The sequence below is a fragment of the Malania oleifera genome, chromosome 4 (genome assembly GCF_029873635.1).
Source record: "Malania oleifera isolate guangnan ecotype guangnan chromosome 4, ASM2987363v1, whole genome shotgun sequence".
NCBI lineage: Eukaryota > Viridiplantae > Streptophyta > Magnoliopsida > Santalales > Ximeniaceae > Malania > Malania oleifera.
Window position 1 is genome coordinate 42,523,880 of NC_080420.1, and position 72,089 is coordinate 42,595,968.

The following is a 72,089-nucleotide window of genomic DNA, read 5'->3' on the forward strand; positions in this document are numbered from 1 at the left end:
ATAATATAATCACATGATTTCATTTCGCAAATCAGTATAATCTGTTATACTATAAATATGTATAAAACCACTAAAATACTGTAATTCTGTGTAAAATACTATAATATTGTAGTTATATATAGAAAACTATCATTATGTATTTTTTGTATCAAATGTTGTTCTGTAATTCTATATAAAATGCAGTAGTCCTTTATAGGATGTTGTAGTCCTTCACAGGACGTTGTAATATTATATGAAATCTATATTGTAGTCCTTAATAGGACGCTATAATATTGTATGAAATTTTTACTGTAGTCCTTAATAAGACATTGTAATACTATATGAAATCTATAATGTAGTCCTTAACAGGAAGTTGTAATACTGTATGAAATTTTTAATATAGTCCTTAATAGGACGCTGTAATAGTATACGAAATCTGTATTGCAGTCCTTAATAGGACGTTGTAATACTCTATGAAAACTGTACCGTATAAAATCGTATCTCTGTATATGTGTGTGTATATATATATATATATATATATATATATATATTTCTTCATAAAAACAAACTAATTTATTTATACATACATTCAAACTCATGCCACATAAATTGAGTGATACTTTATACTATACTTTTCCACTGAAATAATGTTGTGACTATCTCTAGGGTTTTACTCAACCCAATAACCCAACTATCTCAGAACATATATGTTTGTATATCATTTCCAAAGTTCTCATTTTCACAAATCAGTATACTTAGGAAAACATATGTATTACTCAGAAATCACATATTATAATTTACTCAGTAAAATTTTTGAAAACACCTAATATAACCTATTCGCCTTACCTGCTTCCTGGGAACGTGCCTGCAAGGAACCCAAAATTGTGCCTGTAGCGCTCACACAAACCCTGTATCTAAATATCCAAATTCAATCAACTCAACCCAAAAATATTTACCCTTTTAATACTCTTAAGCTCATATTCTTCCAATAACCAATTAAACTTGGAAAAATAACTTCCTTACCCTAGTTTTGGAGTGGTGCCTAAGAAGCCTAAACAACAAAATCGCTCTAGTTAAACAGCGGAGAATCGTAGCAGGGATTGCGAAATCACGTTAATCCTTCAATTTAGGCTGAAATTGGGCCAAACTCGAAGAGAGAAGGGGAGATGGCCACGGCCCTAAGAAAGAGAGAGGAGAGAGTTTTATTTTCATAAAAGAAAATGACTTGAATGTCTTATATAGGCTTGCTGGCATAGGGGAAATCGTCAATAGTTTGGCCTTTTAACCAAAACATTTCTACTATTTTACCTTTACCTAGCCACTGTAAGTCAAAATCGTCGATGGTTTTCCTCGGCTTGACGAAACCGTCGATGGTTTGGCACTTAAAATGCTCTTTGTTATAACCATTGACGGTTTTTTGAGATTGGCTCAAACCCTCGACGGGTTGGAACTGTGCCAAACCAACTCCTTTCTTACCTTTATTATTTCATTATTACTATTTTCTGGGTCTCTACATGCCCTGTATCCATCGATAGTTTGGTCCTTAATTCAGAGAGGTTTTTCTCTCAGTATTAAACTATCGATGGTATGTCTACGAATTGTCTATGGTTTGGGTCGGGAACCCAATGCAGATTTTCAAATATGAATTAGGACATTAGGTTGGTTAGGGTTCGGAGGGAAAGCCTCCAGGAAACTTTTATATATACATTTTATATGTTTTATTTGTAACAGAGTTCGTGTCTTTGACACAAGATACTGAAAGTCATATTGCCAATTGCTCCTATGGATGTAGGCATTACCGAACCATGTAATTCTTTGTGTCTTTGTTATTGCTTTCATATAATATGATTGATTGTGTTGTTTCAATCTGTATTATTCACTATTGAGTGTGCATTGTATGATCGTGTTATTTCGTTGTGCATCCAATTTTCATAACAAATTGGTACCAGAGCATTGTTGTAATTGCCTCTGGAACTTCTTCCATAAAGTTTAATGTTGTCAAGTTTGATGGAATGGGAAACTTCATTTTAAGGCAGAGAAGGGTGAAGGATTTGTTAGTACAATAAGGTATGGTGAAGGCCTTATATGGAGTTCAATTGGAAGGCATGAATGATACAAATTGGAAGGAATTAGAAATAAAGGCTGTGGCGACTATTAGATTATGTTTGGCCAATGACGTGTTGTGACGCCATGGAAGAGGATTCTACTGCGGTTGCTTAGCAGAAACTTGAAAGCCGATATATGTCTAACTCTCTTTTGTATAAATTAATTCTTAAGAAAAAGTTATATTGACTTAAGATGGTGAAAGGTTTAGATTTTAGATTTGAACCAACATGACAACGCATTAAATGAAATCATAAGTGATTTAATGCAAGTTGATAAGAAATTTGAGGAAGATGACAAGGCACTAATACTATTGAATACCCTACCTATGTCTCACACGTATGAAAACTTGGTTACGACTCTAACATGGGGTAAAGAAACCCCAAATTTGGAAGGTAATAAGTGCATTATTGGGTTTTCATCAAAGAAAGATGGTCAACGATGAAATTTCACATGGTGAAGGGCTTATGGTGAAGGGTAACTAGGAACATGGGAGAAGCAAGTTTTGGAGCGGATCTCAGTCGCAGTCCGAGAAGAAGAAGGACATAAGATGTTTTAAATGTGGAAAAATTGGGCACATAAAATCAAAATGTTTGGAGTGGAAGAAAAGGTATGTTAAAAATCAAAAGGGTTTATCCATTTCAGAATGCCTCATGAATTCTTGGATCCTAAATTCCATATGTTCTTATCACATGAAACCAAATACAAATTTGTTCAACCCCTACAGGTCAATTAATTCTTGTTATGTTCTAATGGGAAATGATGCTATATGCAAAACAATTGGAATAGGAAATATCATAATTCAGATGTATAATGGTGTTGGAATTGGTGTATTCCCAAGAAGGGGGTGAATTGGGTATTAAAAATTTTATCCTAGATTCAATGTCCAGCAACAGTATAACACAACCTAGGGTCTGTCTATGCAATCTCAAATACGCAGATAAATATAATATACGAAAGTTAAATCATGCACAACATTCACAGTCTAATGAAAATAACATACATGTGTAGTAAATAAATTGTGGAATTATAAAGTAGACACACAATATGTTATCGGGGTTTGACCAATACTGCCTACGTCCCCGCCTCAACTCGCAAGCCCGTGGATTAACACTATTACTCACTTAATGGGTGGAGTGGCACCGTTTACAACCATATCAAATTTCTAAGGTTGACCCCAACCTTTACACACTCTCCTTACAGGACGAAGAAGGCCCTACCGATCTTTACGGGCTGGATCAATGCCCCCTCAGGCCACGCCTACAATCAGATAAAATTTTTCGTACAATGAAAAGTGCTTCTAACACAAGCATATTTGTACAAAAATTCAGCATAGTATAATCAATGCACACCAATAATATAAGAACTATAAGCTCAGTGCTATATGTGTGCAATCAACACTCAAAGTAATGTCTATATTCAATCAAGTGCAATGAATATATCAACAATCTAATCTTTGAAACTACGTAAGATGTATATCTTAATCACAGTTTAGGGTTTCAAAGATTTTCACCAAGTGTAATCAAAATATCTCAAAAATATTTTCTCAATATTCAAGCACAAAGAGATATTTAAAAGTAAGCTTGTGAAAAACGATTTTTACTATAAAAAAAAAAAAAAAATACACACAAGCTAAGGTGTCTTGCAATTTGAATGCCAAGACCCACAAGCTTTAAGTTTTCCTACATAAAATATTTATTAAGTTAAATATGAGGGGAAAACTATGCTCAACTCTCAATCTCAAAATCAAGCAAACAATAAATGCAATGAGAGTTTTCAACAACAACAAACAATGAATAATCACTCAAGGATATTTTCACAAGGCTTGATTTCTCAAAAGAATAGTAGTATGTGAGTGTATAGACTTTGTATGAAAGAATGAGTTCTGAAAAATTTCAAAGGATTTTGTTGCTAATCAAATTGCTAATCCATTGCTAATCTGAGCAAATGAACTCATATATATATAGATAAAACCTAAATTATTTAAATATGTTTTAAAAGAGTCCAAGAAAATTAACCCCAATTAACCGTGGTAAAATTTAGGCCAACTCGAGAGTTTCGGTTAACCGAACCATAGGTTTGGTCGCCCGAACAGGCACAACAGAAAAAGTCAATTTTGAAGTCCGGGTGCTTAAATGAGGGTTCGATTTGCTAACTAAGGTGATTTTCCAATCTGTCTGAGGTTCGGTCGCCTTGTCTTAAGTTTGGTTTACCGAACTTACATGTTCGGTCGCCCTAGGGTGATTTGAACTCCAATATTGTTATTGGAAAAAGTCAGGGTAAATGTTTGGTCGACCATGGATGTTAAAGTCCTCTTGGTTCGGTCGCTCGAAGTTAGGTCAACGCGCTGACTATTCAACGGTTCGGTCGACTGAGGTGTTTTGAACACCAAAGTTCAATCGTCCGAAGCCCTATAATTTTTATACCTTAAGTCTTGTTTCAAATCAATAGTTTCCCCTGATTGCATATATGAAAATGGGGACTTTTTTAAGTGCTAGTGCAAGGACCTGGGGTCTTTTCGAAGGCCTTTTCAAATAAGCTTAAAAACCTAGCGTCAGTCGACCAAAGGGTGATCCCTAAAGTCATTCAACGCTCTTGAGCTTATAGTCCCTACCATGCATGATATGCAGATTATTATAGACCGATAATTATTATAGACCCAAAATAAAAATAAATGTAAAAATGCAAATTAAAATAAACGAAGGCTTCATGCTCTGCTCCTCATCAATTCCATGGATTTCGCCAAAAGATGTGCTTATTTAAGTGCGTCTCGGCTTCCATCACTCATTTGTCATCAATGCTTGGAAAAGTAAACTTGTTCATACACTTAGCACATAGATGAGATACTTTGATTTTTTATAATCAAAACAGGAGACGGACTCAAAAGGTCAACAAATGGTGTTGTGAGAAATTTATGTGATGTAAGACATGTACTAGATCTAAGGAAGAATGAGATTTCATTGGGCACTTTAGATTGTAACAAATATAGTTACAAGTCTGAAAGTTGAATAATGAAAGTTTGTGAAGGCAACTTGATGGTGATGAAAGGACAAAATTTATCAAGAAATATCTATGCTCTACAAGATAATACAGTTGTAGGTGGAGCTACAACTGTAGAATATGAATCAGAAGACAATGTTTTGTGACATATGCAGTTAGGGCATATGGGTGACTACATTTATTCTAATGTTTGGGGACCAGTGAGGATAGCATCACGGGGTGGACATATGTATTTTATGGGTTTATCACGAAAGATCTTTGTGTATCTTATGCGGCACAAGTTAAAAATGTTTGTTAGGTTTAACATGTGGCTGAGGTGGAAAACTAGACCAGGAAAGAGATCCTCAGGTCAAACATTGGTATTGAGTACGCTAGTTTTGTTCAAGGAGTTTTGTGAGTATGACAGGTTATATGCAGGGCTTACAAGGAACTTCTTGGTAAAGTCAATGAGTATGGCACGTTTCTTGTTTAACCGATCACCATGGGTATCACTAGATGAGAGAGTTGCAAGAGAGGTTTGGATAATTTATGCGGTAGACCACTCTAGTGTGATAGTGTTTGGATGTCCAGTCGTGCACGTTTCTAGTAAGGTGATATCTAAGCTTGGTGTAATCTCTGGATGGTACATCTTTATGGGGTATAAGAAACGAGGGTTCAAGTTAGGTGATCTAATGGAAAATAAGGTTGTGATCAGTGGAGACATGATTTTTGGTGAGAAAGTTATGGTGCAGCATACTCAGGTAAAGGAAGAGAAACAAATGCCAGAAAGCTACAACAGTAACGAACATGTGATGCGAGTGGAGTTACATACTAAGGGCAGAGATGACATTGTTCTTAATGTAGGGAGTTATAGCTCAGGGGACTAGCAAGATCACAATGGATTCAGATGCACTATCAGGCCACCATTTAGGTATAAATTTGATGTTATGGTGTTTTATACACTCATTACTACCACCAAGGTTCCTACTTTTTTTTAAGATGCGGTACACAACAAAAGGAAAAATAGATGAATGAGTGCTATGGTGGAGGATATGTTGCATAACATTCAGATGTGGGAATTGGTGAAACTTTCAGAAGGGAAGAGGATGATAGCATGCAAGGGGGTGATGTTTCTGTTGTTTTTGGATAACATGTTATTTGCTAGGAAGGCTTTGACCGAGGCTAATAAGTTGGGAACTCTTTTGAGAAAAGGTTTTTACATGAAGATTTTTGGTACGACCAAGGATAATCTTGGTTTGGAGATTCGCAAAGACAGAGCTGCAGGGAGATTGGGGTTATCTCATGGTGGCTTTATGGACAGAACTGTAGGGAGATTTTGTTTGTTATCTTAAGGTGAAATTGTGGAAAATCAATGTAAATTCTCTACTGCTCGGTACCCAAGGACGGACGGTGATGTTTGGGATATGTCAAAGGTCCCCTATGCTGGATTAATTAGGTGTTTTGGCAGGCAACAAAGTGATCCATCAGTTGTGAGCTTTGTGTATGCATACTATGCAAGGGGCTTTGATGATAGGAGTTCTATAATGGGGTATGTGTTTATTGTTGTGGAAGACCTTATTGGAAGTCCAAGTTGCAGTCTCTAGTTGTAACATCTACAACTAAGTTAGGGTTCATGGTAGAAGCCGAAGCTACAACGGAAAAGTTCAAGCACTTCTTGGACTTGGTTTTTGTCTATAGTTTCTAGAAAGGAGACGGTCCCAACCTATTGTCCCAAGTTCAAGGTGGAATAGCAGGGTTTATGTTTTCAGTTTCTCCTAAAGGGCGTATATTCGCCAAGAAGGAGATTGTTATGATATGTCGCTCATATTGTGAGTAGAAGGCATGCACAAAGAGAAAATATGGTAAAAACAATATGCTGAAGTTTGCTGAGGAAACCGTCGACAATTGCCCTATATCCGTTGATGGTTTGGTCCAAATTTCATAGAGGTTTTGATCTCGGTATTGAATCATTGATGGTATGTCTACAAACCGTCGACGGTTTGGTTTGGGAACCCAGCACAAATTTTCAAATTTGAATTGGGACGTAAGGTTAGTTGGGGTTTGGAGGGAAAGCCTCTGAAAAATCTTTATATATACGTTGTATATGTTGAATTTGTAATAGAGTTCGTGTCTTTGACACAAGATAGTGAAAGTCATATTGTCCATTACTCCCATGGATGTAGGCATTGTCGAACCACATAATATTTTGTGTCTTTGTTATTGCTTTCATATAATCTATGTGATTGCATGTGTTGTTTTTGTATTATTCACCGTTGAATGCTACTTCGTATGATCGTGTTATTCTGTTGTGCATATGATTTTCATAACAGTCATAATCCTTGTGATTGACATTTTTTGCAAAAAGATTTTGTGGCCTCCCATGTTGTTGATTTTGGACAAAGCCATCGTAGGTGATGGCTTAGCAAAGAGGAAATATTAAAGTGACCAACACTTGTCCCCCTAGTGTTTTCTTGACAAATGGCAAATTAAATGGGTTGAGTACTCTGCATGGATTACAATAATTATAGGCAATGGTTTGACCACACTCCTAGAAGGACTACAAGTTAGCTACAACAAGAGTTTCTATGTGTGACTCTTATATCTTTGAACATGTCTTTCCACATGTTCTCCATCCAGAATCTCATCTCAACCTTTAGGTCATCAATAATCATCTCCATCGCAGTCACTACAATATTGTGAGAGATGTGAGTAATCAACTGAAAATTTTCTTCAACAAATTGTTGCCAAGTCATTGCCAAATCAACACCGGTGAATCTAATTGGCATTGGCCATATCGTGTTGTATTGATGATTTATTTTGCATCTCTAGTAATTTATGACATAGTAGGTCCCACTGAAAATGCCAAAAAAATGTGTTAGTTAAATTTGGTTGTCATGCATCTTCTAATTGTGGAGTTTGGAGTAGTCAATGAAATGAATGGGATAAAGAAAATATGATCATTATGCTTGCTCTTGTAGAGTTATAGAAAAAATTATCTTATTGCACAATGGATACCTTATGAAATAAAAATTATAGGAAGAAAATCGTAGAAGTTATAGAAATTCGTATGTAAGGAAGAAAAAGAGGGAGGTGAACAAAATCAAATTAGAAGAGGTAAAACAAGGATAGAAAGGAATAGATAAAAGATAAAGAATAATAAGAAAGAGTGGGAGAAAGGGATAATTAAAGTGGCACTGTCCATTTGTATTAGCATTGGGTTAGTTGATATGATGTGTTAAAGGTCTTTTACATAATTTTTATTTGAGCTACTTATACTCATCACACATCAACTCTAAATCAATTCTACTATTACAAATAATCCAATTTTTTTGTTAAAAGTTAATAATCCCATTCATAAATTCAAGGAATTTGTGTCTATCTATTACAACTGACTTTGTTTATTTTCCTTTTTAAGTTATGACTTGGAATGTGATCATAATTGATTATTCCCTTTTAATTTTAATTAATTTTGCTCACAGTATGTCTTCCTCTCAATAAATGAAATCTATAATTGTTTTTCTTGGGTCTAGTAAGCAATGTGTGGCATGAGTCATCAGTTGAATTCTTTACTACTTTTAAGTTTTGCTACTTGAGGGTTTGTGCTACTTTCACCCTTCCTCTATCCTCTGGGTGTTCTTCTAAAGTGTTTTATTGTTTGTTGGCTAATTATAAATTCTTTTAGTCTCAGCTTTGTTTTTGTGGAAGATTTGACTTGGGTGACTTCTAGCTCGTCACACTTGGACATTTTTATGTGTTCATCTTGTAGCCACACTCTAAGCATCCTTCGTGCATTGGTTAGGCGACATTCAAATCATAACAGATGATCATTTAAATCGTTTTTAGTATCACATTGAATCTCAAAGTTATATTTTGAAGGTATTATCATACAAATAACCTAATAGCTACAATAATGATTTGGTGACTCTTTAATTCTAAATCTCACAAACGATCATAAACAAACTCACAAAAAAATATAAACAAAAATAAAAAAAAAACATACAAAACACAATAATTGTAACTATTCTTCCCGTACCCACATTTCCTCCTATTTAAGAATTCAAAATGTTCGAACTTGAACCATTTCAAGACTTTTCTTTAGTACTATTGTATAATTTATGTGGAAACACCCTTAAAAAAATAAAAATTACATGAAAAAAAAAAAGATAAAACCGCGCGTAGAAGAAGGTTTTATGGTGCCTCGGAGAAACAGACTTTCTAGAGGAATATTCCAATAATTTACCGGAGGATGACTTGGGGGAGGGTTCGGGGTATTTTCGAAAATAATGGCTGAAGTCGACAACATTTATGTAATTTCCCAAATTTGATCGTTGGACGTCCACTTGTTACAGTTGTGCCGATGCATGTGACCTGTGTAGTGCTGCCGTTCGTTCCAACTGAAATTAATTAATTAATTCATTCATTCAACGACAGCTGTAGTCCCTCTCCGCTCGCCGGCGAACCAAGAACCAAGTCTCACCGTTCGATGTGTCAGAACAGTCAATCATTCTGATTGAATGCGGTCTAACCGTTGGATTGACAGACTTTTTGTCAAGTCATTAGTTAAACGGTTGAAGCGGAAAGGGGTGATGCCGCTGTAGCACATTCACCCGAGGGAAGGCCGGGGAGACGGAATGACTTAAATACCCCCGTCCTATGTGGCACGATAGAAACAACATGCGTTCTGGGAGGGTATTGTTGTAATTTGAGATACTGTTAAATCGTTTTGAGATTCGCTTGACGGTCTGCCTAGCTCGCAAGAAGCATGTTCCCGCCCTCCCTCTCCACGCCCCCTCTATAAAATCCTCCCTACTCCTCCATTTCGCAAATCTGTTTCTCTCTCTCTCTCTCTCTCTCTCTCTCTCTCTCTCTCTCTCTAGTTCTTCTGTTCTTTGCTGCTACGCGTTCAGGTGAGCGTACATTCAATCTTTCAATCTCAATCGCATATGATTTGTTTCAGTTCCTTGAGAATTCATTACAATTAATGATGTGAATTTTCTAGTTTTGATTACTCTGTTTGTTTATCTTGCAAGGTAGCTTCGTTTTTTTTTTTTTTTTGGCTAAATTTTTGAATTGGAAGATTAGAAGTAGTGGTTTTACTTTTTGCTCTTTTGTTTCGGATTGGACTGATATCGCGTTGGCGCTTGCGATTATATGCCATGATTCAAATGTTTGTGTTCTTGATAGATTGAAACAGTCGATCGATTACGATATATATATATATATATATATATTTTTTTTTTTTCTTCTAGTTTTTATTTTTTCTTGATTAATCGGTTTGATACTATGTCATTTCTTGAACTTTATATATTCTCAATCCGCGAATTAGATCTAGCAGAACAAGTGAAAAACTATACTCGAGCATTTCTTGAATGTCAAGGGACCTTGAAATATGTCTGCAAGATCCTGGAAAACAAGAATGAAAATGCGCGCAAGAGAAACGAGAACGTTTAGGACAGTAACTATTTAATTACGTTCATTTAGTTTTTTTTTTTTTTTACAGCTCTACGTTATTTATTTAGTTATTTTTCTAATATGAGTTTCCTTTAATTCATTTCGCTGTCAGAAGGTCGACAACTGAAATATATATATGATTGTTCTGTTTGTGATTCTTACGCAGCAAGAATAGGATAGAAAATGCAGCAAGACAGCTTGCCAGGCCATGGCAGCATCAACTCCATCTCATCAGCGACTTTCAGTCAATCGGACGGCACACAATTCACTTCGCTCTACTCCTCCATTTTTCCTCCGAAACCATCTCTGTCAACTTCTGTCTCGATCACACCCTCCGACTGCTCCACCGACGGTGACACAACTATCAATAGCCCCCTCACCATCGACCACATCCAAATGCATGCCCTGGAGCTTCAGTACTCGCCTCACTCTCGCCTCATTCTGGAGCATCAGGACCTCGTCGACCGCCACAACCTCTGCCTCGCGCACCTTCACGAAACAGCGAAAGAGGCTGAAGCACTTCGCCGCGAGAACACCAATCTCCGGCTTGCCAACAGAGATCTTAACAAGCGTCTAAGCCTCTTGATCCAAACATCTCTTCAGAAACGTTTTGTTCCTTCGGATTACTCGTCTATGTCGGTGGTGAACGGGTTTCGGAGGCTGTGTATTGGTGATAGCCCGAGTAGCAGCAGTCGCGCGTGGGAAGAGGCGAATGATGAGAGCCCAACGAGCGTGATTGAGAGTGATCGCATTGAGAGGATGGACGTGGAGAGGGTTGCGCTGCCGAAGAGTATCTCTGTGAGGTCGAGTGGGTACTTGAAGGCGGCTCAAGCTGGAGGGAGCAATGTTGGTGCCAATCGGAGCCCTACTCCAGCGCGAAGCGGAAGTCCTGCGGCCGAAACGGTATCGAGCAATCTGTTATTTAATTAATTATCAACTGTTTTTTAATTTAAAGAAAAATATTACGCTTGCTTTTGAAGCCTTGATTTTGTCTTCGCACTCATTCTGCAATCTTGAAATGCTTTTTTTTTTTTTTTAGGTAATTGTGTTTGTAAAAATTATTAGAATGGAATAGGCTAATACGTACTACAATGCCATATTTTGGACAATAAAATTAAATGATGAATTATGGATGACGAAATAAATTGATTAAAACTAATCATTAATTAATAATTAACTGTCGCTAGAAAATTATTTTTATAATGCAAGGGTGTGCCATGCATGTGTTTAGCTACAATAGTACAGTTTTTAATAAGATAATAAGTTTATTCAATATACGACGATAATTGCCTTATTTATTTATTTATTTTGAATCGTAAGTGAAATTTCACTAAAAGGGAAAAGCATATTTAAGAAAGCTGGAATGAGCGTATGGTGCTCGGCTTGGCCCCAAAAAATAATCTATAATTAAGAGGAGTGCATATTAAGTTAGGCAGCTTAACCTAATTATTGTTTCACATTTTGTATAAGATAGAAGGGTTCAAATGATGCGTTTAAATTTTCCAAATCTGATAATATCTCATTGTACTACTATTGATGGTAGTACACTCGTTTGCAGCAAAAAAACTGCTCTGTATCAGGAAATAATGACCGTAGGATTAGCATTTTCCATTTCATGAATATCAGAAATCGCTGAGGTATTTTTCCCAGAGTCCATGCCAGACGCATGTGTTCTGGTCTAGCACGGACTGAGGAGTACAGATTTTATACCAAAAAGGGTAGGAAATCATTGTTAATAGTCAGGACGCGAGTGCATAACTGATCAGATGCTCTCTATTAAAAATTAAACATGATTCGACTGCTTTACTAATCATTCGTCTGTGTGATATCATGGCACGTGCAGCAAAAGGTGTACGTCAGGGGAGGGACGAGGGAGGAGGAAGCACTGGAGCTGGAAGTGTATAGCCAAGGCATGTTCAAGACGGAGCTGTGCAACAAATGGCAGGAGACCGGCGCGTGCCCCTACGGTGACCACTGCCAGTTTGCCCACGGAATCAAGGAGCTGCGCCCCGTGATCCGTCACCCGCGCTACAAGACGGAGGTATGCCGCATGGTCCTCGCCGGCGACGCCTGTCCCTACGGTCATCGCTGCCACTTTCGCCACGCCCTCACTGAGCAGGAGAAGTTCATGGCTGCCCCGCTTAAACATCGAGCATCCAATTAAGCTTGTGGTAGCTGGAGGTGCGGCGGCTGAAGCAAACACACGAGCAGATCATGATCGATATATTGGGAAGGTGGTCTGGAGTGATAGGTTACGTTGTGATTGTTGGTAGGTACAGATGGATGTTTATAATACTTATATAAGTATGGTAATAATACTCTTTTAAGCAAGGTAGTCATAAGTATAGCTCATGAGGATTTTTACGTCCAAGTACGGGGATGAGAACGAATAAAAATTTTACGCCATCGGTCAATCATCATCACTCACAAAGCATAACAGTAGCTAGCCTAGCCTAGCTAGGGGGGTTTGGATAACTTTTGTGGTTGTCTGTGGCGCCTCGGCTGGTGGGGCCGGTATTTCACAGTTTCACAGGGAGACGCGGGTGTACAACTGATTTTGCTCGTTATTTTGTTTGCTTTGTTAATGGTCTATTTTTTTGGGGAAGGGGTTGGTGATTGATGTGAACCCAAGCAATCTGATGAGCCCCGCCAACTGTAATCATGCTACCTGAGTCCGGCAAATTAAGCAATCCATTTCTGATTGGAGTACTTATTGCCCTTTCCTTTTTAAAAAAAATAAATTTTGGTTGACATGCATATTGATTCTTTTTTGACCAATACTTCATATGTCTGCATATATTATCATTTATTTATTGTTTGGTGCTGTTTTATTTGTTTTTAAACTATAGCTAGTAAACCTACTTAATTTATATTATGTGCATATTAGTTATAACCATATCTCTTTCATTAAAATCATATCACTTAAGTCCGTTCAAACTATTTCTGTGACAAAATTTATGCAACAAAATTTAGTAGAGGAAGAATGATATCGAGTGACATGTAAGTCTTTTTTATTAAGTTCTAATTTATATTTTAAAAAATTAAAAAATATTACAACATGCATGACATTTTGAAACAAGTCTATGAGTCTGTCAAAAAAGAGAAAGACTTGTATTTATTTTTCTATTAATATTATCATGGTAAAGAGACAAACTATATTTAATTTAGTCACAATGTAATCAAAATGTAATAAATAATCCTTATGATATATATCTATTGATATTAATTACATAATACAACATGTGTGTCAAGATAGTTGTGCACTAGACACATACTCATATGCACTAGTAAATAGGTCACATATTTTGCACACCATTACATGTAAATAAGTTTGTGTAAAATATTTTTATTATTTTCTAAATTTTTTTAAATATTTTATTACAAACAAATTTATAATATATTTTTGTAAATGCGTTAACAAAAAATCTTAAAATAACTACAAATATTCAATGTTATTTAATTATAAAAATTTTTACTTTTTTAAAAATAAAATAAAATATAAATATAGACATGAAATACTACTATAACAAGCACATAAAGGGATCGGCATGATAAATTGAAATATCTATTACATTAAAGCTTTATGTTTATTTGTAAAATATCTTAATATATGACTTGTTTTTAAAAAAATCTCAATAATTTTGTTGTAGTCTGTAAATTTTTATTTGTTACTAAAATCTTTATTATTTTTATATTTCGTTTACCTAATGATCAATGAATGAGATTTTTAAATTTTTGACATCTTTAAATTTTATCATTTGAAGGGTACTGCAACTCTAAATTTGTCTGTCGAGCCAGGTGTGCATCTAGAGGGGGGGTGAACAGACGTCTTTCACGGATATATAACTTTTTCTATAAAATAACTTTGGGCTAGAAACAAGTGAAATATATCACAATAAATAACAAATAAAAAGATTCAAAACAAATAAATAGTGAAGGGAGAGAAGAGCTCAACACAACGATGTTAACGTGGTTCGGTACCAAGCCTTCGTCCATGCCTTGAGACCAACTCAAGGATTCCCAAAATCCACTAAACAATCCTCTTTTAAGACGGAGAAGCCACTAAGCAATCCTCTTTTAAGACGGAGAAGCCTTTACAATCACGGGTACACACCCCAGCTGCTTACCAAGAGCTACAACAAGATGCTCACCAAGAGTCACCTTACAAAGGCTCTCAACGAACCCCCTCAATACAATGAATCAAATCAAATAGATGTAACTTCAAAGTGCTCCTTCTTGAGCTGATAATATAAATCAAAACCTCAAACTACTCTCTTTGTAAATGATGTGTAAGACAATAGTAAAAAGCAAGAGAGTTTGAGAGCAAAGATGAATCCCTTGAATGAATGCTCAATGAATGTCTCAACAAACAAGTGCTTAACTAATGTAAAATGAATGCACAAGACTCATATTAAAGAGCAAAGGGTTGTTGGAGAGCTATTGGGCATTAATGGAGAAAAAACAATTTGAAAACTAGCTATTATTGCGCATTAAATGCGTTTTGCAGATTGACACTCATCGAAAATTACATGACCTCATTGACGAGTCATACACATGAATTCTTCGATGACTCTCCTATGTTCGTCGATGAGTCTTCCTTGCTGAATTCAGATAGGTCTCGATTTTGCTTCGTCGAGGATTCCCCTGTATACGTCGACGAGCCAATCATATACATTCATCGACGAATCCCTTCATTCATCGACGAGTCACCTCTGAGATTTTAGGTGGCCTCAAGATCTCTTCGTTGATGAGTACAATACACTCGTCGATGAGTCACTCTATTTTTGCTTTAATAAAAGCCTAAATGAAAATGGACAAGTTCCAAAAAATAATATTTTATTCAGGTTAAAAACCAATCTTGTCCAAAATTATTTTTACCAGTTATAAGATGTCTTGATTTGATAAAATACATTTGAAAGTCATTTGACATCTTATCCAGTTAAGTGACTCGATATGCATGTGTGATCTCGGTTTTCATGTGTTAACCTTTTGTGAACTATATGCATATGCAATATGCTTGTCTCTTGCAGGATACTCTTGACCGCACCATATTCACAAGAGTTGTAACATACATCCTATCTCTCACACACACAACCCAACAAAAATACAATTAATGTGGAGTTTTATATATGGTTTGTTTGGATGGTTGAGCTCCGGATGTGCCATGTGTGGAATTTTTTTGATGGTCATTTGCTCTTTTCTTGTTCGATATATGTCTGACCCTTATGCTTGCCTTGGAACTGTCTTGTGTATCTAAACTGAACTTGAGAAAAAATGTTAGCATACTTAAGAACCACTAATAGGTTGTTGTCATCAAAACAAGCTGGAATGAGAACCCTTAGCCACTAGGGCTAACATTCTCCCCCTTTTTTATGATGGCAAACCATTTGTGTTCTTTTGAAAAAATAATTTCTTAAAAATGCTCCCCCTTAAGATATATATACATGTTTAAAAGATTTTAACAGTTCCTCCCCCTTAATATGTGTACTTTATGACCCTTTTGTCATATTTTATTTTTGGAAAAATCAATAGAAATTTCGGCAGCATGCCATCTGTAAATAGAGTATTTTTCCATATATTCAAACCTGAAACGATTCAGTATTTCAACAATATTTCATTCAATGCAAGCAGTTCAGTATGATCAGTCCAAGCAGTTCAGTATGATCAGTATTTCACAACATTTCATACACGAAATTAGGTTAAGTATTTCCTTACAAGCATCAATGAAGCATGATTGTTCTTTATTACATGGTTAAAATAAATAAAAAGTACAAGATGTCAGTGATATCCTCAAAAAAAAAAAAAGAACTTTCTTTTTTCTTCCAAGAGCATCATCAATCCATCTTTCAAGCCATGGTTCAAAAAGATGCAAAAAGAAACAAACACCATCCTCTGCCACCATTTCTCCCCCTTTGCCATTATCAAAAAATAGGGTGGTTCCTACCTAAAAGCTCCTACTGTTGGTGATCTAATTTGGCTAAGATGGCGGCGAGAGTAGCATCTAGGGGATCAAAACAAGCATCAAAGGAATCAAAGCGGGCATGATTTTGATGATCCAGTTATTCCATGACTACACTAAGGGAGTCGAAGCGAGCACAATTGTGTTGATCCATTTGTGCTATGGCCAACTAAATCCCAGCCAAGCATTCAATGACAGGATCATCTGGAGGTTCCTTAGCTGCCTTATCCTCTTCCATGGCGAATTGCACTTCATCTACTGGTGTCCTGCCCAACTCATTAGCTTTCACCCCAAGTGTTGGTGTCCTCATCCTTCTCAAAATGCATATGATGAAGAGTGGCTTTTGTGTAAAAATTGTCCTCAATGGGGACCACACTAGGTGTGCCAGCGCCAACAAGAGCAAAGTGATTGAAGAGTTTGGTGAGCAGTCGACTATACGGCAGACAACCTCGTTGCCATTTCAAGTTTTCTTCCATATGTTGAATAATGATTGATGGCAAATATATCCCTTTTCCATTCCACAAGCAAAACATGGAAAATATGTCTCCCAAGGTTACCCAATCATGCTCACCCTTTCGCACCCAGAGGTTATAAGTGATCATATGGTGTAAGACCCTAAACTCAACCATTAGGTCTTTGGATTTGGATCTTGCCACTTTGGGAATCTCAGGGTTTCTAGTTATCAATTTCAAAGCCTCATGAGGATCAAACCAATCATAGCTTGTAGGCCACATTACCTTAGGAAGGCTTTGGTTAGGGTAAAAATTACATGACAAGACATCTGGAAAAAGTTGATCAGTTAAGCAGATGGTTTTTCCTCTCACAATAGAGTATGTTGCGCAACCACGAGCAGAGGGAACAAAATTGGCATAAAACTCTTGAACTAAATCAATTTAGACATGTTTTTTCAGCGAGAACAAAGTGTCCCACCCAACAGCTTGGAATTTTGCTAACAAAGTGGGAAATTTTTCTTTAAGAAACTTGGATGGGACAATCTTACCATGAAAAATATTTCGCTTGGAGATATCGTTGTGGTAGCAATAAGTAGCTTTTGAAGACACAATACGCCAATCAGTTTCTGCGATGGCCTTGCAGGATTACTCAGTGGGAGGGTTTCGAGAGGACCCTTCGTCAACTTCAGGTTGTCGGGGAGAGTCAACAGCCCTTCCGTTAGAGCGAGTTGCCATGGAGTGTGAGAGGAAGAGAGGATTTGAGGATGAGAGGAGTTCGTGTGTGTGTGTGTGTGTGTGTGTGTGCGTGTGTGTGTGTGAGAGAGAGAGAGAGAGAGAGAGAGAGAGAGAGAGAGAGGGAGAGAGAGAGAGAGAGATCAGGGCTGAGAGAGAGATTAGGGCTCAGATGGTTGGGAGGGGACAAGGCTAGAGGAATTTGGGGTTTTAGGGCTCGAATGACAGATCTTTGTGCTCCGGAACTTAAGTTGCCCTGCCGAAACTCGTCTTCAAGTGTGATCTGGTATTGACTCCTTGGGATGGATTCCCTATGATTTAATCAGTTCGATGATTTCTAATGAATTTCCATGCTCTAGGGAGTTCTTGATTTTCTTCTTCAGGTCTTGCAGAACCTTCCTTAGGCGATGACTCTTGATGAGCATTTTTTATTTCTTGGGAATTTTTATTTTGTTCATCATTAATCTTAAGTTGCTCAAGTTCCCTTTCTATTCTCATAGTAGTCACTCGATCATCTTATTCTAAGTCAACTGTTGCTTTGGGTGCATATGGGTTAGTTTCATAAAAAAACAACATGTGTTGATTCTTGAACAATTTGGGTCCTTTTATTAAATACTCTATAAGCTTTACTATTCATTACATACCCTAGGAATATCCCTTCATCGGATTTTGAGTCAAATTTTGGTAAGTAATCTCTTTCATTTAAAATAAAGCATTTGTATCCATAGACCTTGAAGTGTGAGATGTTTGGTTTTCTACCCTTCCATATCTCTTATGGGATTGTGCCTATTTTGGATCTAATTATGACACGGTTACTAATGTAGCAAGTTGTACTAACGACGTTAGCCCACAAATATGTTGGAAGTTTATGTTCATTAAGCATTGTTCTAGCCATTTCTTAGAGCGTTCGGTTCTTTCTTTCAACTACTCTGTTTTGTTATGGAGTTTTAGGTGTGGAGAAATTGTATGAATAACCATTTGCATTACAAAATTCTTCTAACTCTTGGTTTCTAAATTCTCTCCCCCTATCACTCCTAATGGAGACAATGGGCACACCTTTTTCATTTTGAACTTTTCCACAAAGCTGAATAAAAGCACTGCATGTGTCACTTTTGTTTGCTAGAAAAATAACCCATGAAAATCTTGAGAAATCATCAACGATGACAAATGCATACAATTTTCCAATTTGGCTTGCAACATCATTTGACCTAAATAGATCAAGGTGTATTAACTCTAAAGGTCTTTATGTGGAAATCATTTTATTAGTTTTGAAAGATGATTTACTTTATTTTCCATATTGGCAAGCATCACGCACCTTGTCTTTAGTGTAGTTATCTTTAGGGAAGTTATTTACTAGTTCTTTAGAAGATAGTCTATGCAAAAGATCCATGCTAGCATGACCTAACCTCCTATGCCATAGCCAACTAGATTCACTTGTTATAGTCAAACATCTAACATCACAAGAATTAATATCATTAAATTCAATGGTGTATACATTTGATTCACATTTGCCCACCAGTATAGTATTTCCATGTAAGTCGGTTATTGAGCATTGTGTGGATTGTAAAAATTTAGTCCTTTATCACAAAGCTGACTAATACTCAACAAGTTGTGCTTAAGTGTATCTACAGGAGCAACATTATTAATAGAGAGAATTGAATTACCTATTTTACCTTCGCCTATGATTCTTCCCTTGGCGTTGTCTCTGAATTTCACGGGCCCTTCTTTCTTGTAGAAAAGTGAGAAGAATTTGTTAGCATCTCTCATCATGTGCCTTGAACACCTGCTATCAAGGATCCACTTGTTTTTTGTCGAAGAGGTCTTCCAGAAAACCTGCATTTAGAATTAGGTGATTTGTTTTGGTACCCAATTTTCCCTGGGTCCTATAGGATTAGTGTTTTTGATCATCTATTCTGTACTTCTTTTCTTTCCCTCTGTTTCCATCAAAAGGACAAATGAAGCATACATAACCCTTTCTTTCACAGTATAGGCAAGTTTTATTAGCATGCAAAGGGTTTGGTTTGAGTGCTAGATTTTCGTTTAGAAGTGAATTCCTTTTGACACATCACCAATCGATTTGGATGATGAAAAACTATAACCTAAACCTTCTTTGAAAATCCCAAATCTTTGAGTCCCAAGTAATTTGTATAGATTCTCCTTTCCATCCGTAAATTTGTAAATAGTCATGCTTTGGTCCTCAATTTTCGTTTTCAAAGACAAGTTTTCCTCAATACTTTCATTAATTTGATTTTTCAAGTTGCAATTTTCTTTTGGAAAAACTCGTGATCTAATTGAGAACTTTCATTAAGCTTTTCAACTTTTGTATTCAAAGATGCATTTTCTTCCTTTAAAGTATAACAAAGACATACCTATTTTCTTTTGCATTTTGAATGAGTTTTTTCAATATGTTTATTTCTCATTTTGGTTGCAATTAATTCATTATAGAGTTTTCTACAAGTATCTTCTAACTCGTCATATGAAGGAGTGTATTTGTCATCGGAATTTACCTCATCTTGCTCATCCGCCATGAAGCAGAAGTTTGCGACTTCTTCCTCATTTTCTCCGTCAGTAGAAAGTCCATCGAGCTTGCCTCATTCGGTTGCATTCATGGCTTTGTATTTCTTCTTATCCCCTAGCTGATTATTGCCTTTGTTTTTTAATAGAGGACATTCAACCATCCAGTGACCGAGTTTCTTACAATTGTAGCACTTCATGCTTGATTCTCCCTTTTTCTTTTGCTTACCTTTCTTGTTTAGCAAGAAGTTTTTGATTCTCCTAGTGATAAGAGCAATTTCTTCCTCATTGTCACATTCTTCTTCTTCTTCTTCCATAATTTCCTTCTTGCTTGTTGTATTTAGAGCCATGTCCATTGTCTTTTTCATCTTATCTATTTCAGCTAAAGCGTTCTTCTTCTTGATCTCATAAGTCATAAGAGACCCAACGAGCTCATCAAGAGTGACATTGGATAGGTCCTTTGCTTCATCAATCGTCGTAGACTTTGCATGCCACGATTACGGTAATGAGCAAAGCACCTTCTGCACATTATCTTCCATGGAGTATTCCCTACCAAGTGCTTTCAAGCCATTTGTTATATGTGTAAAATGTGTAAACATAGAAGTAATCAACTCACCTTCTTCCATTTTAAACATTTCATATTCTTTAACCAACATATAGATTTTTTATTTTTTTACTTGAGACGTACCTTCATACATCACCTGGAGCTTTTCCCACATCTCCTTTGCGGATGTTGTTGCATCCACAAATGCGGTTGTACTCTTCACTCACAGCACAATAGAGAAAGTTTTTTGTTTTGAAATTTAGTTAAACTAACCTTGAGTCAGCGTCAGACAGCTTCTTGTTTGTTATGATCTCACCTTCTTTATCCTTGAATACGTAATCTCCATCAGTGATTACATTCTACATTTTCAAATCGTATGACTGGATGAAGATTGTCATTCAGTCTTTCCACGTAGGGTAGTTGCTTCTGTTGAACTTTGGTGGATTGTCCTTGGGAAAACATATCTGCCATTTGATCTTTGCACTCTTAATGTTACTCCAAAGGTCTAGCGACTCTCTCTGAAACCACTTGTCGGGCCAGGTGTGCGTCTAAAGGGGGGGTGAACAGACATCTTTTGCGGATATATAACTTTTTCTATAAAATAACTTTGGGCTAGAAACAAGTGAAATATATCACAATAAATAACAAATAAAAAGATTCCAAACAAATAAATAGTGAAGGGAGAGAAGAGCTCAACACAACGATGTTAACGTGGTTCGACACCAAGCCTTCGTCCACGCCATGAGACCAACTCAAGGATTCCCAAAATCCACTTAGAAATCCTCTTTTAAGATGGAGAAGCCTTTACAATCACGGGTACACACCCTAGCTGCTCACCAAGAGCTACAACAAAATGCTCACCAAGAGTCACCTTACAAAGGCTCTCAAAGAACCCCCTCAATACAATGAATCAAATCAAATAGATGTAACTTCAAAGTACTCCTTCTTGAGCTAATAATACAAATCCAAACCTCACACTACTCTCTTTGTAAATGATGTGTAAGACAAGAGTAAAGAGCAAGAGAGTTTGAGAGCAAAGATGAATCTCTTGAATGAATGCTCAATGAATGTCTCAACAACCAATGCTTAACTAATGTAAAATGAATGCATAAGACTAATATTAAAGGGCAAAGGCATGAGCAACTCGCTGAAGATTCGTTGGTTATTAATGGAGAAAAGACAATTTGAAAACTAGCTGTTACTGCGCATTAAATGTGTTATGCTACCTGACACTCGTCGACGATTCCATTACCTTGTCGACGAGTCTTACACATGCATTCGTCGACGAATCCCCTGTGTTCGTCAACGAGTCTTCTCTACTGAATTTAGATAGGTCTCAGTTTCTCTTCGTCGAGGATTCCCCTGTATATGTCGACGAGCCACTCATATACATTCGTCGACAAATCCCTAGATTCGTCAACGAGTCACCTCTGAGATTTTAGGTGGCCTCGAGATATCTTCGTTGACAAGTCCAATACACTCGTCGACGATTCACTCTGTTTTTGCTTTAATAAAAACCTAAATGAAAATGGAAAAGTTCCAAAAAATAATCTTTTGTTCAAGTTAAAAACCAATCTTGTCCAAAATTATTTTTACCATTTATAAGATGTCTTGATTTGATAAAATACATTTGAAAGCCATTTGACATCTTATACAGTTAAGTGACTCGATATGCATGTGTGAACTCAATTTTCATGTCTTAGCCTTTTGTGAACTATATGCATATGCAATTTGATCGTCTCTTGCAAACTTTTGACCACACCATATTCAGAAGAGTTGTAACATACATCCTATCTCTCACACACAAACAACCCAACAAAAATACAATTAATGTAGAGTTTTATATATGCTTTGTTTGGGTGGTTGAGCTCCGGATGTGCCATGTGTGGAACTTTGTTGATGGTCATTTGCTTTTTGCTTGTTCGATATATGTTTGATCCTTATGCTTGCCTTGGAACTATCGTGTGTATCTTAACTGAACTTGAGGAAAAATGTTAGCATACTTAAGAACCATTAAACGGTTGTTGTCATCAAAACAAGTTAGAATGAGAACCCTTAGCCACTATGGCTAACATTGTCAAAAGAAATGATTCATGATTACATAAATTGGCGAAAAATGATTCATATAACTGATCACACCTAGTGGGACTTAAGTTTTGATTTTGTTGATGTTGTTGTTAAAGGGTACTTTAAGGTCTAAAATTTTTCTTTTAAAACTTAGCAGCCTAAGTTGTAGAGAAAATAATTTTCACTTTCCAATTTAACTTTGTAAAGAATCACAAAAAAGTTAACTAAAATTTTTATTTTACAATATTTTATAAAAAATGAACAATTTAAGGTTTTGAAACTATTTTCTTGTGGAAATATATTTTTAATTTTTAAGTAAATACAAAAATTCTATCTTGTTTTCAATTTTTAAAATTTAAATATAAGTTTTGATATTATTTTTTCTATTTTTTTGTGCAATTTGTGAATATAGAGTTCAGATCATGGGATTAATTTGTGAGAATTATGACAAGTACAGTGTAAAATTGTATTGAATTTCTTCTATATCTACACAAATCCAAATTCATGTCCTAAAATTCATAGTTCAAGATACAACATTATATAATTTTTGTAAAATTTAAAAATAATTTTATTTTTTAATTATTTTTAAATTTAGAAATAAAGAATAAAAAATTATTTTACGCAGCCATACTGTTCAGTATTTTCTACCTTTTTAATATGAATCTTGGAAAACTAAAGAATAAGCTGAAATTTTTATAATTATTTGAAAAACTAAGATAAAAAATAGAAAACATTTTAGATAAACAGACCCTAGGTTAATATATACTTTAAATGACATGCATCCCACTATAATTATAAAAAAACAGTGAAGAAATTTGCCTATTTTATTTTTGGGTCTATGGCTATCTACCTGTTATTTAGAATTTACAATATTATAACATTTATTTTTTAATTAATTAATTTTTTTTTAGGTTCAAACCTCAACATATATAATTTAATTTTTGTTTGAATTGCAATTGCAAATATATTATTATTATTATTATTATTATTGCTGTTGTCGTTGTTATATCAAAAATATAGTATTTATAGAGAGAACAACAATAACAATGTACTTAGAGTGCACTCAAAATGAATTGAGCATATCTAACAAAATAAATAAAAAATCGTTATCCGAAAATATGAGTTACCTAAATCCAATTTGTAAATTGACTCACAAGTTCACAACCATTGCACATTAAATAGGTCGGGTATGTTTTAATTTTTTCTATGTGCTACTAAATGGGTTGGTTCGAATTTTTTCCTCAAATATCTGCCAAGCCATTTTAAAAATATGCCCAAATTCATAATCCATTAATCCTTTTTCAGAATCATGCTTGCAGATGATGCCCTTCAACTCTTTAAGCATTAAGCCAAGGTAGGATGGTACCCAGCCAGCTCACTGCCGAGGCCCATTCCCAAAAACCCACTGCAGATCTGTCCAGGGCCCAAGGCTTAGCTTAGAATTCAAACTGAAATTGTTCTCTTTAAAAAAACTCAAAAATCACTCAAATCATATTTGGGGTTCGAGCCACCATTGATGCATTGGTGGCATGAAAGCGTGATTATTCACGGTGGATACTGCCACATGTGTCCCTTGACTAGATTGGCCAAAATGTCCAACCGGGTGATTTGAACCCGTGACTGCATCTGATTAACTTGGCCGGCGAACCAGGGGGGAAGGCCGTTGACCCCTAAGGTTGGTGCCGCATCGGGAGGTCCAAAAAGTGGCTCGTCGATGGCTGGAGTCTTCACGATAATAATAATAATAAAAAAAAACTGTAGATTAGGGGTCTTATCAAATTGAATAATGAGAAAAAGGAAAAAAGAAAAAAAAAAAAGTTGACTGATTTCAATTCGATTTGGTGCGGTTTCCTCCATGAAAATTTTTGTCAATTTTGTTACACCCCTACCCAATACTAGAGAGAGCTTCTGCTTGAGGCTTCAGATTTGTGCACGCCGGCGATGCGGCAATGCCCCAGTATCTCTATAAGTTTAATAGTGTTAATAAAAGTTGCCCGGGTGTAAACCAATTTCACTATTATGTTGCAATATATTATTGCTACTAGCTTGACCCTAAAAAAATTAAAAGACTAATTCCAACCGTGAGTTCCTTAAGGCTTTTCCCATTTAACAGCCACCATAGTAGAGATACAATTTCTAATTCAATGACAAGGGATGTCTATAATATTAATGAAGGTCATTTATATGGTTAAGTGCTTCTAATGAAATAGATCTAGGGACTGGGTCTAGACTATGCAAATCTCTTTACTTTCCATCATCATCAATTTGATAAGCTAAGTGTTCTAATTTTGCTTCATGGGGTCGGAAGGGTATCTATGAGAACATCTAACATATAAAGAGGGGATGTTTTTGATATCGATCGAAAAGGAAATTCAAATATTTGGAAAATGCCTTGGATTCCTAGCATTGATGGTCACTCTTTGTGTCCCGTTGATGTTATCCCAAATAACATCAAGAACTTAATTACGGATCTTTGGAATGAAAATACGAGGGAACAGAAAGTTCCGCTTGAGGTGGAGGTACCGGGTGAGGCCTTCGCCTTTCGAGAATCAGAGTTCAGTGCTTCATAGACTACAAACAGATTTGAGGGCTTCAGTGCTTGACCTTCACACTACAGTGCACCAAACTTTTGTTCGCTGCACCATTTATTCTGAGAAGAGGTTTGTTCGTCGCTCTTTAAAATTTGATCTCAACTCACATATTTTAAATTTGTGAATTCTTTTTAAAATTAATGATAATTTGTATTTGATTTTTAACTATGACTCTTTTCGGTGCTAACAAGTGGTATTAGAGCCAACAGTTCGTAACTCTAGGTAACCGAAATCATAAAAGTCAAGATGTAAAAACTAATTCTCCTAACGTGCTAATAGTTAGAGGATCAAGTGTATGACCAAGCCCAATAAGGATCATCTAGGCTTGGGATCAATCCCAATAGGAACAAGACGTGGGAAGAAAGATTGGTTTGGAGGCATGTGGAATGCAATTTGAGGCACGTAAGGCACCAGTGATAGGGCACACTTGAGCAACTGTTAGGGAATTTGATTTACTACCATAAGGGAGGTGGTTTCCATTCAAGGGAGAATAGTTGTAACTCACAAGTGAGGGGGAAATTGTTGAGAATTCCACTTGTGAGTTTGTACCTATTGGAAAATTTGAGTTGATGATGGGTGTTTACATGGTTGGGCCCAAGACCCAATAGGCTTAAGCTTTTGGGTTAAGTTGGTGCCCACCCATGTGTATTAAGCCCATCCATGGATTCTTCCGGTGCTAACAATTATATCACTGATCTAGGAGAATTTCTCTTCTACAACAACAACTTTTAAGTCTCACAGGTAGTGTTGGTTATATGAATTTTTTTATGCCAATTTAATAATTTCTTTAAACAAATTCAGAGCTATTAAAACTACTTCATTCCAAGTTATTTTAGGTTTACCCCTACCCCTTTCTAATATCATCGCAACAACTAACGTAGTCTTTCTCACTAGCGCTATATGGCCTACATTGCAAGTGCCCCAACCATTTGAGTTATTTCTCCTTTATCTTATCTTCTACAAGAGTTATGCCTAACTTACTACAAATATGTTCATTTTTTTAATTTATTTTTTAATGTTATATCATTAGTCCATTTAAGCATTCATATCTCGGCAACTTTCACTTTTTAGATATGTTGTTTATTAGTTGTCCAAGATTTTGATTCATATAGCACAATTAGTCTTATATCAGTCCAATAAACACTATAAGAAATAAGGTTATTAGTGACGGTTTTAAACCTTCACTAATAATAAAAAAATCGTCACTAATAGTATTAGTCACGATTCAATCAGTATTAGTGACGATTATAACTTTGTCACCATATCTGCGACTACTAATAATTATTAGTGACAAACTATTCAAACCGTCGCTAATAGTGGAGTATTAGTGACGGAAGACAACCGTCACTAATATCATAAAAGCATCACTATAAATCATACAATTCTTTGCTCAAATTCATCACTAAAGCCGAAATATTAGTGACAGTTTTAATAACCGTCACTAATATGACACTATTAGTGACGGTCAATAAACTGTCACTAATGTTACGCTTTTAGTGACGGTTATTAAAACTGTCACTAATAATATACTATTAGTAACAGTTATAAAACTATTACTAATATTATGCCTTTAGTGATCAGTTTGAACCAATAAAATGTTGATTCTATAGTGACGATTTTAGCCTTTAGTGACGGTTTAGAAACCGTCACTAATACTGTGCCCAGCTATTATTGGTGATGGTTATTCAAACCGTCACTAATACTTTTCTTTTTGAAAATTCTTTTAAGAACCTGTAATCACATTTTAACATACATAAAATTAAAGCTGAATTACTAAAACATTCATAAATTATTAAAATTTAAAATATAAATTTTTCAAAATTCAAATACATCCAAATACAAATTCAAATTAAAATATACAAATTAATTTTGTTCATATAAAAAGAAATATAGGAAAAGTCAAAAGCTACACGTGCATCTGACTCTACTATGGTGTGTGGCATCATCTTAGTGTTCTAACAGCTACAAACCCTACAAAATAATAATTATACAAGAATTTAGCTAGTATATTACAATGTTTGAACATATACGCATATACTATAATTAAAAATGATTTGATAGTAAAATGATCAGAAATTCGGACATAGTATAAAAAAAGGATACACTTGTAACTAAGTTTGATCAGTCAGAATTCACCTGATTTGATTCGGATCTCATATGCCTAAATTGTAAGCTAAGTGTTTAAAATGAACTAAGTTTACTAAGTTTGTTTGTATTCTAACTTTACTTCTAAGTGGGGAAAAACTCCCGGGGAGGAGTTTTTGGGCATCGTCAGTTCTGACACGTCCAGCTCAATGTGGCCGACGTGTCGAGACTGACCCCAGGAAGTTTGGACCTTATATGCCTGAATTGGACACTTGAGTGCTTAAAATGAACTAAGTTTACTAAGTTTACCTTTAAGCATATAATTTTTGACCGAGGAGGAGTTTTTGGGCTCCGTTAGATCTAGCACGTCTAGGTCAATGTGACGGGCCTATTAGGACTGACCACACTCGGTTTGAAGCTCATATGCTTGAAATGGACACCTGAGTGCTTAAAATGAACTAAGTATACTAAGTTTGTTTGTATTCTAACTTTGCTTTTAAGTGGGAAAAAAGGTCCCGGGGAGGAGTTTTTGGGCACTGTTAATTCCGGCACGTCCATCGTAATGTGATAGACGTGTCAGGACTAATCCCACTTGGTTTGGATCTCGTATGCCCGAATTGGACACCTGAGTGCTTAAAATGAACTAAGGTTACTATGTTTCATATTCAAACTTTACTTCTAAGTGGGGAAAAAGCTCCCGAGGAGGTGTTTTTGGGCACCGTCAACTCCAACATGTCCAGCTCAATGTGGCAGATGTGTCGGGATTGACCCCAGTCAGTTTGGACTTTGTATGCCTGAATTGGAATCTTGGGTGCTTAAAATGAATTAAGTTTACTAAGTTTTTCTCTAAGCATATAAGTTTCAATCGGGGAGAAGTTCTTGAGCTCTATCAGATCTGGCATGTCCAGGTCAATGTGATGGACGTGTTGGGACTGACCACACTCAATTTAGATATTGTATGCTTGAAAGGGAAACTTGAGCGCTTAAAATAAACTAAGTATACTAAGTTTGTTTATATTCTAACTTTACTTCTAAGTGGGAAAAAAGCTCACAAGGAGGAGTTTTTTAGTATCGTCAACATTGGCACCTCCATCTCAATATGACGGACATGTCGGGATTGATCTCGCTTTGTTTGGATCTCGTATGCCCGAATTGGACACTTGAGTGCTTAAAATGAACTAAGATTACTATGTTTCATATTCTAACTTTACTTCTAAGTGAGTAAAAAGCTCCTAGGGAGGATTTTTTGAGCACTGTAAGCTCTGGCACGTCCATATCAATGTGACGGACGTGTCAAGACTGACCCCGGTCAGTTTGGACCTCGTATGCTAGAATTGGACACTTAGGTGCTTAAAATGAACTAATTTTACTAAATTTTCCTCTAAGCGTAAAATTTTCATTCGGAGAGGAGTTTTTGGGCTCCATCAGATTCGACACGTCCAAGTCAATGTGACAGACGTGTCGGGACTAGCTACACTCGGTTTGGACCTCATATGCGTGACTTGGACACCTGAGTGCTTTAACTATACTAAATTTACTAAGTTTGTTTGTATTCTAATTTTACTTCTAAGCGAGGAAAAAGCTCCCAGGGAGGAGTTTTTGGGCATTGTCAACTCCGGCACGTTCATATCAATGTAATGGACATGTTGGAACTGATCCCTTTTGGTTTTGATTTCGTATGTCCAAATTGGACACCTGAGTGCTTAAAATGAACTAAGGTTACTATGTTTCATATTCTAACTTTACTTTTAAGTGGGGAAAAAACTCTCAGAGAGAAGTTTTTGGGCACCATTAGCGCTTGCACATCCAGGTCAATGTAATGGATGTGTCGGGACTAATCTAGTCAGTTTGGACCTCGAATGCCCGAATTGGACACTTGAGTGCTTAAAATGAACTAAGTTTACTAAATTTGCCTCTAAGCGTATAACAAGATTTGCTAGGAAGATCATTGAGCATGTTATGAACCAAAAATGCATGTACCAATTTTACAAAAGTATAGACAAAAATAATGACATTGAACATTACCATAATATAGGTATAGATAACACATCCACAATAACTTATGGGGCAGACGGGTCTAGGATTTTTCTCTCTTTCAATGCAAACCTCTTGTTCATTCGCTTCTCGATGATTTGCAAACACCACTAGTAAATCTCATAGCCACTTAACTATCCTGTATTTTGTAGTTCCTAACTAATAGAGCTTTGATTTTTTGCTAATTATAGCATTTGTGCTTTGTAATTCTTACTGCAAGATGAGAATCATAAAATCAATTATTCAATTCCACAACAAAGGTCCAAAAGTAGCACAGAATCTCACTTTTATAGTTGATAATATTTCCTTAAAAAATAATAAAAATAAAAATAAAAGAAGTTGCCAGGGACTTCTCTTTCATATTAATATTTGATTTAATATGAGAATCCGAACAAGTATTTTAAGAAGATAATCCAACTGTAACTAAGATATAAAAAGCAATTATATTTTTCAACCAAAAGCTTACTAAAAATACACATTTAATTCAATATTTATCTTACAATTTTTAACAACTATAAATGTAATAACACTAAATAATTGTTAACTGAACTAGTTGAAGGTAATATAGATATAGTGTCTGGATATTAACTATTATATTAAATTTCTATAAGACAATAATAATATTATTTCTATTAATAAATTACAAATATAAACTAAAATGTTAATTAACATATATATTTATACTTTTAATATCCATTTTAATAATAATTTATATGGTTAACTAACATTACACGTCAAATTAAAAATAATTAATATTTAAACTAGTTCAATTCTTTTTTATTTTTATTAATTATTTATTATTTTAAATATAACAATAAAGTGTTATTATACAGACATTATTGTCTAAGAACTAAGAACTAAAATAGTGAGATCATGAGAATTCTATCATTTCTAGGAAGAAAATATTATTATTATTATTATTATTATTATTATTTTGTTATTTTTCTGACACACCTCCCAACGCGGCTTTGAGGCCTTGAGAACTGAGCGACCCCCACCCTCACGCAGTTTCCAAGGGACGTGTCCATTGTGGAGGGCTTTAATCGTAATTTCCTTATATGTCATAGTTGACTCTTCGGAGTTTAAGGTTTCTGTTTAAACTAATTAAAAATAATTAATATTTAAACTAATTTAATTTTTTTATTAATGGTTTATTATTTTTCATATAATAATAAAGTGTGATTATATTATTATAGAGACATAATTATCTAAGAATTAGGGGTGTACAAAATTTACCAAAAAATTAAAAACCAACCCAAAATTGGACCGAAATAACTTCTGATTTGGTTTTTTGATTTTCGGTTTTGGTTTCAATTTCCAACCCAAAATCAAACCGAAAAACCAAAACATCTTATAAAAATATACATATATATATATATATATATATATTATAATAAATCCTTCAACTAATAATGTTCCAATAAACTCAATTTTGAATAAAATAAATATATCTTCACATTCTTGACTCTTTTTTTTTTTTTTAATTTTAAATATCAAAATGGAAATCTGGAAAAAAAAAAAAAAAGAAATAGTTAGCGACAGGCTCTCCTCCCTTACAAAATTTTAATTGCCTTCGTTTATTAAAAACTGTAAGATACTGCCCATCTTGGGCATATAAAATACCAGATTTTATTTTCTTACACCAGGTAAATAGTAAATTTAGTTTATTAGTCATTCCTTATCAAGTCTCTGCATTTGAAAATTTTAAATTTGCAATCATATATTTGTGTAACAGTGTTTGTAATCAATAGAGTGTAGGGGGATTGCTCTCGCTTTGTTTGGATCTCGTATGCCCGAATTGGACACCTGAGTGCTTAAAATGAACTAAGATTACTATGTTTCATATTCTAACTTTACTTCTAAGTGAGTAAAAAGCTCCTAGGGAGGATTTTTTTAGCACTGTAAGTTCTAAAACGTCCAGATCAATGTGACAGTCGTGTTAGGACTGACCCCAGTCAGTTTGGACCTTGTATACCAGAATTGGATACTTGGGCGCTTAAAATGAACTAAGTTTATTAAGTTTTCCTCTGAGCATAAAATTTTCAATCAAAGAGGAGTTTTTGGGTTTCATCGGATTCGACATGTCCAAGTCAATGTGACAGACGTGTCAGGACTAACTACACTCGGTTTGGACCTCGTATGCGTGATTTGGACACCTGGGTGCTTTAACTATACTAAGTATACTAAATTTGTTTATATTCTAATTTTACTTCTAAGCAGGGAAAAAGCTTCCAGGGAGGAGTTTTTGGGCACAGTCAACTCCGACACGTCCATATCAATGTGATGGACATGTTGGGACTGATCCCCCTTGGTTTTGATTTCGTATGCCCGAATTTGACACCTGAGTGCCTAAAATGAACTAAGATTACTATGTTTCATATTTTAACTTTACTTTTAAGTGGGGAAAAAGCTCTCAGAGAGAAGATTTTGGGCACCATTAGCGCTCGCACGTCCAGATCAATGTAATGGATGTGTTGGGACTAACCCAGTCAGTTTGGACCCCGTATGCCCGAATTGGATACTTGAGTGCTTAAAGTAAACTAAGTTTATTAAGTTTGCCTTTAAGCGCATAATTTTCAATCGGGGAGGAGTTTTTAGGCACCATTAGCTCCAGCATGTCTAGGTCAATGTGACGGACGTGTCAAGACTAACCACACTCAGTTTGAAAAAATGAGACACAAAACTTTATAACATGTATAGGAATATTGAATTTGTTGAATATATAGATAATTATATAATATCTAGTTACATAGACCTAAGTGTGGAGAATCAACTAGTCGAGAAGGTGTTCAAGCTTGGACTGAATTTCATAGCAAGATTTGCTAGGAAGATCATTGTGCATGTTATGAACCAAAAATGCATGTACCGATTTTACAAAAGTATAGACAAAAATAATGACATTGAACATTACCATAATATAGGTATAAATAACACATCCATAAGAACTTATGGGGCAGACGAGTTTAGGATTTTTCTCTCTTTCAATGCAAGCCTCTTGTTCATTCACTTCTCGATGATTTGCAAACACCACGAATAAATCCCTTAGCCACTTAGCTATCCTGTATTCTGCAGTTCTTAACTGATAGAGTTTTGATTCTTCGCCAATTATAGCATTTGTGATTTGCAATTCCTATTGCAAGATGAAAATCATAAAATCAATTATGCGATTCCACAACAAAGTTCCAAAAATAGCACAAAATCTCACTTTTATAGTTGGTGCTATTTCCTAAAAAATAAAATAAAATAAAATAAAAATAAAAGAAGTTGCGAGAGGCTTCTCTTTCATATTAATATTTGATTTAATATGAAAATCTTGACAAGTATTTTAAGAAGATAATCTAAGTGTAACTAAGATATAAAAAGCAATTATATTTTTCAACCAAAAGCTTACTAAAAATATACATTTAATTCAATATTTATCTTACAATTTTTAGCAATTATAAATGTAATAACACAATAATTGTTAACTGAACTAGTTGAAGGTAATATAGATATAGCGTCTGGATACTAACTATTATATTAAATTTCTATAAGACAATAATAATATTATTTTTATTAATAAATTACAAATATAAGCTAAAATGTTAATTTACATAAATATTTATACTTTTAATATCCATTTTAATAATAATTTATATGGTTAACTAACATTATACGTACATTTTTCAAATTAAAAATAATTAATATTTAAACTAATTCAAATCTTTTTTATTTTTATTAATTATTTATTATTTTAAATATAACAATAAAGTGTGATTATACAGACATTATTGTCTTAGAACTAAGAACTAAAATAGTGAGATCATGAGAATTCTATCATTTCTAGGAAGAAAATATTATTATTATTATTATTATTATTATTATTTTGTTACTTTTCTGACACACCTCCCAACGCGGCTTTGAGGCCTTGAGAACTGAGCGACCCCCACCCTCACGCAGTTTCCAAGGGACGTGTCCATTGGGGAGGGCTTTAATCGTAATTTCCTTATATGTCATAGTGAACTCTTCAGATTTTAAGGTTTCTGTTTAAACTAATTAAAAATAATTAATATTTAAACTAATTTAATTTTTTTTTATTAATGATTTATTATTTTTCATATAATAATAAAGTGTGATTACATTACTATAGATACATTATTATCTAAAAATTAGGGGCGTACAAAATTTATCAAAAAATTAAAAACCAACCCAAAATTGGATCGAAATAACTTCCGATTTGGTCTTTTGATTTTCGCTTTTGGTTTCGATTTCCAATCCAAAATCAAACTGAAAAACCAAAATATTAATACTACCCTACAATATAATATTTAACTAAAATTTATATATATATTAATAAATCTTTCAACTACTAATTTCCTAATAAATTTAATTTTGAATAAAATAAATATATCTTCACGTTCTTGACTCTTTTTTTTTTTAATTTTAAATATCAAAATGGAAATCTGGAAAAAAAGAAGAAGAGAGAAATAGTTAGCTTTTATAAACTGGACAGACTCTCCTCCTACAAAATGTACATATTGCCTTTATTCATTAAAAACTGTAAGATACTGCCCATCTTAGGCATATAAAATACCAGATTATATTTTCTCACATGAAGTAAATAGTAAATTTAGTTTATTAGTCATTCCTTATTAAGGTCTCTGCATTTGAAAATTTTAAATTTGCAATCATATATTTGTGTAACAGTGTTTGTAATCAATAGAGTGTAGAGGGATAACGTTCAATTCGATTAAAGATTGAGAAAATTTTTTTTTTTTATAAATTGAATAGTCGGTTCACTGTTTGTTAATGGTTTTTAATTATAAGAATCCATATATTTCAGTTCAGTGTTCAATTTTGGATAAAATCGAATAAAAAAAATAATTATAATCCTACTAAGAACTAAAATAGTAAAAGCAATTAGTTTAAAATTCTTGTAAGAATAGAATTCATATCTTATAAAACTAATTATAGAAGAAAGTTCATCCTATCAATGAACAAGCCTATAATAGTAAACAAATATTCTAATTCTAAAAACCTGAAGACCTCATTTAAGTATTATTATTAATTACTTTTCTGACAGAAAGGCATGAGCCTCACCTCCCAACGCGGCTTTGAGGCCTTGAGAACTGAGCGACCCCCACGCCCACGCGGTTTCCCAGAGACGTGTCCTTCGGGGAGGGCTTGAATCGTAATTTCCTTGTATGTCATGATTAACTCATTCGAAGGTTAAGGTCTCTGTTCAAAGCATTAAGAAAGAAAACCAAGAAGAAGAGCTATACTGTACTGTACTGTACTGTACTGTTGTTCTCTCCCCATTATAAAGTAGTGGGCTGCCGCATCCATCCCTTCACACAAACAAGAAGCGTTAGGGAGACACTGAAGAGTGGGGGGAAAGGGAGATAGAGCTTTAGGAAGCTATTGGAGATGGGTGTTATGGTAAGTGAAAATTCATCATACAGATTTACTTACCAAGGCCACCCATTCCAATGATTTCCTTTGGTTCCTCCCTTTCCCTGCCTCCTCTCATCCCACCCTTATCCGCCTCCTCCTCATCATGCAGATGTCTGAGAATGCTTTAGAGAGAGAAAGACGAAAGGAGTAAGAGGGAAAGAGAGAGTTACTGGAAATTTTGGGCATGGGGTGCTTGGAGAAGAAACACTATAGAGAGAGAGAGAGAGAGAGAGAGAGAGAGAGAGAGAGAGAGAGAGAGAGAGAGATTGGGATTGAAGGAGGTTCTTCCCAAGACCCCCCATGCCGATGATTTCCAGCTGCTGCTTCCCTTCCCCTCCTTTTCCTATTCAGTACTCTTATCCTACCCCAATCCCATTCATGATTAACTCTTCTCTACGTCTACAATATTCAATCTTATCTTTTTTGACTTCCTTGATTTCGGATATTATGAAGATGCAGCAGGAGATTTTTATTGATGGCATATTATAAATGGAGAAGTTCTAATTAAGATCTACAATCCATGTAAGATCTCAGCATTAAAATTTTCTATTTTCGTTTAATTGTCGACACAGTTTGGAATTTTGTATGGCCCCTGATTTATGAGATTTTTTTTTTGTTGACTCAAATAAGAAATTGGGTTCTATTAAAATTATTATTTAAACTAATATTTAGGATGAAAGACACCTCTCCTATTTTTAAAATGTAGTAGATCTCTTGGAGCTTTCAAAATATGATAGATCTTTCTTGATATTTTTTGAAAGGATACACATTTTTTAAAAAGTATTTATTTTTTTAAATAAAATATAAAGAAATACTTATATTTTTAAACAAATTTTAGATGAAGTTTCTAAAATATTTGAAATTTCATGAAAAATTATTATATTTTTCTCATTTTGAAAGGCCAACGTCTTTTACCCATATATATATATATATAAGTATAATTATACAAAATAAGTGATCTACTATTTTTTAAAAAAATTAAATGAAATTTAGTAATTTTTTATTCTCTTAAAAATAATAATTTAAACCATTAATATTAGAACGGTAATATTGGTGATGTAATGTAATGCGTCGAAAATTTAATTTCAGTTTCTTAAAAATAAAAATAAATCGCCCCATATGAAAATTTTTTTCTTTATCAAAACTTGTGAGATGGACTAGCAAGTCTTTTCAAAACTTATTGGATAATCTAACAAGTTTATAAGGAAAACTGGCTAGACTATCCAAAGGGAGAGAGCTGAACAAAGAGAAAGAGTTATTTGTAATTAATTATTTGCTGAAAAGTTAGAAAACAAAGTTAAATCACCTACCACTCCATCCCAAACAGGCTTATTTCACTCTCTCATGGGTGCCTTGCATCTATTTTTTAATAATATATACTAATCTAAAAGCTTAAATTTTTTTTTAGCCAGCATTGGCATTCAAAAAAGGTGCTGACGAGTCATATCCTCAACCTATGGAAATTACAAAATAACTACAAAACTTACTCATAAAAAAAAAATTGTAGCCCATAAAAGAAAATATCATCATATCAAATTGCGTCATATCATTCGCACAAAAAATAATGCTCTCCTTTCACCCCCTTTATCAAGATTCGTGTATCTATCATCGAATAACTTCTTCATTATAATATTTTGTTCTCTTTAATTGAGAAACTTTTTTTAAGAAACTTTTCACCTTATGTTTGCATAAATTTTTTTTTTTTAATTTTATGTGACGTTTATATGTTTTGTAGTTATTTTGTAATTTTCTCAAAAATTATAATTATAATTATAATAAAAGAAAAACACAAAGTAGGACTGCATGATTTAAAATAAACTAAATTAGATAATGACTTGTCAACTTCTTTGAATTCCAATGCTTGCTGAGAAAAGAAAAGTAAAAGGGAAAAAAATCTTGGGAGTCAGTATATAGACTCGAGATGGGGTGATGGTGATTTTTTTTCTCAACTTTTCTTGCATGTAGGTAATTAATTACAAATAACTCTCTCTCTCTCTCTCTCTCTCTCTCTCATTGATTGAGTCTGATATTTGGCTGTCACGTGTCAATCAATGGCTGAATGGTCCAACGAGTTTTCCTTAAAAACTCGTTAGATCATCCACCGAATTTTGGAATGCATCAAAGTGGGAAAAAAAATTCTCACTGAATCGTTATTTAATATTTTTTTATAAAAAATAAAAGAGGGAAAAAACTCAATGGTGTATGCCTCAAGCAAATTGGATTGAGGACAACATATTTCTTGCTGACTCATCTCTGATACAAAAGTAAAAGTAATACTTTACTTATACAACAAGCAACACTTTACATTTCTTTGACTAGCTGGATCTGATCTTTGACTAGCTTATCCATCAAAGATCTTTGAGTGCTTCGATCACTTTATCAAAGCTGGATTTGGCCAACACTAAAAAGGGAGTTAGCAGATTTACGCAACGACTAGTTTATGTTTAGTTAGAGGCTTACAACCAAAAGTGGTGAATCCTAGGTTGTTAAGTTAGCCACAATTTTGGGCTACTCTTAGAACAGATGGACGATTGAGGTCCCTATTGCCAGACTTAGTAAGATAAGTGAATAATAGATTAATTATAGCTGAGCAGATATCTGAGGATGCACCCAAAAGGGCTAGCATATCCAAAGAAGAAGAAGTTTAGAAATAATAATCCCTTCTGAAAGCAAATCTTCAATAAGTAGGAGAATCATTAGTTAGAGAATTGAGAAGTAAGAGGATGGTGAATTGGGTTTTAGAATTTTTTTTTTTTTTGCAAAATTTCTAAGTATAACCCTTCTTCAACTTAGGTTGATTATAATCACTCTCCAATCAACAACTTAATACTTATCAACCACTTTATTTATATTAACCAAAAAAAGATGATGTTGCTTATACAACTTTTAGTGCTTCAATAAATAACAATTCCAGATTTGATTTATGTATCAAAAACAATATTAATTTCAAAAAATTATCTCTTAAGTGTCCTTGTAATTTTGTTTCAATAGGATGATTTATTAAACTCAGTTTCAGTACTTCAGTATTTGAATCCTATACTTCCACACATATCCAAGTTTTAGAATCAATATATTTTCCTAGCTATGAACAATGACAACTTTGGAAAAAATTCCTTTCAGCTATGATATTCAAAATTAGAACTCAATTAAGCTTTTGAATATGTCAATCCAATCAACAAGTGTTGACCTTATTGGTCATATCCCGTTTTTTATTATGACAAATATTCTGATATTTAATGGTAAATGAGTTTGTGTGTAGGACTAATTAGATGTATTTTATGGTGCACGCACATGGACTTGAAGAAGACAAAGACCCTAAAGACTATTATATGTTGTAATTTGTATTTATCATTTTGGATCTGTAATATTTAGGTAGAAATGGTCTAATAATTGGTGCATATCATGCATGTAGAATTACAAAGCTCAAAGACCATAAAATGACTCTAGGTCCCTACACATCAATACCATAGTTGGACCTTAGGGAAATCGACACCGGATTTTTTTGGTGTCCTAAAGAAGACCTAGAAATGACCCTAAGATACTCATTCATGCATACATATGATATATCATTTGATTAGGGTGATTGAATGCTTGAAATAGGACCAAAATGCACAAAATGTGCACACTCGGTCGACCGAACTTACCTGTACAAAAATGCCCGATCGACTAAACTCTTACAATTCATTTGACCTCAGTTGACCGAACTCCCTAGGAGTCAACTCTATTGACCACCTGGTTGACCGTGCCCATATTACATTGCAACGCCTTGGTAGATCGAGTTCCTATGTGCAGGAACCCAACAGTCTGGTCGACCGACCGAGTCAGTTCAAAATCTTCTCGGTTGACCGAACCTCGCAAAAAGGAAAATCACTTTCGGACTTACAAGTCTGGTCGACCGAACTCACAGGTCATTTAATGCCCGATCGACCGAACATCAAGCACTTTGGTCAACCAAACTCATCTCGGTTGACTGGTGCTCTCGGGTTGCCCCTTATTTTTTATTGCAGTTAATATTTTTAAATGAGGTTAATTTATTTAAATAATATTAAAACTTTTATAATTATTCCATTTGTGTCCTTAACGGTCATATTTTGGGGGAAGTCTATATATACCATCTCATTTGGAATAATTAGCATAAGATTAGCAATACAATTAGTGAAAAATTCTCTCAATTTCAAAATCCTATTTTTGCCTATTCCACTCCATATACTCTCAAACCTTCATTCCCTTGATACCTCATATCCTTGTGAGAGTGTTATATTGTGTTATTGATTATTATAGTTTGCTTATACTCCCATTTGCTTGGTTGTTTATTTGATATTGATTTTGGGGAGTTAAGCAAAGAGTTATCCCACAGATTTTACTTAATAAATCTTGTGCTGGGAAAAACTCATTAGCTTGAGGATCTTAGCATTGTCATTGCAAGATTCCTTAAAGCTTTATTTTCTTTGTGTATTGACAATATTTTACAAAGTTAGATTTCAAACAACTCTTGCGCTAAATACATTTTGAGAAAATATTTTTGAGTTCGTTTGAATAAATATTGCTAGCATATTTGAAACACTAAGCTGATATTGAGATTTCATATACTTTGCTTTCAAAGATTAGCTTGCTTGAACACTCTTGTGCTTGATTAGATAAAATCATTATATTGAGTGTAGATTGCATACATACACCACTGAGCTTACAGTTCCTACATGTTTGGTGTGAATTGATTATACTGTGCATATTGGGCACATATTTGCTTTTCATGAAAGCATAATCACTGTACCATTTGATTGTGAAATTACTATTGTATTTCTAAGCGTGGCTTGAGAGGGCGGTAATCCAACTCGGAAGGATTGTGTAGGTTGAGATCAGCCCTGTGTTAATTGACCTGGTTGTAAAGGTCGAGGTCAGCCCTGTGCTAATTGACCTGATTGTTTAGGTGCCGCTCCACCCGTTAAGTGAGCCTATAGTGGTAATCCTTGTGCTTGTTAGCTAAGGTGAGGACATAGGCAATTTGGCCAAACCTCAATAACATTTCTGGGTGTCTTCTCCTTTACTGCTTTATTGTGCATGCTTGGTTAATTTTCTATTATAGTTTAAATTCCATTGTATATTTACATTGATTTATTTTACTTGCACTAGATTGACCTTAGGCTTGTGTAATACTATTGTTAATGGATTGACCTAGGGGATAAAATTTTTAAATACCAATTGACCCTCCCCCCTCTTAGGATTGCACCAAAGCTAACAATTGGTATCAGAGCCTCGAAACTTAGACTTAGGCTTCATTTAGTAAAAAATCATGATGGCTCGTGTTAGTGCATCCCCTTAATGTAAGGGAAGACTAGTCACACACCCACTAGTATTCTGTGGTGATAATTATGCTATCTGGAAATTCAGAATGAATGTGTATGTGAAAGCTTAAAATTGAAAATTTTGGAATGTCATTGATCAGGGTGATTGTATTCCTATTAAATTCATTGGTTGTGCTAGTGTTCTTAAATCTGAGTATGAGTTGAATGATCATGATAGGAACTTAGTACAAATAAGTTTTGATGCCATGAATACCTTACTACTTGCTTTAGATTCTAATGTTTTATGTGAGGTTATGACGTGTAGGAATGCTAAGCAGATCTAGGATGAACTTGAGAGGAGATATGGAGCACCCATGCAAAACAATGTGATCTCTCGTGTGACTCAAGCCCTACTAATCTTGAAGGAGGTAACCAATGCTTTGTTGCCTTAACAGATAATGAAGTTATCTCTGTTACTTCTGCTTTAGTAGATAAATCTGGTAATGATTCATGTGATGAATTGAATGATGCATCTGATACTGAATCATATGATAGCACTGATAGTGAGAGCATGCCTACTTATGAGGAATTGCAAGTTGAATATGTTAGAACTCATAAGTCTCTTGTTGAAACACTTGAACGCTACAATGTTTTGAAAAATAAGAATGAGGCATCATTGAAAGAACTTGAATCACAAATTCTTGTTAATAAAGAAAAGGATTTGAAAATCACGAATTTGGAAAACAAGAATGCTAAGAGCTTAAAGACGTAAGATCCCAACTTACAATTGAAAATGAAAACGATCTTCATATCCTTGATCTTGAAAATAAAGCAAATAATATGACTAAAGAATTTATGAATCTTTAGAATGTTTGCAAAGGTCTAGAGAACTTAAAAGTTCAAGATCTAGAAAAGAAAATTGAAGACCAGTCTAAGATCATCTATACATTCACTAAAGGTAAATAAAATTTTGACAAACTCTTAAGTTCACAAAAGATGACCTTAGACAAAGAAGGTATAAGTTATAATGAGATTGAAAATAAGAAAAGAAAGAACTTATACATGGGGTACTTTGTAAAATAATTGAAACACTATGCTAGTATCTTCTCTAGTCCATACACTCACACCACATGTGTCTCATGTAAAAAGAAGGGGCACGTAAAATTTTATTGCCCGTTTAAAAGAAAAGGTGTGAAATCCAAACGAGTATGGAAAGTCAAAGAATCACCGACTCCTAACCCATCAAAAATCAAAGATAGAAAAATGATATGGGTTGTTAAGATAGAAAACCCTTTGAAATTCAAGGAAGAATTTACTCAAACAGGAATTACATGATCACATAATTCTTCCTTAGCATTTAGGATTAGCCATAGGGGGTAGTGTTGACTAAAGACTTAGGAAGTGGTTCAGGCTGAAAATGTAAAATCTTCAGTATATGTCCTCTACTCAAAATTTTATATACTAAAGATCTTGAAAAATTAAGCCAATACAGAAATTCAAGCAAAATAACCAATCTGAACTTAATGCATATATTCATTGGTTAAAATATAAAATTATTGGTTGCTTGAATAAATTCCACTTCCAAATGGACTAGGCATCTTTGCTTGGTAAATATTTCCAAATGCTTAACCTATGCTTAAATATAATACTTTAAGTTAAGTCATTGTTGTCCATTGCACAAAATTGAGTGTTAGGGTTCCATTTCATATCATATATCACTATACCCTAAACTCACTTTTGAATATGAAAAGCCTAAAATGCCTAATAAAAAGTTTAGTCATCACTATAGGCTTGAAGAACTATTGATCATAAAATTAAAATATTTCTGGTGCTTATTAAAAGTCATTTTTTTTATCAAAATTAGAGGCATCCACTAAGGGATTCAAGTTTCACTATTAAATAAAAAAAAAAAAAATATCCCTTTGAGCTTAAATTATAAATCCTTTAATTTTGGTCTATATCCTCCATAGGAAATATTTACCATACCATGATCACATCAGGTAAAGATCCACCCTTTCATTGGTTTGTATCCTTGCTCCAAATTTGTGATCATATCTAAAGGATATATTCTAATCACCAAAGAGCTACAGTCAAAATTCATATACTTTAGAGCTCTTTGCTAAAATAGTTAGGACAATATCTTTAGACTTCCTATCCTGAAAAATGTCCTGCCTATCTTAAATACTCTTCTAAACATAATAGAATTTTACTTATTAAGAGTATTCAATTTTCCTCTGAGCTCTCAAACTTTATATAAAATCATTTAGAGTTTCATCCTCATGAATTAAGTTAAATGGTTAAAATGATTAATATAGGTCTCAATCTAGATGATGGAATAAAATTCAAAGAAACCTATGCACAAACCTTAACATTCAAAGCCATTTAAACTTAGGCCTCTCACATATTGTAAATCGTAAGAAAAGAGGTAAATATAGGCTTAGCCCACTTAAAGATATATACATTGTGACTTATTGGTCCTCTAAGCCTATTTATCCAAAGCCAAGATATATATATCATTGAAAATCTTAATACACTTGGTTAAAGAACCTGAAAAATAAGAAACGACATCAAATGAATTAGCGCATAACTCAGAGGGAGCATATATTCTTTCATGGTTATATAAATTAAAATGCTTTCATATTTTTATTTCATGCCTAAATGTCTATATGAGTATTGCATTGAATTCCTAACTATCCATGGTTATTTATTATTCATAGTATCTAGTTGGATGGTTTACATTTTATATAGATAGTTGATTATACTACTTGATTGCATGCTTAGTTTAAAATGTCTCCTGCATAGCAGATGCAGTTGATGTGAATTACATGCTAGTAGTGGATTATAGGTTCTTATGTCCCTTGCATTGAAATATAAATTACTTGTTTGAACCTATCAAGTACAGGTTTTATAGGAAAATGTCCTATATACAAATGGCATGCTGCCGAAATTTCGCTAGGATTTTCCCATATAAAACCTAGTGTTAAAAATGATTATGATAAAATTCACGTTAAAATATTTTTAAAAGGATGAGTGAAAACTATTTGAAAATTAATGAGTGAAAACTATTTGAAAATTAAGTTTCTGTTAGCTTTGGTGTATTCCCAAGAGAGAGGGGGGGGGGGAGTGAATTGGAATTTTAAAATTTATCTCCTAGGTTAAACGAGATAGCTATATAGCACACCCTAGGGTCTTTCTAAGCATACACCAATTGTGCAGATAATGATATGCAAAAATTAAATCATGTGAAACATTCACAATATACATATGTGGTAAATATAAAGTGCGGAAATATAAATATACACACGATATGTTATCGGGGTTCGGCCAACTGTGCCTACGTCCCCGCCTCTAACTTGTAAGCCCGAGGATTCCACTAATGCTCACTTTACGGGTGGAGCGGCACATAATACAACCAGGTCAATTAGCACAGGGGTGACCTCAACCTTTACAAATTCTCCTTGTGGGGCGGAGAATGCCCTAAGTCAAATTCATAGAGTTGACCCTAATCTGATCCTTCCAGGCTAGATCAAGCCCCCTTAGGCCATGCTTGGATCACAATCAACTGGTACAATGATTATGCTTTCATGTATAGCAGATATGTACCCAATACGCGCAATCACATACACATCAATAATGTAAGTAAATGTAAACTCAGTGATGTGTATTTTTGTGTAAGACACACTCAACAAGATATGATTGCTAACATGCGCAAGGGTGTTCTAAACAAGTTGTATCTTTGAAACAAGCTAAATGAAATCTCAATAACAAATCATGGTTTCAAAGATGTTAATCAAGTATTCAAACTAGTTCAAAAGATTTTCCTTCAATGTAATGAGCACAAGAGTAATTTGAAAATATTTTAACTTGTAGAAAAATATTTTGCACAACAAAATCAAAGCTATGGGACACTTACAATAACAATGCAAATATCCTAAGCTTACTAGTTTACCCCAACACAAGATTTATTTTATTCAAATATGTGGGATAAACTTTTCTAATTCCCCAAAAATAAATAAATCAATCAAACAAGAATAATGAGAGTATTAGCAATACCTAATATACACTAGCACAACTAATATGCTCTCACAATACTAAAATATGTCAAGAGAATAGAATTATGAGAGTATTTGGGTAAGAATAGGATTTTGAAATTGAGAGGATTTTTGTTAATGATTTTGTACTAATCACTCACTAATCTAGACAAATGAACTCATATTTATAGGTTAGGGTAAAATTAAAACCATTTAGGACCCAAAGGGAATTCTTAGAAAATACACTTAACCCTTATTAACTCAATTCTACTTCAGTTAAATAATTTTTAACCCGCCGAGATTTGGGTGGCTGAACCGTGGTTCGGTTGCTCGAATAGACTCATTTAGAAAAGCATTTAAAAATAGTTCGGTAGCCCAAGTGAAGGTTTGGTAGTCCAAACAAAAGTCAGAAACATTCGTTTGTAGGTTTGAGTGCCCGGTGCTAAGTTCGGTTAACCGAACTGACCAATTCGGTTAACTGAACTGACCAATTCGGTCACCCGAGGTCTGATTTGAACGCGAAGGTTTGGCAGCCCGAGTTGGTGAAAAGTAACGTTCTAAGGGTTCGGGCCCCTGAGGGCGATAGGGTCATTTTGGGTTCTGTTGCCCAAAGTTTGGTCAAACTGTTGACTTTCCTAGGGTTTGGTCGCCCGACCTCTCTCAATATTTGCAATTTTGCCCAATTTTACTTCAATTAAAAATCCCCAGAAAATAGAAGTGATATTGGGGACTTTATTTTGTGCAAGTGTTGGGACCTAGGGTCTTTTCTAAGCTCTTACCGAGTACGCAAAAACCTAGCGTCCGGTCGACCGAAAGATGCCCTAAGGTCATTCGGTCTCTATGGTCAGTTTATGGCATTTATGAGCTTACAAAACCTTCATGCATGACATGCAGAGATTATTACAGATCGATATCCTAATTACTATTACAGACCCGTATAATATAAACTATAACAAAAGAAGTCTTCGGGGTCTTTAGACTTTGAATCTTCATGTGCTATTAGTTGATTTGCTAATTATATACCTGCACACAAACTTGAAAGTTATCAAATACCAAGAGTATTTGTCATTATCAAAACTGAGTATGACCTATTAGGTTAACAGTTTCATCCTTGCATAATCATCAGTTAGTTAGGAGAGCTGAGCTCCTTTCCTATAGAAAGAACTTATAGGACTCACATGCATCAATTCACATTTTTGAATATTGAGGCTCTTCAAAATATACCCTAAACATTATACCCTGTGCTTAACGCTTTACGATTTGATATGAAATGTTCTTGGGTTATGAATTGCATAGAATGCCTTAATATCTATTTCCAATGCACTTGTTGTTTATAAGGATGACTATACTGATTAGAGATAAATATTGCTAATAAATATCCAGTATAGTGGTTGAAGAATGGTTTGTGTGCTCACTTATACTTTGGCATATTCAATGAAATCAATCCCTTGCAAAGTATAAGTAATTTATAGTATCTAAGCAATAATTCAAATTGATAGCGGCAGCATCAAAAATTAAAATGTCTATCATATTATGCTCACAAACTTTTAAGGCTTAGATATGTTTTAACTATAGCGTGGCATGTGCTATAAAATGATCTTTGTAAAAATATTAAGTTGATATTTATTGCTTTGCCACAAGTTGTTTGTGTTTTCCATATAATATTGCATGTGAATTATTAAATCTTTAGGATCATCATGGTTGTGATTTTATGGTTATATTTCAGTTTGTGTGCTTAATTATTAAACCAGAAAAATGGTACTTGCTTGATCTTTAAAACTTCTTTTTCAGAAAGCAACCCCCAGATTTTTAAGCAAACATCATAAGGGGGATATATATTTATGTACGCATACATATATATATATATATATATATATATATATTTATTTATTGTAATACTTTATGACAAGACCTATTTTCAAAACTAAACTTTTTTCTTGCTTTATTATTATTATTATTATTATTATTATTATTATTATTATTATTATTATTATTATTATTATTATTATATACATATATGGTTTTAAAGTCACATAACTACTTCTGTAACTTCACATAAAAATGCATGTGAACTAGTTAGACTGTATTTGTGCTCAAACTTTCCTTTTGGTATCATATGTCGCGTGCTTTTAACTCAAATCTTTCACGAGTCTTATGATTTGTGTCAATTGAAATGGTTTGTGCATATTTATGGTCTAACTCTGTTTTTCATGTTATTTAAATCATTTAAATGACCAGTTGTATTGTTTGTATGCTAAATTGCAGAAGTTATCTTTGTCATTCATTTTGCATTATATGACTATTCTTTCTCTTGAATGACTAAAAGTTATACTTTTATTTCATGTTTTGAGAATATTGAACTGTTTGAGTACATACTTGTGGATATCTTGAAAATATTTTACTCAATCAGCTCACTTGCATACAGAAATTTTTCAAAAATGTTCTATTTTCAAACGGCATGCTGCCAAATTTTCTAAAAACCTTTTCCCAAACATTTCCTGTATTCAGATGATTATTTGCCTATATGTCTAAATGTTTATTTAGACCCTTTTTGTTGTTGCCAAAAGGAGGAGAAGTAAGCAAGTATTTATCATCATCAAAAAGGGGAAGATTGTTGACCTTATTAGTCATATTCTGTTTTGATTATGAGAAATACTCGGATATTTAATGGTAAATGAGTTTGTGTGCAGGACTAATCAGAAATATCTTATGGTGCACTCACATGGGCTTGAAGAAGACAAAGACCTTAAAGACTGTTTTGTGTTGTAATTTATATTTATTATTTTGGGCCTGTAATATTTAAGTAGCAATGGTCTGTAATAATTGGTGAATATCATGCATGTAGAACTACAAAGCTCAAAGACCATAGAACGATTCTAGGTCCTACACATCAAGACCATAGATGGACCTTAGGGAAATCGACACCGAATTTTTTCGGTGCCCTAAAGAAGGCCTAGAAATGACCCTAGGACACTCACTCATGCATACATATGATTGATCATTTGATTAGGGTGATTGAATGCTTGAAATAGGACCGAAATGCATAAAATGTGCACACTCTATCGACTGAACTTACCTGTACAAAAATGCCCGGTCGACCGAACCGGTGCTAGGTCAACAAGTTGACCATAGCCCAGTCGACCGAACTCTTATAGTTCATTTGACCCCGGTCGACCGAACTCCCTAGGAGTCAACTCTATTGACCACCTGGTTGACCATGCTCATATTACATTACAACGCCTTGGTCGACCGAGTTCCCATGTGTTACTCAACGGTCCAGTCGATCGTCCGAGTCAGTTCAAAATCTCCTGGCCAACCAAACCTCGCAAAAAGGAAAATCGCCTTTGGACTTACAAGTCTGGTCGATCGACCTCACAGGTCATTTAATGCTCGGTCGATCGAACCTCAAGCAGTTCGATTAACCAAACTCATCTCTGTCGACTGGTGCTCTCGAGTTGCCCCTCATTTTTTACTGCAGTTAATATTTTTAAATGGGGTTAATTTATTTAAATAATATTAAAACTTTTATAATTATTCAATTTGTATCCTTAACAGTCATATTTTTTTGGGAAATCTATATATACCCCCTCATTTGGAATAATTAGCATGAGATTAGCAATACAATTAGTGAAAGATCTTCTCAATCTCAAAATCCTATTTTTACCTATTCCACTCAATATACTCTCAAACCTTCATTCCCTTGATACATCCTATCCTTGTGAGAGTGTTATATTGTGTTATTAATTAATATAGTGTGCTCATACTTCTATTTGCTTGGTTGTTTATTTGATATTGATTTTGGGGAGTTAAGCAAAGAGTTATCCTACAGATTTTACTTGATAAATCTTGTGCTAAGAAAAACTCATTAGCTTGAGGATCTTAGCATTGTCATTACAAGATTCCTTAAAGCTTTATTTGCTTTGTGTGTGCAAAATATTTTACAAAGTTAGATTTTAAACAACTCTTGCGCTAAATACATTTTGACAAAATATTTTTGAGTTCATTTGAATAAATATTGTTGGCATCTTTGAAACACTAAACTGATATTGAGATTTCATATACTTTGCTTTCAAAGATTAGCTTGCTTGAACACTCTTGTGCTTGATTAGATAAAATCATTATATCGAGTGTAGATTGCACACATACACCACTAAGCTTACAATTCCTACATGTTTGGTGTGAATTGATTATACTGTGCATATTGAGTACATATCTGCTTTACATGAAAGTATAATCACTGTACCATTTGATTAAGAAATTACTGTTGTATTTCCAGGCATGGCCTGAGGGGGCGGTAATCCAATCCGGAAGGATTGTGTAGGTTGAGGTTAACCCTTTGTTAATTGACCAGGTTGTAAAGGTTGAGGTAAACCCTATGCTAATTGACCTAGTTATTTAGGTGTCATTCTACCCGTTAAGTGAGCCTATAGTGGTAATCCTTGTGCTTGTTAGCCAAGGCGGGGATGTACGCAATTTGGCCGAACCTCAATAACATTTCTGGGTGTCTTCTCCTTTACTGCTTTATTGTGCATGCTTGGTTAATTTTCTATTGCAGTTTAATTCCATTGTATATTTACATTGATTTATTTTACCTGCACTAGATTGACCTTAAGCTTGTGTAATACTATTGTTAGTGGATTGACCTAGGGGATAAAATTTTTAAATACTAATTCAACCCCCCCCCCCTCTTGGGATTGCACCAAAGCTAACAACAAGGTAAGTTTGATTTCACAATATGAAACAAAATAGAAATTTCAGCAAACTTCTAAAATTCAAACTTTGATATCAAATATGTTACTTGAGTTTAAGTATATATGTTAATGAGCTTTGATATTATCAACGTACTTCCTTTAATCAAAGTTTTCGCAATCAACGTACTTCTTTAATCAAGTTTTCCGCAATGCTAATAACTATTTAATTTCTAGTAATTAAGTAAACATCCACACAATTTATATATGCAAAAAATTAAAGAGATTTAGGGAATAAAATGACATCGAGATTTTACGAGGTTCAACTATACCCACCTACGTCCTCGCCTTAGGCACACCACCTAAGGATTTCACTATACCGCTCCCTTAACCGAGCAGAGCAAACCGTTTACATACTCCTTCAATTAGGATAGAGTCCTCCTCTCCAAGCGATATGTTGGAAATGGTGTATTCCCAAAAGGGGGGTGAATTAGAAATTTAAACTTTCTCCTAAGTCAATTCAAATTCCTCAAACAGTATTGCACAAACCTAGGGTCTTTCTTTACAATCATAAACCCAATCAAATATTTAAACAATTAGATGCAAACATTCAAGTGCTGAAATTTAAAGTGCAGAAATTAAAAGTAGGCACAAGAAATGTTATCGGGGTTCGGCCAATATTGCTTACGTCTCTGCCTCATGCTCACAAGTAAGAGGATTCCACTATGACTTGCTTAACGGGTGGAGCAACACCTAATACAACACCTTAACAGGATAGTGCACCTAGTTCTCCTAACCGGGTTTGAACCAATTCGGGACTTTTCATAGGGTAAGTCTCCCTCTTCCGACCACACGTTAGGAATACAGTAGATATGAAATTTTTCGTATAAACAAATATATTTCTTACACTAAGCAGATACGTACCACTGCCCACAATCAATTAATGCACTCACATATGATAGGATATTAAGCTCAAGTGAGATTTCGTTAACCAATGCATTAGCTCTCAACAATATGTGTCAATATGTATGTGAGAGTGAGACATTTGATTTTAAGATAATGTATTTGTAATGTGAATATTCAAAACATCTCTAAAATCCTAAGCAAACATCCCAAAAATATTTTTCAAATATCAAGCATAATTGATATTAGGGTTTAAGCTTGCTAAAAAATGATTTTATCAAAACACAAAACAAGCTTATGAAACTTGCAATAAGGATGCAAGTTCTTAAACCAAAAAAAGTTTTTCCCAATCTAATATTTATAAGTAAAATACAATGGAAAAAAACTTTGAGCTACTGTCCAAAATCGACAATTAACAATTGCAAGTATGGGAGAGTTGTTAGCCTACAAAGAGAATGAATGAACACCCACAAAAATAATCTCTCTCAAAGATATGTATTAAATGAGCATGAGAAAGAAATTTTGCAATATTCTTTGTAAAAAATGGGAGTATGAAAGATTTAGAATAATAAATTTTCAGAAAAAAATTTTGCTAATCTATATGCTAATTGTAGACACCCCATTTTGTCTAGGCCAAATATAACGTAGGGGTTATTATTATTATTATTATTATTATTATTATTATTATTATTGCCACTATTATTATTATTATTATTATTATTATTATAGCAAAAAATACAAAAAAATAAAAAAGAGAAAAAGGCTTTCTTTTTAGGGTTCTCAAGGAAAAAGCCTATAAACACACACACGACTGTTAGAGGGGGGCCTCACCATCTCATCTCTCTCCATCCATCTCCCTTGCCACGCTCAACCTCACATAGCTGCATGCTCTCTTTTCTTCCTTCTCTCATCCTCTCTCGTGCCATCACCAACCTCCACGAAGCCATCTCGCAACTCTGGCAACCGACCATCTACAGCACCATCCACAGCCGCCCAGCTCCAGCCTGATTCATGGCAACACCATCTTCCCCGCTCCTATCTCACGACCATTCACTGCTCACCACAGCTCCCATCACTGCCCGCTCTAGCCATGGCCAGCCCGTGCCTAGCAAACTCCTCGCAAGCCGTCACCATCTCAAGCTCGCCGACCACCGTCACCATCTCCAGTGCTCCGATCACCCATCCTGATTGCCCAGCAGCACACGCACACACAACACCCTCACACACACCGTTGCACGCAGCACTGCCCAGCAGCACCCTCACACACAGCACCCTCACACACAACACCTTCACACATGCACGTACACACAGCATCCTCACACACACCGTTGCACGCAGCACTGCCACAGGCGCCACTCTCACATCCGTACTCTCTTTATTTTTCCTTCCTCTCTTTGGCGCACTGTTAACGTTAAAATTTCTATCCTCAAGGTCTCACATAATTTCTCAATGATTTCATGTGTTTTCTTTACACCCTTTTGATACCTATTGTATTTGATTGTTTGCTTTTGAGTTTCAGGCCAAGGACACGTTATTTTAGATGAAGTATTTATGGGTGCGGTTAAAATTTTGTTTTAATGTTTAGAGGGACAGATTTTTGCTATCTGGACATGTGAGTGCTTGGGTGTGTATTGTATTTTGCTTGTTCCTTTTTGTATTTTATGTTTATTGTAGTTGTATTATTTAAAGTTTTAGAGTTATTGTTGTATTATTTAGGTTGCATTTGTATTATTTAGTATTTTAGTCTCTATTTAGTTTTTTTATATTGTTCTTGTATTATTATCGTTGTGATATTGTACATACTTAGGGTCTTGATTATTTAATGTTAATATTTAATAGGGTTTAATTATTTCCCTTTATTATGGTTTAGGTCTTTATAGGGTTTGAATTATGTCATGTTCACATTTATTAGGATTTTGATCACTTCATAGTATTTTTGTGTACTTGTAGGGTTTAAATTGCTTCCATATAGATTATATATTATGCATAGGGTTTTTGATTGGTTTCCATGTTTAGGATTCAATTACTTACATATAACTTGTGTACTAATTTTAGAGATTCCATATCATTGTATAGTGATCTTAAGGATTTCCATATGATGTATATTAATTTTTAGGTTTCTATATTATTTAATATTGCTAGGTAGAATTCAATTTATTTCCATATTTATTTTTAAGGCTCCCATCTTATGCCATATTGGTTCTCTTGAGATTGTATATATTTCATATTAGATTCATGACTTGAATTATTTCCATAATTTCTTTCTTTTTCTTTACATGTTTATATATTGTATATAATTTCTTGGGTTTAGCTATTTCCATACTAGGGAATATCATTAGGGTTGAATTGATTGTTAATACTTGGGTTTTATTATAGAGATTTTGACTATTATGATATATAATATTTACGTGTTATGATTTATAGTATTAGTATTATATTATTTTCTTTATTAGCTATTTGAAATTTCAATAAAATATAGAAAAATCATATAAAATAGAAAATTAGGAGAAAATTCTAAAAATATTTCTGACTTGACTTTCACTATTTTCTTTTATTGTCTTTTTGTTATTTCAAAATTTAGCAAAATGTGGAAAAATATAAAGAAAAAAATCATAAAAATAGAAAAAAATCAAGAAAAATATTTTGAGACTTGTAAATCATTTTTTTTGACACCACTTGAGTTCCAAAAATCTCCCAAATTAGTATTTTCATACTTAGAAAAATCTTAAAAAATTTCCAAAATTTGGGAGTGTATTTTGTAAAGTATTTTCTCAATTCTCTTCCCTATGATTTTAAAGAAAGAGTATGAACTTTTTAAAGTTACCTATACCCCAGTTTTGAGTGAATATATATATATATATATATATATATATATATTATGTAAATTTTTGTATGATTATTTATTTATTTTCTGCATGTGCATTTCATAAATTCACAAAAGGGAGTAATTTTGAAGACTTATTAAATTTAATTAGTGGGGTAATTCTCGATTAATTAGGTACCGTTCATAAGAATGGGCGCGTAGGGGTTGCTCGTATCTTCCCCTCACGTAATCAAACTCTTGATCTCGGCTTTAGTATCGCAGACCGATTCTAACTTTAATTGGGTAGTAATCAAGTGTTCTAACTACACTAAAAGGTTAGTGGCAACTCCATTTCTATTTTTTCCCGAAAATCAAACTTTTACATTTTTCATTCACCTCATTCCGTCCCGAATGTCATGACAGCTTGGCGACTCCGCTGGGGACCTTAGAGAGTCGAGCCAGTAATTAATTAGGAATTATCCCAAATTCAAATTTAATAAATCTTTTAATTACACTTTATTTTGTGAATATTTTGTTTCCATAATTTTTGAGTAATCGCATTAATTGTGAATATTTTTCCCTAATTTGTGAAAAATCTTGATTAGTTGTGAATATCTTATTTCCATAAATTTTGAATAAACATATTAATTGTTAATATTTGTTTCCATAATTCATGAATAACCTTGATTAATTGTGAATATTTTATTTCCATAATTTGCAAACAACCATAATTAATTGTGAATATTTTGTTTCCATAATTTGTAAATAACTTTAATTAATTGTGAATATTTTGTTTCCATAATTTGTGAATAACCTTAATTTTGTGAATATTGTGCATAAATAATTGTAATTATTTGTTTGCATATGTTTACTAATACTTTGTGAGTGTTGTGGTTAATAATGTACATGTATATGAATATATTTTAAGTATGAATGTTTGTTTCCATAAGCATGTAAATATCTTTGACTAAATTATGCAAGCAAGTGAATATTCATCTTGGTTTAGGTCACTTGATTCACTTTCATCTTCACTTGAGCTTTTACTAAATGCTTTCAAGGCAATGGACTTCTTATGCTTAGGTTCAGGATTTCTTTCTTTTAATATCATTTCATAGGTGAGTAGTGAACCTATAAGTTCATCTAGTGAGGTGGTCTTAAGATTCCTACCTTCCGTAATTGCAATGACCTTTGGTTCCCATATGGAGGGAAGGCCTCTTAGTATTTTCCTAATCATTTCATAGGTAGTCTAGGTCTTTCCTAAGGCACTTAAAGAATTTATTATGTGAGTAAATATAGTATACATACTAGTGATTGTTTCATCTGAATTCATTTTGAACGCTTCATACTCACTGGTTAGCATGTCTATCCTATTATCTCTAACATCTACCATTCCTTTATACGTTACTTCTAACTTGTCCCAAATTTATTTGGCTATTTTGCAGGCCATGACTCTATTGAATTCATTGGCGTCTAAAGAACAGTACAAAGCATTTATGGCACTTGAACTTATTTGAAGCATTTTGTAGTCTATATCAGTCATATCCTTTTTCTCTTTAGGAATTTGTTTTCCATCCACTATTTTAGTAGGAATTAGATCTCCATCCATGACTACTTCCCAAGCTTTCCAATCCATATGTTGAAGATAGATTTGCATTCGTTTTTTCCAAAAAAGTATAGTTATGTCCACAAAAGATTGGTGGATGGGTTGAGGATTAGCCCTCTTCGAAAGGAGTTACTCCTATATTTTCCATTAGATCTGTAAGAACCCAAACCATGATAGGTGGGTTTAATTAATTAAATGAGGGGCAAAAAAGATAAATTAAGAAGGCCTCGTTGACAAATCCAGAGTTTGTCGACGAATTCTTAAGGATACTCGGCGACGAGTTTCAAAGGCTCGTCCACGATGAGAAGCCAAAAGGTATTAGGAAGTGCGACGAAATTCAGGGCTCATCGATGAGGAGAAGCTGAGGGGTTTCGGTAATCCGAAAATCCTAGGCTCGTCAACGAGATCATGGTCTCGTCGACAAGAACGGTTGAGTCAAGGGTTCTATAAATAGATATTTTCATTACTTCTCAGCTATGAAATCTCGTTTTCTCTCTCTATCTCTCTAGAAACTCTTCCTATTCTCCATCTGTCTAGATTTCTTCGCCGTTCATCTCGAGAATCGTTAATTCGAAGTTATCATGAGGATCGTGGAAGGATTCTCTACAAGTTCTATGAATCGAATTTTCGATTCAACCATTTTTGGGCTTTGGCTCAAAATCGAGGTAAGGCTCGATTTTCAATTCTGATCCGAAAGTTTTATAGAGAACAGTGTTGTGAGTATTTTCTGTACTGTACATTATAGGTTTTGGAATTCGGTTCATTGTTTAGGGGCCTTGGAGTTCGGGATTTGCCGTTTGGGGAAAGGTAAGGGGATTCAGTTTATGTCAGTTACTTTTGAAATCGGACTTGGTGGAACTGTGGTCCACGGTTCTATGTGCGTTTTGGTTACTCATTTTGGGGAATCTAACGGGTAAAACTATGAGTTTTTCATGATTACAGTTTTGGGGAAAAGGGGGTATTGGGTTGCATCGTTTGTTTTATTGGAAAACCATATGTATATGATGATTTATACTATGTAATAGGGATGGTCGTGCTTTGACTTTATTTAAACTGTATATGTTTAGAAAACCATGATTTTAGATTACCAAATGGGTGTGATATGTTTGGTTATATAAGCATGCATAATTGTGTTTTTGTAGAATGCAATTGGAGCTGGGTTCTGAGTTGTTCCAGGTACTGAGAGTGTCCGGCTCTATATCCGTGGGCGTATGAAATCATTAGGCCATTTTTGGCAAGAGTGTTCGGTTCTATATCTGAGGACGTGAGCTTTACCGATTGATAACCGAAGAGTGTGGATCCACCAGTTTGTATCGGTACGATGCCATGGAAGTCTGGAACTAGCCATGTACCGAGGACGCCGTGTACTAAGGGTCAGCTACGGGCTGACGCAGGGTATCGCGGGCCGGCTACGGGCTGAAGGGTGTGACGACACCTAGTTTCTTGATCATGTGTGTGTGTGCTTGTATACACTATTGTGAAACTAGTACTGGAACTACATTTAACTGTGTATGTGTTGTGTATCATGATAACACTCGAATGCCACATACCGATATAACTTGTATTCTTCCTTATTGAGAGGTGTCACACCCCAACTGTACGTACATATTTTCAGGTCCTTCAGGTAACCGGAGCTAGCTTCTTGGTGTAGGAGTGTAGTGGTCAGTGCACCGTGGATAGCGTTTAGGTAAGTGTTAGGACTTTTGTGCTCGGGTTGTCTTTTTGGAGTATGGTTGATAACCGGGTTATGTTTTGTGCTATAGAGCTTGGACTCTTGTTGTATAGACTCTGGTATGGTACTGTATGAGTAAGAACCCGAACCATGATATGTGGGTTTAAATAATAAAAAGAAGGGTAAAATTGGAATTTGAACAGGCTTCGTCGACGAAGTCAGATTTCGTCGATGAAGGCTTTGTTCTACTTCATCGATGAAGTTCAGAGACTCGTCGACAAGGAGAAGCCGAACGATTTTGGGTAACTGAGAATCTCAGGCTCGTCAATGAGGTCACCGTCTCGTTGACGAGCTATCTATATGACCTTGTCGACAAGGACACTATTTCGTCGACTAGGGCGGCCGGGTCAAGGGCTATAAAAAGGAATTTCCATTACTTCTCAACTAAGAAATCAAAATATCCTTTCTCTATCTTTCTAGAAACTCACCATACACACACTCTCTCTCTAGATTTCTTTGCTATTCATAGTCTGATTCGACGATCCACGAGGATCGTGGAAGGATTCTCTACAAGTTCTATAGATCGGATTTTCGGTTCCACCACTTTCAAGTTTTGGTGTAAAATCGAGGTAAGACTCGGTTTTCAATTCTGATCTAGTAGTTTTGTAGAGAATAGTGTTGTGAGTACCTTTTGTACTGGGATTTTTAGGTTTTGGAACTCGATTTGCTGTTTAGGAGCCTTGGAGTTCGAAATTTGTTATTTGGGGGAAAGGTAAAGGGAATTTTGTTTATATCGGTTATTTTTGAAATCAGACTTGGTAGAACTGTGGTTCACGGTCCTGTGTGTGTTTTGGTTACTCATTTGGGGGGATCTAATAGGTAAATCTATAGGTTTTTCATGATTATAGTTTTGGAAAAATAGGGTATTGGGTTATTGTTAGCTTTACCGTGATCCCAAGAGGGGGGGTGAATTGGTATTTTTAAATTTTATCTCCTAGGTATTCCTCCTAGCAGCAGTATGTTCACAAGCCTAGGGTCAATCTAGTGCAAATAATGTAAATATACCAGAAATTAAATAAAGCAATTTAAACAACCATACAAGCACCAGAAAGAAGTAAAGAGAGGATGACACGCAGATATGTTATCGAGGTTTGGCCAACTGCCTACGTCCCTGCCTTGGCTAACCAGCACAAGGATTATCACAATACCTTGCTCACTTAAACGGGTGGAGCGGCACCTATACAAACCAGGTCAAATTACCACAGGACTGATCTCAACCTTTACACCAATCCTTACCGGACTGGATTACCGCCCCCTCAGGCCACGCCTGGAATCTCTCAGATATACAATCACAAGGTACAATATAAGGGTGCTTTCACGTAAATAAGATTTGTACCACAAGTGCGCACAAACACAAACACCACAGATGATTTAATAATGTAAGCTCTGTGTGGTCTAAAAATGTCAACTCTCAACAATGTTTTCTATCAGTGTAGCAAGTACGTGAGAGTGTCAATAACAAAAATCTGTGTACTTCAAAATATTCAGTCAAGCGTGTTCACACAGAGTATCAAACAAGCCCCAACATTATCAATCAATAGAATGTGTCAATCATACGAATGTGTATATGCTTGGATTGCAAAATAGATAATCTTTGTTTTTGGCAAATGATATATATATACTTGTACAAATAATACCACAAAGATTAGTGTAACAAGCACAAATATCTTTTCACAAATTGTTCAATAAATTCCACAAGATATTTGAGTAAGCTTGAAATATGTTCTTGCAAATCAAAACAAATACAAACTTCCAAATATATTGCAATGATAATGCAACACTCAGAAGTTTACCACAAGTCTTCTTAGAGTAGGCTTATTAGCAAAGCCTCCTAAGAAAACTTAGGTTATGCTCTCGAGAGAAAAATCGATTCAAACACTCTAAACAGTGAGAGCAAACCTCTAAGCAATAGTACTCAATACACTTACAAATGATTTAGATAGATGAAGAAGGCAAGCTTGAGTAGGTTTCAAAAGGAGTATGAGTAATGAGAAGCAAAAATAAGTATTTTGGCTTGAGAGAGATTTTCTTAATCTTTTTGCTAATCAGTGCTTAATCCACCAAATGAAGGAGTATATATAGACATACTGAAAATTTTGACCGTTGGGGACCTATTAGGGATTGTTAGAAAAGATTAATGACATTTAAAATAATTTAACCCTGTTTAAAAAATTATTAACCGTGGTAAAAATAGGACCAACCTGAGAGGTCTGGTTGACCAGAAATGGTTCGGTCGACCAGGGCTCAAGTAGCTCGGTCGAACAGGGCTATTTTGAATTGAGTGATCGGTCGACCGAGGAAGGGCGATTTTCCAAAATTCTGAGGTTCGGTCGACCGAGCCCTTTTGAACTGTGTGTTTCGGTCAACCAGACCATTGGGAATTCTCCTGAGACCATTCGGTCGACCAGGTAGTTGGAGTATAAATTTGGTCGGTCGACCGGGAGTTCAAATGTTGACTCCGAGGGGGCTCGGTTGACCGGAGTCAAATGAACTATGAGGGCTCGATCGACCAGGCCTTGGTCAAACTGTTGACCCAGGGCCGGTTCGATCGACCAGGACCTTTTGAACTACAAGTCTCGGTCGACCAAAGGTGCACCAAGTGTGCATTTCGGTCCCGTATTGAGCCAAACAATTCCTATTCAAGTGCCTAACAAGTATATGTGAATGTGTGTGTGTCCTAAGGTCACTTGGGGTCCTGTCTCATTCATGGTTCGATTTGAGCTTACAAAGTAAATCATACATGTGATGTGTGTGCTTATTACAAACCGAAGAACCCTAATTACTATTACAGAAAAATTTCACTGAAAATTATTACAATTAAGAGTATGAAATTGTCTTCAAGCTTTGAGCTTTCACGTGCCACTGAAGATATGCTAATGTGAACCTACACATGAACTAGATATTTATTAAATACAATTGTATTTGTCATTATCAAAACCAGGGTGTGACCTATAAGGTCAACAGGGTTGCATCCCTAGTTTTGTTGAAAACCGAATGTATATAGTGATTTATGCTGTGTTATAGAGATGGCCGTGCCTTGACTTGTTTAAACTGTATGTGTTTGGAAAACCATGATTTTAGATTACCAAATGGGTGTGGTTTGTTTGGTTATGTGAGCATGCATGTGTTGTATTTTGGTTGAAATGCGAGTAGGAACGGGGTTTCGAATTTGTTCCAGGTATTGAGAGTGTCCGACTCTATATCCAAGGGCATATGAAATCGCGAGCCATGTTTGGAAAGAGTGTTCGGCTCTATATCTTAGGGTGTGAGCCTTACCGGCTGATCACCGAAGGGTGTGGATCCACCAGTTTGTGCCGGTATGATGCCATGGGAGTTTAGGACTAGCTATGTGCCGGTGGCACCGTGTTTCGCGGGTTGACTATGGGCCAACGCTGGATATTGCAGGCCGGCTTTGGGGCAAAGGGTGTGATGACATCGGGATTGCTTGATCATGTGTGTGTGCGTGTATGCACTATTTAGAAATTAGTACTGGAACTGCATTTAACTGTGTATATGTTGCGTCATAATAACACTCAAATGTCACATACCGATATAACTTGTATTCTTCCTTACTGAGAGGTGTCTCACCCCTGCTATATGTACATATTTTCAGGTCCTTTGAGTAACCGGAACTAGCGTCCTTGTGTAGGAGCGTAGTGGTCGGTGTACTGCGGATGGTACTTGGGTAAGTACTAGGACTGTGCCGGGTTGTCTTTTGTGGTTTTGGGTTGACACATGGGTTGTGTTTTTTTCTATAGTTCTAGATTTCCTTTTTTTATAGACTCTGGTATGATACCATGTATGTATAGAATGACCTTTTTTCCGTTTGTATTTTCTGTTGTGTATAGATGTGTATAAGGTGCCTAAGAACCCCATGGGGTCGGACCCTCATTCATTGTACTGTATCTTTGGATGATTTATTGGATACAGGGACATGTTAGACTACATTTTAAACCCTGGGTCCTATTTTCGAGTTTGGGGCATGACAGCTTGGTATCAGAGCTAACCAGGTTGTTAGGTCTTGTAGACTTGGTTAGGCTTAGCTATGAGTACATACGAGAGTATAGGATGTTGGATGCGGGTAGAGTTGGTTGAGGGTTGTTTAGTTGCTAGGCTGGGATTTGTCAGCGGTATTCCATGTTTTTCCTGGAATGACAATTCCAGTAAAAACAGGGCAGACCATTGATGATATTCGTGTCCATGTGGTAGGACAAACTGAGACCTGGCAGGTGCTAGTTAACATGATTAGGGATAGATCATTGTGTTAACTGTATGTGTTTTAGGGATACTGATAGATTCCTATTGTGTTTTAGAATGGAGCCTAAGGATAATGACCTCGGAAGTGGCTCCGAGGAGACTGCGAGTGATGAGTCTCCTTCTATGCCTTGAGGTTTGACGAGGCAGGTTTTGTAGGAGTTTGGGCGGAGTGTCAGGAGACGCGAACGCTCTCCTATTGCTGCTAGGTGCACCATTGAGAGGTTCACATGCATGAATCCTCCAATGTTCTCTGGGGGACATGACCCAACAATAGCAGAGGACCGGGTGAAAAATACTGAGAGGATCTTGGAGGTCCTGCACTGCACGGATAGGCAGTGAGTCCTTTATGCTGCCTTCCATCTATCTGGGGAGGTGGGTCGATAGTGGACTACGGTGAGTCTGCTGAAGAAGCAAAGAGCCGGTCCAGTGGAGATGACATGGAGCCGTTTTAAGGAGGTGTTCTTCGACAGATACTTCCCGACTTCTGTACTTGATGCGAAGACAGATGAGTTTTCTACTCTAACTTAGGGGAGTATGACGGTGCAAGGGTATGCGGCTCGGTATATAGAGCTATCTTAGTTCGCGCTGTGTTTAATCTCTAGCGAGTATAAGAAGACTCGAAGATTCGAGAAAGGCCTAAGGAAGGATATCCGCATATTAGTAAAATATGCTTCAAATCTGCAATTTCTCAATTTTAGTGGATAAAGCCACTGTGATTGAGACTGGTATTCGAGAGGATGGGGTGGATCAAAAGATGAAGAAGAGGCCAGCACCTTTTGATTCTCAGTCTGGATCTCGTCAGGGATCATGGAAGAAAAGAGCAAAGGCTCAGGTTACTGTCAGAATACTGAGCGCCAGGGTTCTCAGGGGAGCCAGACTAGTAGTCATTATACTAGATGCCACAGATGACATGAGAGTGAGTGTCGGTCATTTGTGGGTAACTGCTACAACTATGGCCAGTCGGGTCACATGTATCGCAATTGTCATACATTGAATTGAAGCGAGACGTGCCTGCATCCAGTGTGAACCGGGGGAGCAATCAGATACCTCGGGAAACTATTCAGGGAATACAGCTCCGGCTAGAGTATACTCTCTTACTCCAACAGATACTGAACATGTAGAGAATGTAGTGATAAGTACTTTATTACTGCTTTCAAATAAGGTTTCTGTTTTGTTTGATTCGGGTGCAACCCATTCTTTTGTAACTTTGAGTTTTATTAAACGGTGTGAGGTTGAGACCTAAGTCATGAATGAGGTATTATCTGTTACTACACCATATGGGAGTATATCATTCCATAGGAGGATGTTAGCAAACTGCCCAGTGTTAATTCAGGGAAGGTTGCTACCAGCGAATCTTATGGTATACGATATGTTGGGGTTCGATGTCATTCTGGGTATGGATTGGCTGTTCTCCAGCTATGCTGTGATCGACCTTCATAGGAAGGTAGTAGTTTTCAGACTCCTGGGGAGCAAGAGTATGAATTTGTAGGATTGTGTGTGCGTTCGACGCCACAGGTTTTATCGGCATTGCAGGCGAGGAGGTTACTCTTGGACGGGTGTCAGGGGTAACTAGCATATGTGAAGGAACCGCCATAGGATGAGTTGAGGCTCGAGGATATTCGAGTAGTTAGTGAGTTCCCGAATGTGTTTCCAGAAGATTTACCTAGTTTACCTTTGTATCGTGAGGTGGAGTTAGGGATAGAGTTGCTGCCTGGCAAGGCATCGATCTTTAAAGCTCCATCCTGGATGGCTCCAGTGGAACTTCAGGAGTTGAACGAGCAGTTGTAGGAATTATTGGACAGGGGTTTCATTTGACCTAGTGTTTCTCCACGGGGAGCTCCAGTGTTGTTTGTGAAGAAGAAGGACGGGTCGATGTGGATGTGCATTGATTACCATGAGATTAACAAGGTGACAGTGAAGAATCACTATCTTTTACCTCGTATAGATTATCTCTTTGACCAATTGCAAGGGACGTGGTTCTTTTCGAAGATCGACTTGCAGTTAGGATATCATCAGGTGAGGGTTATATCTAAGGATGTGGCGAAGACTACTTTCCGAACCAGATAAGGCCACTACGAGTTTTTAATTATGCCTTTTGGGTTGACGAATGCTCTAGTGGGGTTCATGGATCTAATGAACAAGGCTTTCTATGAGTACCTGGATCGGTTCGTGGTGGTATTCTTTGACAATATTCTGGTATACTCGAGGAGTTCGGAAGAGCATGAGAGTCATTTGAGGTTAGTATTACAGATTCTGCGGGAGAAGAAGTTGTAGGCTAAACTGAAGAAGTGTGAATTCTGGTTGAATTAGGTGGCATTCTTAGGTCAAGTGGTGACTGGTGATGGTATATCAATTGATCCTAGCAAGATTGAAGCTGTGGTCGACTAGGTGAGGCCAAAGAATGTACAGGAGGTTCATAGTTTTCTAGGACTGGCGGGTTACTATCGTCAGTTCGTGGAGGGGTTCTCTATATTATCTGGGCCTCTGACTCGATTGACCAGGAAGGGAGTAAAATTTGAATGGACTAGTGATTGCGAGCAGTGTTTTCAGGAGTTGAAGCACTGAGTGGTCATTGCTCCGGTTTTGACCCTTCCTTTGGGGGATGGCGGTTTTGTGATTTATAGAGACGCGTCTCTAAAGGGTTTGGGGTGTGGGCTTATGCATCAGGGTAAGGTAATAGTGTATGCTTCTCGAAAACTGAAAGAATACGAGAAGAATTATCATACGCATGGTCTGGAGTTAGCTGCTGTTGTATATGCATTGAAGATCTGGCAACACTGTTTATATAGTGTGCAGTGTAAGATCTTCACTGACCATAAAAGTCTCAGATACTTTTTCATGCAAAAGAAGTTGAATATGAGGCAGAGACGGTGGCTTGAGTTGATTAAGGACTACGATTGTACCATCAGTTATCACCTGGGAAAGCTAATGTGGTGGCTGATGCGTTGAGTCGGAAGTCTGAACCTATGACTGTGTCTGTAGCTGTAGCTCAGCATCACATCAGATAGGATCTGGAGAGTTCAGGTATAGAGTTGGTGCGTGGTGATCATCAGGTTTTCTTTCCTAGTTTGGTGGTCCAGCAGACTTTGTTTGAGCAAATAAAGGTTGTGCAGGCTAGTGATGTGGAGTTAGTGGACGTTATGGAAAAGGTACAGTAGGGATTGCCTTCGGAGTTTAACATCTCTGAAGGAGGTGTATTGAGGTTTGGGAACAGGCTGTGTGTTCCGAACGATGATGAGATTAGAAGGAAGATTCTGTTCATTATATACAATACATCCCGGTAGCACGAAGATGTATCATGACTTGCGCGAGACCTTCTGGTGGTCTGGTATGAAGAGACAGATTGCCCAATTCGTGAAGCAATGTCTGACGTGTCAGTAGGTGAAAGCTGAACATCAGAGGCCGGCAGGGCCGTTGCAGCCTTTGCCTATTCTGGTGTGGAAATGAGAGCATATTTCCATGGATTTTGTGACTGGATTGCCACCAGCTCTTCACGGGTAGAATGCCATTTAGGTGATCGTAGACAGATTGACGAAATCTGCTCATTTCATACCGATGAAGATTAGCTATCCTTTGAGTAGGCTAGCAGACTTGTACGTGCATGAGATTGTTAGGATGCATAAGGTACCAGTGTCCATTGTGTCAGATCGAGACCCGAGGTTTACTTCTCAATTCTGGATGAGCCTACAGGAGGCACTAGGGACAAAGCTTACTTTTAGTACAGCGTTCCACCCCCAGACTGATGGATAGTCGGAGAGGATGATACAAATTTTGGAAGATATGTTGCGAGCTTGTGTGTTAGACTTTGGTGGTAGCTGGATACAGTTTATGCCACTAGTAGATTTCACTTATAATAATAGCTTCTAGGCTAGTATCAGGATGGCACCGTTTGAGGCTCTGTATGGTCGGAGGTGTCGATCTCCTTTGTATTGGGATGAGGTTGGTGAACGTCAGGTGTTAGGACCTGAACTTGTGTAGCAGGCTTCTGAGAAGGTGGATTTGATCCAGGAAAGGATTAAATCAACTCAGAGTTGGCAGAAGAGTTACACATTTGTTTGCCACCATAAGTTAGAGTTCGAGGTGGGGGATAAGGTATTTCTGAGAATTGCTCTGATGAAAGGGGTGATGAGATTTGGGAGGATGGGAAAGCTGAGCTCAAGGTATATCGAACCATTTGAGATTCTTGAGCAAGTGGGTCTGGTAGCCTACAGGATTGCACTACCCCCAGCACTTTCAAGGGTCCATGATGTGTTTCACGTATCCATGTTGAGGAGATATGTGCTGGATCTATCACATGTTATCAGTTATGATAATTTGGAAATTGAGGATACTTTAGTGTATGAGGAGATACCTGTTTAGGTTCTGGACCGTAAAGTTCAAAAGCTTCGTACCAAAGATATACCAATAGTGAAGGTATCATGGTGGAACCACGAGGTTGAGGAAGCTTTTTGGGAACTGGAAATAGAAATACGCTGGAAGTATCCGCAGTTGTTCTGAGTATGTGTACATTTCTCTACTTTGGGTTGGGATAGGTGGTTAGTCATTGGGAGTGTATATTATTGTGAACTCCTGAGACGGTTTATGTTTCTAACCATGGTATTCCTTCGCCATAAGTGAGGGTGTGTATGTATGTGTTATGATGGGGCTGTGTTGTAGTAGTTTCCAGTGTCTTTCTAGAGTTGCGTGTATGTGTTCAATTGTATGAATGAGTTCATGAATGAGAGATTGCAAATTTTGAGGATGAAATTTTTTGTAAGGAGGGAAGACTGTAAGAACATAAACCGTGATATATGAGTTTAAATAATAAAGAGAAGGGTAAAATTGAATTTGAGCAAGCTTAGTCGACGAAGGCTTTGTTTTGCTCGTCGACGAAGTTCAAAGGCTCATTGACGAGGAGAAGCCGAGAGATTTTAGGAAACTAAGAATCTTAGGCTCGTCGACGAGGTCACTATCTCATCAACGAGCTGTCTATATGACCTCATCGATGAGGACGCTATTTCGTCAACAAGGGCGGCCGGGTCAAGGGCTATAAAAAGGAATTTCCATTACTTTTTAGCTAAGAAATCTAAATATCCTCTCTCTATCTCTCTAGAAACTCACCATACACACACTCTCTCTAGATTTCTTCGTTGTTCATCATCTGATTCGATGATCTGAAGTTACCACGAGGATCGTGGAAGGATTCTCTACAAGTTCTACGGATCAGATTTTTTGTTCGGCCATTTTCGGGTTTTGGCATAAAATGGAGGTAAGGCTCGGTTTTCAATTTTGATCTGGTAGTTTTGTAGAGAACAGTGTTGTGAGTACCTTTTGTATTGGGATTTGTAGGTTTTGGAACTTGGTTCGCTGTTTAGGAGCCTTGGAGTTCGAGATTTTTTATTTGGGGGAAAGGTAAAGGGAATTGTGTTTATATCGGTTATTTTTTAAATCGGACTTAGTAGAACTATAGTTCATGGTCCTGTGTGTGTTTTGGTTACTCATTTGGGGGGAACTAACATGTAAAACTATGGGTTTTTCATGATTACAGTTTTGGGAAAAGGGGGTATTGGGTTGCATTCCTGGTTTTGTTGAAAACCAAATGTATATGGTGATTTATATTGTATTATAGGGATGGTCATGCCTTAACTTGTTTAAACTGTATGTGCTTGGAAAACCATAATTTTAGATTACCAAATGGGTATGGTTTGTTTGGTTATATGAGCATGCATGTGTTGTATTTTGGTTGAAATGCGAGTAGGAACGGGGTTCCGAATTTGTTCCAGTTATTGAGAGTGTCCGGCTCTATATCCGAGGATGTATGAAATTGCTGGCCATGTTTGAGAAGAGTGTTTGGCTTTATATCTGAGGGCGTGAGCCTTACCGGCTAATCACCAAAGGGTGTGGATCCACCAGTTTGTGCCGGTATGATGCCATGGGAGTCTGGGACTAGCCATGTGCTGGTGGCGTCGTGTTTGGTGGGTTGGCTACGGGCCAACACCAGATATCGTGGGCCAGCTACTGGCCGAAGGGTGTGACGACACCAGGATTGCTTGATCATGTGTGTGTGCGTGTATACACTGTTTAGAAATTAGTAGTGGAACTACATTTAACTGTGTATATGTTGCGTCATGATAACACTCAAATGTCACACACCGATATAATCTATATTCTTCCTTATTGAGAGGTGTCTCACCCCTGCTGTACGTACATATTTTCAGGTCCTTCAAGTAACTGGAACTAACGTCCTTGTGTAGGAGCGTAGTGGTCGGTGTACTGTGAATGGTACTTGGGTAAGTACTAGGACTGTGCCAGGTTGTCTTGTGGTTTTGGGTTGACACTTGGGTTGTGTTTTGTTCTATGGACTTGGATTACCTTTTTGTATAGACTCTGGTATGATACCATGTATGTATAGAATTCCCTTTTTTTCGCTGCGTATTTTATGTTGTGTATGGATGTGTATAGGGTGTCTGGGAACCCCACGGGGTCGGACCCTCATTCATTGTACTATATCTTTAGATGATTTATTGGATACAGGGATAGGTTAGATTACATTTTCACCCCTGGGTCCCATTTTCGGGTTTGGGGCTTAACAGTATATATATAGAAAAACCTTTTTCCGCTATGTATATTCTGTTGTGTATGGATGTGTATAGGGTACCTGGGAATCCCACGGGGTCGGACCCTCACCCATTGTCATGTATTTTGGTTGTATTTGTTTGATACACGGACCGGTTAGATTACATTTTCACCCCTGGATCCCATTTTCGGGTTCGGGTCATGACAGCTTGGTATCAGAGCTAATCAGGTTGTTAGGTCTTGTAGACTTGGTTAGGCTTAGTTGTGTGTACATACCAGAGTATAGGATGTTGGATGTGGGTAGAGTTGGTTGAGGGTTGTTCCGTTGCTTGACCGGGACTTGTTGGTGGTATTCCGTGTTTTTCCTGGAATGACAATTTTAATAAAAGCAAGGCAAATCGGTGATGACTTTTGTGTCAGTGTGGTGGGACAGACCTGAACCTGGCAAGAAGTAGTTAACATGATTAGGGATAGATCATTGTGGTAACTGTACGTCTGTACATGTTATATGAGTCTTAATAGAACTCTACTGTGTTGCAGCAAGGAGCCCAAGGATAACAACTTGGGAAGTTGCTCAAAGGAGACTGCGAGTGACGAATCTCTTACTGTGCCTCAAGGATTGACGAGGCAGGTTTTGCGGGAGATCAGGCGGAGTGTCAGGAGATGTGAACGCTCTCCTACAGCTATAAGGTGCACCATTGAGAGGTTCACACACATGCATCCTCCGGTGTTTGCTGGGGGACATGACCCAACGATAGCAGAGGATTGGGTGGAGAAGACTAAAAGGATTCTAGAGATTTTACACTGCACGGATAGGCAGCGAGTCCTCTATGCTATCTTCCAGCTATTTGGGGAGGCGGGTCGATGGTGGACTGCGGTCAGTCTGTTGGAGAAGTAAAGAGCCGGTCCGATGGAGATGACGTGGATCCGTTTCAAGGATGTGTTCTTTGATAGATACTTCCCGACTTCTGTACATGATGCTAAGGCGGATGAGTTTTCTGCTCTAACTCAGGGGAGTATAACGGAGCAAGGGTATGCGGTTCGGTTTATAGAGTTGTCCCGGTTCGCGCCGTGTTTGATCTCGAATGAGTGTGAGAAGACTCGGAGATATGAGAAGGGCCTAAGGAAGGACATACGTAGATTGGTGGGTATGCTTCAGATCCACGAGTTCTTAGTTTTGGTGGATAAAGACACTGTGATTGAGACTGGTATTCAAGAGGACGAGGCAAATCAGGAGCTGAAGAAGAGGCCAACACCTTCTAGTTCTCAGTCTGGATATTGTCAGGGATCATGGAGGAGGAGGAACAAGGGCTCGGGTTACCGTCAGAATACCAAGCGTTAGAGTTCTCAGGTGAGCCAGTTAGGTGGTCGTTGTACCAAGTGCCACAGGTGGCATAGCGGTGAATGTCAGTTTTTTGGGGGTAACTGCTACAATTGTGGCCAGTCAGGTCACATGGTTCAGGATTGTCATGCACCAAAGAGGGGTACACCTTCTTCGAGTCAGAATCGGGGAAGTAATCTGGTATCCCAGAGGACTTATCAGGTGAACACAACTTTGGCACGAGTGTATTCGCTTACTCCAGCGGATGCCGAGCATGCGGGGAATCTGGTGATAGATACTTTGATGTTGCTTTTAAATAGAGCTGTAGTTTTATTTGATGCGGGTGCGACCCACTCTTTTATCTTTGTTAATTTTGTAACATTGTGTGGGGTGGGACCCTAAGTCATGGGTGAAGAGTTGTCAGTAGCTATAGCATCTGGGAGTGTATCATTATGTAGGAAGATGTTGGAAGACTGTCCAGTGGTAATTCAGGGGAAGCTACTACCGGCAAATCTTATGGTATACGACATGTCGAGATTCGATGTCATTCTGGGGATGGATTGGTTGTTCTCTAGTTATGCTGTGATCGACTGTCGTAGGAGGGTGGTAGCGTTCAGACCTCCTAGGGAATAGGAGTTTGAGTTTGTAGGATCGTGTGTACGTTCGATGCCACAGATTCTATCAGCGTTGCAGGCGAGGAGATTACTCTTGGACAGATGTCATGGGTATCTAGCTTGTGTGAAGGAACTGTCGCAAGATGAGTTGAGACTCGAGGATATTCGGGTAGTCAGTGAGTTCCCGGATGTGTTTCTAGATAATTTACCTGGTTTACCTCTGGATCATGAGGTGGAGTTCGCTATAGAGTTGCTGCCTGGCAAGGCATTGATCTCTAAAGCTCTATATCGAATGACTCCAGCAGAACTTCGGGAGTTAAAAGTACAGTTGCAGGAATTACTGGAAAGGGGATTCATTCGACCCAGTGTTTCACCTTGGGAAGCTCCAATATTGTTTGTGAAGAAGAAGGACGGGTCGATGCACATGTGCATTGATTATCGTGAGATCAATAAGGTGATGATGAAGAATCGTTACCCTTTACCTCGTATCAATGATCTTTTTGACCAGTTGCAGGGGACGCAAGTCTTTTCGAAGATTAACCTACGGTCAGGGTATCATCAAGTGAGAGTTAGATCGGAGGATGTTGCAAAGACAGCTTTCCGAACCAGATATGCCCACTATGAGTTCTTGGTTATGCCTTTTGGGTTGACGAATGCTCCGGTAGTATTTATGGATCTTATGAACAGCATTTTCCATGAGTACCTGGACCAGTTTGTAGTGGTGTTTATTGATGATATTCTGGTATACTCGAGGAGTTCAGAAGAGCACGAGAATCATCTGAGGTTAGTGTTACAGATTATGCGAGAGAAGAAGTTGTATGCTAGGCTAAAGAAATGTGATTTCTGGTTGAATCAGATTGCATTCTTAGGCCATGTGGTATCTGGAGATGGTATTTCAGTTGATCCTAGCAAGATTGAAGCTGTGGTTGACTGGGTAAGGCCGAAGAGTGTGCAGGAGGTTCAGAGTTTTTTAGGACTGGCTGGGTATTATCGTCGGTTCATGGAAGGTTTCTCTAACTGTTTCGGCCTCTGACTCAATTGACTAGAAAGGGAATGAACTTTGAGTGGACCAGTGATTGCGAGTAGTGTTTTCAAGAGTTGAAGCACCGATTGGTTACTGCTCTGGTTTTGACCATTCCTTCGGGGGATGGCAGATTTTTGATTTATAGTAATGCATCTCTGAAAGGTTTGAGATGTGTGCTTATGCAGTAGGGTAAAGTAGTAGTGTATGCTTCTCGGAAACTGAAGGAATACGAGAAGAATTACCCTACACATGATCTTGGAGTTGGCTGCTGTTGTATATACACTGAAGATCTGGCAACACTATTTGTATGGTGTGCAATGCGAGATTTTCACTGATCATAAAAGTCTCGGTTACTTTTTCGTGCAGAAGGAATTGAATATGAGGCAGATACGGTGGCTTGAGTTGATTAAGGACTATGATTGCACCATCAGTTATCACGCGGTAAAAGCTAATGTGATAGCCGATGCGTTAAGTCAGAAATCAGATCACGTGGCACTATCTGCAGTTGTAGCTCAACATCACATTAGACGGGATCTGGAGAGCTCAGGTATAGAGTTTGTGCATAGTGATCATCAGGCTTTCCTTACTAGTTTGATGGTCTAGCTGACCTTGTTTGAGTGTATAAAGGCCACGCAGGCTAGGGATGCAGAGTTAGCAGAGGTTATGGAAAAGGTATAACAGGCAACAGGGATTGGCTACAGAGTTCAAAATCTTTGAGAGAGGTGTGCTGAGGTTTGGGACCAAGCTATGTGTGCCGAACAAGAATGAAATTAGAAGGTCAATTCTTGAGGAAGCACATCGTCTTTGTATACGGTACATCCTGGTAGCACGAAGATGTATCGTGATCTACGCGAGACCTTATAGTGGTCTGGTATAAAGAGGCAGATTGCTCAGTTCGTGGAGCAGTGTCTGACGTGTCAGCAGATGAAAGTTGAACATAAAAAATCGGCAAGGCCATTGCAGCCTTTGCCTATTCCTTCGTGGAAATGAGAGCATATTTCCATGGATTTTGTGACCGAATTTTCGCTAGCACTTCACGGGCAGAATGCTATCTAGGTGATCGTGGACAGGTTAACGAAATTTGCTCACATTTTACCGATGATGGTTAGCTATCCTTTGAGTAAGTTAGCAGATATGTATGTGCATGAGATAGTTAGAATACACGGGAAACCAGTATCCATTATATCAGAACGAGACCCTAGGTTTACTTCTCGATTTTGGTCGAGTTTGCAGGAGGCACTGGGGATGAAGCTTACTTTCAGTACAACATTCCACTTCCAGACTGATGGACAGTTGGAGAGGACGATACAGATCTTGGAAAATATGTTGCGAGCTTGTGTGTTAGACTTCAGTGGTAGCTGGATACAGTTTATGCCACTAGTAGAGTTCACGTATAATAACAGCTTCCAGGCTAGTATCAAGATGGCACCATTCAAGGCTTTCTATGGTTGGAGGTGTCGATCTCCTTTATATTGGGATGACGTTTGTGAACATTAGGTGTTAAAAAAAAACCTGTGCAGCAAGCGGCTGAGAAGGTGGGTTTAATCCGAGAAAGGATTAAATCGGCTCAGAGTCAGCAGAAGAGTTACGCAGATGTTCGCCGCCGTGAATTAGAGCTCGAGGTGGGGCGTAAGGTATTTCTGAGAATTGCTCTGATAAAAGGGGTAATAAGATTTGGGAAAAAGGGAAAGCTGTGCCTAAAGTATATCGGACCCTTCGAGGTTCTTGAGCAAGTGGGTCTGGTGGCCTATAGGATTGTGCTACCCCCAGCACTCTCGAGAGTCCATGATGTGTTTCACGTATCCATGTTAAGAAGGTACGTGTTGGATCCTTCACATGTTATTAGTTATGAAGACTTGGAGATTGAGGATACTTTAGCATATGAGGAAATACCTATTCAGATTCAGGACCGTAAAGTTCAAAAGCTTCGCACTAAGGATATACCGTTAGTGAAGGTATTGTGGTGGAATCATGAGGTTGAGGAAGCTTCTTAGGAATTGGAAACGAAAATACGCCGGAAGTATCCACAGTTGGTCTAAGTGTTTATACATTGCCCTTCTTTTGGTTGGGATAGGTGGTCAATCATTGGGAGTGTGTGTATTGTGAACTCCTGAGACGGTTGTATATGTAACCATGGTATTCTTTCGCCATAAGTGAGGGTATGTATCTATTGTGATGGGGCTGCATTGTAGTAGTCGTCAGTTTCTTTCTAGAATTGTGTATATGTATTTGCTTGTATGTTGAGTTTGTGAATGAGAGATGGCAAATTTCGAGAACAAAATTGTTGTAAGGAGGGGAGGTTGTAAGAACCCGAACCATGATAGGTGGGTTTAATTAATTAAATGAGGGGCAA

At 36.4% G+C, this 72,089-nt stretch overlaps 1 protein-coding gene and 1 long non-coding RNA gene across 3 annotated transcripts; one reads left to right on the forward strand and one right to left on the reverse strand.

Moving 5' to 3' along the window:
- The first annotated feature begins 9,884 nt into the window (after nucleotides 1-9,884).
- Nucleotides 9,885-13,269, forward strand: LOC131153198 (zinc finger CCCH domain-containing protein 15). 2 transcript variants are annotated; one of them, XM_058105344.1, is made up of 3 exons: nucleotides 9,885-9,968; nucleotides 10,388-11,415; nucleotides 12,356-13,269. In XM_058105344.1, the coding sequence occupies exons 2-3, from the start codon at nucleotides 10,696-10,698 to the stop codon at nucleotides 12,674-12,676; spliced, it is 1,041 nt and encodes a 346-aa protein (XP_057961327.1). In that variant the 5' UTR covers nucleotides 9,885-9,968; nucleotides 10,388-10,695; the 3' UTR covers nucleotides 12,677-13,269. The 2 variants fall into 2 exon arrangements, with proteins under 2 accessions (XP_057961327.1, XP_057961325.1); XM_058105342.1 differs by having other exon boundaries at nucleotides 10,679-11,415.
- A 19,067-nt stretch (nucleotides 13,270-32,336) lies between these two features.
- LOC131154322 (uncharacterized) lies at nucleotides 32,337-35,646 on the reverse strand. Its single transcript, XR_009136420.1, has 2 exons — nucleotides 34,570-35,646; nucleotides 32,337-32,620 (listed from the first exon to the last, which is right to left on the reverse strand). It is a non-coding gene; the product is annotated as an uncharacterized LOC131154322 (long non-coding RNA).
- Nucleotides 35,647-72,089: the final 36,443 nt, after the last annotated feature.

Bases quoted from the DNA above. Each gene is read 5' to 3' on its own strand.
- LOC131153198 (XM_058105344.1), top strand. From the start codon at position 10,696: ATGCAGCAAGACAGCTTGCCAGGCCATGGCAGCATCAACTCCATCTCA. The intron at 11,416-12,355 runs GTATCGAGCAAT...TGGCACGTGCAG, and splicing joins GAAGTCCTGCGGCCGAAACG to CAAAAGGTGTACGTCAGGGG.